General features: G+C 39.5%; 4 protein-coding genes and 1 pseudogene across 8 annotated transcripts; all 5 read left to right on the top strand.

Moving 5' to 3' along the window:
- LOC133729273 (potassium transporter 5-like) overlaps positions 1 to 8,484 on the top strand; it is a 22,340-nt pseudogene extending 13,856 nt beyond the window's left edge.
- Positions 8,485 to 9,187: 703 nt separating this feature from the next.
- On the top strand, positions 9,188 to 12,461 carry LOC133729264 (uncharacterized). The gene is made up of 2 exons (XM_062156764.1): positions 9,188 to 10,246; positions 11,889 to 12,461. The coding sequence occupies exons 1-2, from the start codon at positions 9,188 to 9,190 to the stop codon at positions 12,459 to 12,461; spliced, it is 1,632 nt and encodes a 543-aa protein (XP_062012748.1).
- Positions 12,462 to 32,790: 20,329 nt separating this feature from the next.
- On the top strand, positions 32,791 to 42,722 carry LOC133739261 (protein ANTI-SILENCING 1-like). 5 transcript variants are annotated; one of them, XM_062167028.1, is made up of 15 exons: positions 32,792 to 33,406; positions 34,289 to 34,535; positions 34,650 to 34,702; positions 35,598 to 35,766; positions 36,621 to 36,776; positions 36,862 to 37,002; positions 37,092 to 37,192; positions 37,729 to 37,755; positions 38,904 to 38,996; positions 39,159 to 39,237; positions 39,371 to 39,461; positions 39,895 to 40,009; positions 41,587 to 41,712; positions 42,115 to 42,260; positions 42,373 to 42,722. In XM_062167028.1, exons 2-14 carry the CDS (start codon positions 34,352 to 34,354, stop codon positions 42,226 to 42,228), a joined length of 1,449 nt encoding a protein of 482 aa, XP_062023012.1. In that variant the 5' UTR covers positions 32,792 to 33,406; positions 34,289 to 34,351; the 3' UTR covers positions 42,229 to 42,260; positions 42,373 to 42,722. The 5 variants fall into 5 exon arrangements, 4 of the variants coding, with proteins under 4 accessions (XP_062023000.1, XP_062023012.1, XP_062022992.1 ...); XM_062167016.1 differs by having other exon boundaries at positions 32,791 to 33,406; positions 34,289 to 34,702; positions 36,862 to 36,966; XM_062167008.1 differs by having other exon boundaries at positions 32,793 to 33,406; positions 34,289 to 34,702.
- A 3,680-nt stretch (positions 42,723 to 46,402) lies between these two features.
- Positions 46,403 to 50,937, top strand: LOC133725149 (boron transporter 4-like). Its single transcript, XM_062152281.1, has 13 exons — positions 46,403 to 47,085; positions 47,196 to 47,278; positions 47,438 to 47,630; positions 47,733 to 47,871; positions 47,965 to 48,130; positions 48,222 to 48,391; positions 48,540 to 48,713; positions 48,810 to 48,905; positions 48,999 to 49,115; positions 49,319 to 49,641; positions 50,034 to 50,313; positions 50,452 to 50,577; positions 50,703 to 50,937. Exons 1-13 carry the CDS (start codon positions 46,982 to 46,984, stop codon positions 50,733 to 50,735), a joined length of 2,004 nt encoding a protein of 667 aa, XP_062008265.1. The 5' UTR covers positions 46,403 to 46,981; the 3' UTR covers positions 50,736 to 50,937.
- A 10,723-nt stretch (positions 50,938 to 61,660) lies between these two features.
- Positions 61,661 to 65,816, top strand: LOC133725145 (boron transporter 4-like). Its single transcript, XM_062152278.1, has 13 exons — positions 61,661 to 61,967; positions 62,078 to 62,160; positions 62,320 to 62,512; positions 62,615 to 62,753; positions 62,847 to 63,012; positions 63,104 to 63,273; positions 63,422 to 63,595; positions 63,692 to 63,787; positions 63,881 to 63,997; positions 64,201 to 64,523; positions 64,913 to 65,192; positions 65,331 to 65,456; positions 65,582 to 65,816. The coding sequence occupies exons 1-13, from the start codon at positions 61,864 to 61,866 to the stop codon at positions 65,612 to 65,614; spliced, it is 2,004 nt and encodes a 667-aa protein (XP_062008262.1). The 5' UTR covers positions 61,661 to 61,863; the 3' UTR covers positions 65,615 to 65,816.
- Positions 65,817 to 66,642: the final 826 nt, after the last annotated feature.

The following is a 66,642-nucleotide window of genomic DNA, read 5'->3' as shown; positions in this document are numbered from 1 at the left end:
TATGTTTCCTGGAGAGCTAGAATGCCTCGTGGATAGTGCAACTACACATACTATCCTTCGAAATAGACAGCTATTTCTATGGATGACACCATCTCGATCTTCCGTGACTACGATGGCTGGATCATCTCGATTGATCCATGGTCGAGGACCAGCCCAATTTATGTTGCCAAATGGCACGAGTTTAAATGTCACCGAAGCTCTTTATGCTCCTAGGGCAGGAAGAACCCTATTAAGCTTCAAAGATATAAGAGCCAATGGTTTTCATGTGGAAACACATTGTGAGAATGGACAAGAGTTCCTTTGCATCACCTCTAATGACTACGGACATAAACGAGTCTTAGAGAAACTTATGTGTCGCTCTAGTGGGTTGTACGCAACCACTATTCGAGTCATTGAATCCAACCATGTCATGAGAGATGATTTATGGGATTCCGACACATATAGGCTTTGGCACGACCGTTTGGGACACCCAGGTCGTGACATGATGATCCGTATATTAAAGACTTCACACGGACATCCCTTTTTCAGAACGAAAGGAAGTAAAACTCAAAATTTGGATCAAGGAGGAGCACCTGCGCCTCACGGCGCCTTCCCCTTTCAAGTCCGGCCACCACTAGCCGGCGCCGCCATCCCCCTGCGGCTCAAGGGTGGCTTTGACGCCCCCTCTGCTCCTCTGACTCGAATTTCTACTTCTAAAGTCCATTGTGACTTCATGGCTCAACCAAACTCCTCATTGGTTGTTTCTAAAGCCCATCATTCGTTCTGCAAAGCCTGCTCTTTAGCAAAGTTAGGATCGAGACCATCCTATGCAAAGGACACCAAAGAAAATATACCATTCTTGCAAAGAATCCAAGGTGATATTTGTGGACCTATTCAACCATCATGCGGACCATTTCGATATTTTATGGTATTGGTTGATGCATCGACACGCTGGTCACATGTCATGCTATTGTCCACAAGGAACGCTGCATTTGCTAAACTCCTAGCACAAATAATTAAGTTAAGGGCTCACCACCCTGATCATCCTATTAGGTCTATAAGATTAGACAATGCTGGAGAGTTTACATCAAAGACTTTTGATGATTATTGCATGTCCATTGGGATTGATGTTGAACATCCTGTTCCTCATGTTCATACCCAAAATGGTCTCGCAGAAGCCACCATTAAACGACTACAAATGGTTGCTCGAGCATTGGTGATGCGCACCAATCTCCCTATTTCTGCTTGGGGCTATGCAATATTGCATGCAGCTGTGCTTATTCGTCTGAGGCCTACTGCCACTCAACCCTTTTCTGCGTCCCAGATGGTGACTGGGTATGAGCCCAATGTCTCACACTTACGCATATTTGGGTGCGCAGTTTATGTGCCAATTGCGCCTCCACAGCGCACCAAAATGGGTCCTCAACGACGATTAGGCGTTTACGTTGGTTATGATTCTCCAACGATTATCCGCTACATAGAACCCTTGACAGGCGATCTCTTTACCGCTAGATTTGCGGATTGTCACTTCGATGAGACAGTCTTCCCGTCGTTAGGGGGAGATAAGAACATCAATGTTCAACAGGAACGACAGGAATTGTCGTGGTCTGTCCCCACTCTGTCTCATCTTGATCCCCGAACCGCACAGTCCGAAATTGAAGTGCGGAGAATCCTCGATCTTCAGAACGTAGCAGAATCGATGCCTGATGCGTTTTCTGATATCGCTAAAGTGACGAGATCACACATACCTGCTGCAAACGTGCCTGCAAGGATTGATGTCCCTAAAAGTAGAGGACATGACGCCAACTCAAGAATGCATGAGCATGGCGCCAACGTCCCATCTCTAAATGATGGTGACGTTATGGCTAGGCCCACGGCTCCCGCCAGGAAGCGCGGGAGGCCCATAGGTTCGATGGATTCTCGATGGATTCTCGCCCAAGAAAGAAAGCGAGTTTGGCACAAAATAATCCATTAATCATCGATATAAATAATCCATCTCATGAGAATATTCCGGATTATGGTTATGTCCAAGAGACATCATTGGGGGACGCTCCAATGTCAGAACCAACTCCAGAGAATAGAGAGATCTCCATAAATTACACTAGTGTACATGAGATGATGGATAGAAATTCTATGGCGATTGATGATGCATTTGCATATCATATTGCGAAAGGGATTATAGAATATGATGATATCGAACCTCGCTCTGTTGAAGAATGTCAACGAAGAGCAGATTGGCCTAAATGGAAAGATGCGATCCAGGTTGAATTGGATTCACTAACAAAGAGACAGGTATTTGGGCCTGTAACGCAGACACCCCCAAGTGTAAAGCCTGTTGGCCATAAATGGGTTTTTGTTAGAAAGCGTAATGAGAAAAATGAGGTGGTAAGATATAAAGCCCGCCTTGTGGCGCAAGGTTTCTCACAACGCCCTGGAATCGACTACGAGGAGACATATTCTCCCGTAATGGACGTTATAACGTTCCGCTACCTTGTCAGTTTGGTAGTTTCCGAAAAACTTGACATGCAGCTTATGGATGTGGTTACAGCATATCTCTATGGGGATCTAGATTCAGAGATATATATGAAGGTTCCAGATGGACTTCAATTACCCAAATCAAGTGGCTCTAAACCACGGAGCGCGTTTTCAATAAGATTAAAACGCTCACTATATGGATTAAAACAATCTGGACGGATGTGGTATAACCGTCTAAGTGACTACTTGATTGGTAAGGGATATATTAACAATGAAATATGCCCATGCGTGTTCATTAAAAGAACAAGTTCCGGATTTGCAATCGTAGCAGTTTATGTCGATGACATGAACCTAATTGGAACTCTAGATGAGTTAAAGGAAACTGCTAATTACTTGAAATCCGAATTTGAGATGAAAGATCTTGGGAAAACACGGTTTTGTCTCGGTTTAGAACTCGAGCACCGTAGTGATGGGATTTTGATCCATCAGTCTGCATATACTCAGAAGGTCCTAAGGCGCTTTAATGAAGATAAAGCGAAGCCTGCGAGTACTCCCATGATCGGCCGTAGTCTTGAGCCCGGAAAAGATCCGTTTCGTCCAAGGGATGAGGACGAAGAACCCTTAGAGGCCGAAGTGCCCTATTTGAGTGCAATAGGCACATTATTGTACTTAGCTCAATGCACAAGACCGGATATCTCATTCGCAGTGAACTTGTTAGCTCGACACAGCTCTGCGCCAACACGCCGCCATTTGATTGGTGTAAAACCATCTTTCAATACCTAAGAGGTACGATTGATATGGGCCTATTCTATCCCTACAGAGAGAAAAGGAATGACGGAAAATTGGGATAGGACCCCAAAAGGCAAAACGCCCCCGTCCATGGAATGGCCGCCGGCCATGTTACCGCCGCCGGCGCCGCCGCCGCTCATGGTGGCCGGCGTCCTCCTATCTCCCTCCATCAAAACGACAATGATGTCTTGATGGGTTTTGCTGATGCAGGGTACCTCTCTGACCCTCACAAAGGTCGCTCCCAAACAGGTTATGTCTTTACCATGGGAAGCACTGCGATATCTTGGAGGTCTACGAAACAGACCCTTGTTGCTACTTCCTCAAATCATGCAGAGATTATTGCTCTACATGAAGCTGTACGTGAATGTGTATGGCTAAGGTCTGTAATTCGACACATTCAAGGAAGTTGTGGTTTGAAGTCTACCACAGATGAACCTACATGCATTTATGAGGATAATGCAGCTTGTATTGAACAAATGAAGTTAGGTTTCATCAAGGGCGACAACACCAAGCATATATCGCCTAAGTTCTTTTATAATCAGCAACAACAATCACTTCTAAAGATTGAAGTGAATCAAATCCGATCAGAGGATAATATAGCAGACTTATTCACTAAGTCGTTACCTAAATCCACCTTCGAGAAACATGTGAAGAGTATCGGATTAAGAAGGTTATCCGAACTCCCATGATTGTAGCAATCAGGGGGAGATTTCGACATCAGGGGGAGTTACTCAGTCTCGAAGGATCAAGGACGTGTTGCACTCTTTTCTCCTCCTCGAGTTCATTTTTATCCCACAGGGTTTTTCACTTGAGCAAGGTTTTTAACGAGGCAACGGATGAAGCGTCACCACCAAGTTTAATTGAGCGGCACAAGGGGGAGTGTTGAAGGATATTGACACTTAGTGTGCCTAGTCAAACTAGGATAAGTTCTATAGTTGTAATAGGAGAGGTTTCCTACTCCAAGTTAGATAAGGAATCCTTGTACTCTTAGATTATGCACTTGTAATCCCTATATATAGGGCTCCTATTCTCTATAATGAAATACACTTCTCTCATCAATCTCTCTCAATACCAATATACTTAAACAGTACTTCGTTTTTGAGGGAAAATAATTTAATTAAAAAAAAACATATATCGCAAATCATTTAGCTTAACAAATCAAGAATCCAATCCCAATTATCAATCCATTTTGTAGGAGGGACATTTGCACTGTACTCTCTCTTATGTCGACACGCGAAGATTAGTTTGATTCCGAGCCAGCAAGAAGAGGATTCCGATGTTTCAAATTTCAAACTTGAAGTTCCTAGAAGACGTCTAAAAATGGCATCAACGCTTAAATCTGCACTGGAGAACAGTCACTTTGCCAAAGTCTTCTTACTCTTTGCCACAATGCTTGGCACTTCCATGGTCATTGGCGATGGTGTCCTCACTCCTTGCATCTCAGGTTCATAAATTGTGACCTCCAATGTGCTTAATATTGATTATGAAATCCAGTACTTATTAAGTTGTTGGCATTTGAAATTGTACACATTGAGTAGACGCTAATAGTTTTACCTCTGGATGCTATGTACATCATGGTTTTGGTACGTAAGTTACCTGCAAGAACTTAATCTTTATATAGGTTTTATGTACCAGCATAAAAACTTGCAGAAGATAATATGTATTGATCAAGAACTAAAAAGAAAACATTGTTGAACTAATTAAGTATATATACCTGTGCTTACAATTTAGGTATAAGGATTGAATATATTTGGAACAATTGCCCGCAATATAATACGTGAGCACCTTTCTGTAACTAAAGAGGTGGATGTACTCTTCATATTAAACTTAGATCTATGTTTAAATATGAACTTAATTAAAGAATATTCAAGTTCCATCTCTTATTCTCAAAATGTTTCAATTGTCCTTGTTTTAACAACTTTTGTAATCAAATGATGAACAGTTCTATCAGCTGTGGTTGGCATCAAGGGAGCTACGTCTGCAATGACAGAAGGTACCATAAGTATTAATTTCTTGAAGGAATTATTCAACTAAAAAGTTACTGCGCTAAGAATTCAGCTACGCACACACAATGGAGGAATATAATTTCTTGAACTGAACAATTCTCAACTAGAAAGTTATTACTAAGAATTTAGCTTAATATATATAATGGAGGAATATAAGCTTCAAGTGGGAAAATGCATATATCTACGTATCTCTCGAGCGTTCAGATGCTTAACCTTTGTTTTTTTTGGCTTAGTTCAGAACTAAGGGATCCTTATAATTAATCATATATGCAGATTGAATGATTTTCACTTCTTTTTTTCTGTTGACAAAATTTTAATTGAATCTTTTTCAAAGTTGTTGATGCAAAATTTCGTTTGTATCAAGTCAACAGGGTTCCGTTGAAATCCGAGGTGGGGTAGAGGGGTAGGATCTTGGATGTGGGGTTTATCTTCTCTCCATAGGGTTGACTGATCGATTCAACATAGTGCTGGCCTATCAGGCTCTGATGATCCAATCAGAAAGTGAGAAGGAGGGGAAGTTTTTTTTGAGATTTCCTCAAGTGATCAAAAACCACCCCGAATAAAGGAAGAGTCCTTCTTTTTATAGGGCTTGGAGGTGGTTGAGGTACACTGTTGGAGTATGGGCTTGGCCCCGAAAATAAGGGTGTCAGCTCCTTTCTTTTGACATGCCAGCAGCATGGGTTTGGTCGAGTGGGTGGCAGAGTGGGTGACAGATGTCACCATTTTGTGGTCTCCTCTAATCGCATCATCTTCAACCCACGTTTATGGCCATGCTGGTCATGGGATTGTGACATTTGTCCAATTAGGTGAGATTTGCTCCTAGATTTGAGTAAATCAAGCCCTTGTGGTTGGTGAGCAATCTCATGTTGAGGGAGGCTCTGGCAGCCCAGCTGAGCAGCTAGCGCTGGTCGATCATGACATTGCAGGCTTGGGTGATGATCGAGCTATATGATTGACCTTCCAGTTCTAAGACCCATGGCATTCGAGTAACGAAGGTTAAGAGTTGAGGCTGAGATTTATTTAGTTGTAATGTATGATTGAATATTTTCGTTCGACATTTATTATTTTGTTGTCGTTGAAAAGTCAGAATCCCTCGTGGATACTTTGACTTTTCAACGCATCTTACGTGTACAAGGTTTGAAAAGTCATAGACATTACCCTGTCCAAATTCCGACACGAACAAAAGTATGCAGATATGATTGTGTGGATATCGGTACCCATCTTGATAGTCCTTTTCATGATCCAAAGATTTGGAACTGACAAAGTCGTCTACAGTTTTGCTCCAATACTTTGTATTTGGTTTCTATTCATGGGTGTCATCGATCGGCATGTACAATTTCATCAAATTTGATCCAATGGTTATCAAAGCCATAAATCCACGATACATAGTGGATTACTTCATACGGAACAAGAAAGAAGCTTGGATCTCCCTTGGTGGCGTTATTCTATGCATAACAGGTTCAAATTTTACTTTCCGTTCATATCACGGAATATTAAGTTAATACAATGTTGAAGATATTAGAAAATGAAAAATAAATAAAAATTTAACTGTTACTTTCACACAAAAAAAAAAAAAATATATATATATATATATATATATATATATATATATATGCAGGAGCTGAAGCTCTGTTTGCTGATGTTGGCCACTTTACTGTTCGATCCATATAAATTAGTACATGCGCGATTGTTTACCCATCTGTAGTGTTGGCTTACATTGGGCAAGCCTCTTTTCTTCGCAAGCATGCCGATCTTGTTGCTGATACCTTCTTCAAGTCTATACCAAGTAAACTACATATTTTTATACTTTAATTAATCTATGCACATATTGCCTTAATTTCATATTTTCTTTTTGTATGTCTAAACCATGAAATTGTTATGTATAATTGTGCTGCAGGACCTCTATATTGGCCTATGTTTGTTGTTGCTGTATTAGCATCAATAATAGCAAGTCAATCCCTGATTTCTGCGACCTTTTCCATAATTCAACAATCTCTGTCATTAGGGTGTTTCCCTCGTGTGAAAGTCGTGCACACATCATCAAAGTATGAAGGACAAGTTTATATTCCGGAGGTCAACTTCATTCTTATGTTGGCCTGTGTAGGGGTCACCTTGGCTTTTAGGACCACCACAAAGATTGGAAATGCACTAGGTAAGCCAGAATTTGTATCCTCGCCCATTGAGTTTTGGGATTTTATCCTTCTTCTCTAGTTTTGTAATTGATACGAAATTCAAAAGGTTGAAGTTAAAACTAATGATGGATTAATTTTCCACATACAGGTATAGCAGTGGTGTTTGTAATGACACTAACTTCATCATTCCTCGTGCTAATTATGATAAGGATATGGAAAACCCACATACTTCTCATTATCTCATATGTTCTAATATTATTGGAAGTATGGAGCTTCTGTATTTAAGTTCAGTCCTTTACAAGTTTGACCAAGGGGGATATCTTCCAGTCGCCTTTGCCACTCTAATGATGGCTATAATGTTTGTTTGGAATGATGTTTATCGAAGAAAGTACTACTATGAGGTTGAACATAAAATATCTCCTCAAAAGTTCAAGCAGATTGCTGATGATAGAAAATTTTGTCATATCCCTGGCCTCGCCATATTCTACTCGGAACTTGTTCATGGCATCCCACCCATTTTCAATCACTACTTAGCCAACGTGCCTGCATTGCACTCAGTCCTTGTTTTTGTCCCCATCAGACATTTACCCATAAGCAAGGTTCCGATGGAAGAGCGTCTCCTCTTCCGCCGAGTAGAGCCCAAGGAGCTTAATGTATTTCGATGTGTTGCGAGGTACGGGTATACAGATCTCTACAATGTGCAAGAACCCTTTGAAGAATTGTTGGTAAAAAAGTTGAAAGAGTTCTTGAAAGATGATTGTTTCATACCCCAACAAACAAGTACTAATGGAGAGGTGTTTGAAAAGCAAGAAGAATTAAATGATGGATTGGTTGACAACGAGAATGAATTTGTTGACATACAACAAGAAGAACTGATGGAGGCTGAGGTTGAACTTGAAGCAATAGATAAAGCATGGAGTTCAGGGGTTATTCACCTCATTGGTGAAAATGAAGTCATAGCTGCCAAAGGATCTGGTATAGCCAAAAGAATTTTGATTGATTATGCTTACAATTTTTTGAAGAGAAATTTGAGGCAGAGAGGCGAATTGTTTGAAATTCCTCGCAAGCGCTTGCTAAAAGTGGGTATGACCTATGAACTTTAGGATAGAAACTAGTTAGAAAGGCCCGCGCGATGCTGCGGGTCTTTTAGGTGTGATAATAATTGGTGTATTGTTGCAAAAATACTGAATGAGAAAACAAAGAAGAATAGCAAAAAAGCTTTTATGCACATTGATCAGTAGATGCAAAATGTCTTCTGGTTTGGTTGATTGTTTTTCAGGGACCATTAGCATTACAAAAAACATAGAGAATGGTCCTGACAACCGCTGCTTATATGTACACAGCATGACATTATTTTTCAAGGACCGTTAGCATTACAAAAAACATAGAGAAGGTACTTATCACAAAAAGTTACACTACATGACAAAAAGCATAAGAAAAAGGGTTGCAGAGCAGAAGTGGCTAGGTAAGGTCTTCTGTGTCAGATTGAACCAATGTATTTGTGTTGGTCTGATCTGATGGTGTTGCTTTATCTTCAAAGTTGTCAGTGAAATATACAGAGCACTGTGAAGGTTATATATAAAAGATTGGGTCATTAACTAAGGAATGGCTGGTCAGGGGTCTTGTATGGTTATTTTGGCACCCTCCTCTCTCTTTTGACAAGTACTAGAACATCGTGTTCAAATCAATCTTCCTTGCGTCTAAGCACCACAAGATGATCAAGATTCATTCTATTTGATCAATACCAAGAATTCTAGCATTAGTTTGAGATGGATCGGCCAAGTTTGGGTGACTTCAATAATTGAGATGGATCGGCCAAGTTTGGGTCTTGACTTTCTTGAGGGAAGGTCTGACCATGGCGCTTCTAACCCTCCACCTACTCAGCCTGCAACTTTGGTCAAAACTTTTGCTTCTGTCCTGTCGGCGTCGGTTGAGACGCAAGTTAACCTTTTTCAGCTCCCTCAACCTACCCGTCGAGGAGATGTTACCTTTGTGAAAATCAATGAAGCTTTGTACCAGGAGCAGGTAGGTCGTCTCCTCCTTCGCAAAGGCTCCAAGCCCATGACGACGGAAATTCTTAAAAAGTCCCTTCAATCTTTATGGAATCCATCCTCTCCCTGGCGTCTTGTACCTCTTGGAAAGGGATATTTTGACATTCACTTTAATTCTGAAATGGACATGAGAAGAATATGGGGTGGTGGTACTTGCACGTTGGAGTCTGGAATCCTTCGCCTTACTCAGTGGAAGCCGGACTTCAAACCTGGTCAGGAATTGCCTCAAACGCACGCTCAGGTGTGGATTCAAATCTCTGGACTCAGTCAAGAATATTGGCATCCCCAACTTATTATGGAGATTGCAATGGGTGTGGGAACGCCGTTGCAATTGGATCACCATATAAAGGAAAGGTCATTTGGTTATTATGCTCGGGTTTTGGTGGACATAGATCTACTGGGACATCTTCCTACTTCTATCATGGTGGAGCAGGAGAATCATTGCTTTTTAGTTGGGATTGTGTACGAGAGGCTTCCGCCAAAGTGTACTCACTGTGGGTTGGTTGGGCATTCCATTGATAAGTGCCGTCAAATTTCAGGGCCAAAAGTTCAGCAATCTAGACATCTCCAGATTAATATGCCTGTCAGACGGGAATATCGTGCCAAACTACCGAATCAAAGGTCAATGGAGAACTCGTTGGACTCCCCTGCCCAGCCTCAACCTTCAGAGGTGGTTTCTGATGCAACTATTAATGTTATTTCAGGGGTGGTCTCTCAAAACCTGGTTGCTCATAGCGGTACTAATGAATTTTTTGAGGATCCGGTTGGTATCACGGTCGCATCCGATGGTGTAGAAATTTTGGTGGCGAAGGAGGTTGGTGGTGATCATGATGTTGTTATCGCTGGTCCTTCTAAGATTGTGTAAACACGAAAAATCCTGCAACGAATGAAAGAAGGACACGTGTACAAAATAATATATTTTTATTAATGAATTTGCGGGTTACAATCTCTGTAGATGCTCTTTCACAAGATTCTCCTCTGATTCGATCTCTGACGTTGATTTAATCCAAGGGTGGCGAGCACTTGATCTTGAATCAAACGGTTGCAATGTGGACTTCCTGCTATGTTGACGATTTGAGGAAGATGATTGACCAAGGGCTGTAGAAGCTTGATCTTGATCGGATTTAGGCCACGAGTGGTGTCACGTGGTGAGTGTTCTTCGGCTTTGGTAGGGGATGAACCAGCACGTGTGTTTGGTGCTTTGTTGATTCTCCACGAGATTGATGAAGAACTTGGCAGAAGTTTTGCTTTGTTGACGACTTGAAGACGACGGATGATCAAGGGCTGTAGAGGCTTGAACTTGATCAGATTTGAACCACGAGCGGTGTCACGTGGCGAGTATGGCTTTTGATGGTGGATGAATCAGCACGTGTGTTTGGTGCTTGTTGATCCTCCACGTGTTTGACGACTTCTGAGCTTGTAGGTGATTTCCCCTGCTTGTCTGAAGTCAGCGAGGTGAAGAGACCGGCTATTTGGCAGCTTGATGGTTCTTCACGAACTTGGGAGACTTCTGAGCTTTGGAGAGGTTTCTTCCGTCTGCTTGCGTCCCTCTATCTGTCGTCGTCCTCGATGGTGTACTTGACTCAAGGGCGATTGACGCTTGATCTTGAGTCGTATGATGGCCACGAGGGTTGACACGTGACGAGTGCTTTGGCTTGAGGTTGGTGATGAACCGGCTATTTGGCAGCTTGAAGGCTCTTCACGTGCTTGAGGACTTATGAACTTTGGGAGTGATTTTTCTCTCCTTCCGCTGAAGTCCTTCTCTTGATTTGAGAGGGGCTATTTATAGTGTCAGCGCCTCTCTCAATTTGGAATGCCTTGATGACACGTAATTAATTGTATTTTCCTTAATTACGTAATCAAATCAATCAGCCCTAATTAATTGATTTAATCACGATTATTAAGGAATTATCCAATCAATTTGATGGCTGATTTTAATTGTATTTCATTAATAGCATAATCAAATCAATCAGCTTTAATTAACTGATTTAATCATGACTATTAAGGAATTAGCCAATTAATTTGATGGCTGATTTTAATTATATTTCATTAATAGCATAATCAAATCAATCAGCTTTAATTAACTGATTTAATCATGACTATTAAGGAATTAGCCAATTAGTTTGATGGCTGATTTTAATCTTGATTATCAATTTAAATAAATTGATATCTAATCAGCAGACGAGATTTAATGCTTGATTTTATTCGGAATCAATTAATTTGATTGATCCGCTTTAATATCAATTGATTTAGCCGGAGCAAATTCATTTATTGCCGTCGAGCCTTTCATGTATCGCCAACTGTCATTCTCTGAGTCTGCGTGATTTTGCTGACTCTCAAGCCATGTGGACAATTTGCGGGACCCACATGCTGACTAAATTTGTTCGGTCATAATTTCAAGTGGTGACCGAATTATTTAATGAATTTTATTTTCATTAAATTTTTGGTGTCTACAGATTGTTTATGATAGCTCTGGGATTGCTGATGCTTCTATCCCAGCAGTTCCTAGACATTCTGAGGGTTCTCCAATTGCTTTGGTTGGGAATGAGGTTGACCTTACTAGGTGCATTACTCCTTCTAATGATATTCAAGATGCTCCTAGTCCAGTGGTTCAGGTTGTTAATGAAATTTTTGAGGAGGCTGCTCTTCATCATATTCACCAAATTGCTGATATTGTAATGAATGAGACTGAGGTTCTATCTGTAGGTGCAGTTAATCATGAGGTTAACACAGTTCATGATGGTGTGGGGGGTTCTCCTTCAAAATCATGGTCCACAATTTTCTCGGAGGAGCGGGCTGCTTCAGCTATTGAGTCGTTCCCCCCTGGTTATGGACCACTGGATTCACGTTCGGCTGTTGAAATTGATGTTGTTGCAAGATTTGTTAATGGGGAGGATATTGCTGGTTTCCTTCCCGTTCTCACCATTTCTCAAAAGAAACAGTTGCGTAGGGAGCAAAAGCGGATTGCTAGCGCTCGTTCTGAGCCATACCCTTCTCGGGTTAGACAAAAGCCTAAGAAACTGCAATGAAGGTTCTCTACTGGAACTTACGGGGTATTGGAAACTTGGATACTCGCTCCGTATTGGCTAATATTTGTCATCAACATAAGCCTGACTTTGTTTATATTTCTGAACCCATGGTGGCTTTTGACTCTATTTCTGCAGCATACTGGGCCTCTCTCAATCTTCGTTTAGTTTCTCTAAATAATCGAGGTGATCTAATTCCTAATATATGGCTTTTCTCTTCAATGCACTGTAGTTTTCCGGTGACTGTCGTTTCTTCTACTTGGCAGCATATTACTGTGCAGGTTTCTTTTGAAGCCGCTACTAGCCAGTTTTCCTTTGTTTATGCTTCTACTTCTATTGTGAAACGAAGAGAGCTTTGGAGCGAGCTGTTGGATTTTCGTTCTCGAACACAAGTTCCTTGGATGTGTATTGGTGATTTCAATACTGTCCTTGGTGCTCATGAACAATCTGGGGGTAATCTACCAAATAGACTTTCTTGTCAAGAATTTCAAAATTCTACTGCTCTATGTGATTTCACCCATGTTGACTCTGCTGGAGCTTTTTTCACTTGGTCAAATGGAAGGGTTTTTGGTCATATTGAAAAGCGTCTTGACAGATCGATGTGTGATGATCGTTGGTTGGAAGCATGGCCTTTTACCAGTTGTCTTACTCTCCCACGGATGGTTTCTGATCACAATGGTCTTCTCTTCACGGCTAATAAGTCTATGCTAAACGGTCCAAAGCCATTCCGCTTTCAGACACTGTGGACTCTTCATTCTGGCTTTAAAGAGTTGGTTGCTCATTGCTGGCGTAACTCACAAGCTGTGGGCTGTCCTATGTTTGTTACTCTTCAAAAACTGAAGGATCTCAAGCATTGTCTTAAGAATTGGAACAATCCAGTGTTCGGCAATGTTCATGTAATGTTGGAGGATGCCCGCAGCCGTCTAACTTTGGTTCAACAAGAAATCTCTAGTAATGGGATTATTAATTTGCAGCGATTAGAGGAGGAGTCCATGGCCAAGAAAGCCGTTCTTGATGGGGTAAAAATGCAAGAGGCTTTTTGGCGGGATCGAGCTCGTGTCAAGTGGTTAACGGAGGGGGATCGTTGTACTGCTTTCTTTCACAATTTTGCATGGGTAAGGGCAGCTAATTCTCGAGTTAATAGTCTCAAGGTTGGGATGTGACCCTATTGGAGCCCACTGAGATTGCTAATCATGTGGCAAATTTTTACCAATCTCTCTACAATTATGATCATACTTCAGAGGGTTTGAATTCGGCCTGTTCTACTATTCCTAATTTAGTTTCTTCTGAGGAGAATGAGACACTTTTTTCTCTTCCTTCTGCAGACGAAATTAAGCGGGCAGTCTTCTCCATGAATCCTTCAAGTGCTCCAGGCCCGGATGGTTTTCCTGGGTTCTTTTTTCAATTTTGTTGGGACATTGTGGGAGATGATGTTGTTGCTTTTGTCAAGGATTTCTTCTCTAAAAATTGGCTTTATCCTAATGCTAACAGCAATTTCATTATTCTAATTCCCAAAGTAGATGGAGTTGACCGGATTACTCAATTTAGGCCTATTGCTTTGGCTAATTTTCTCTTTAAGATTATCCCAAAACTCCTGGCTTCTAGACTAGGCCCTATTGCCTCTAGAATTATTTCTCCTCAGCAAGCTGTCTTTCTTCCGGGTCGTCATATTTCAGATTGTATTGGCTTGGTTTCTGAGGGGTTTAATCTCTTGGACCGGAAGATCTTTGGTGGCAATGTTGGAATCAAAGTGGACATTGCAAAGGCTTTTGATACTTTAAACTGGGATTTTTTTATGTCAGTTCTTTTGAGGTTTGGCTTCTCTAGTGTCTTCGTCGACTGGGTCCGTACTATACTTCACTCTGCTCGGTTATCAGTTCTTGTTAATGGTTCTCCTCATGGTTTCTTCTCCTGTTCTCGAGGAGTGCGACAAGGTGATCCGCTTTCACCATTGCTTTTTTGCTTAGCTGAGGAAGCATTAAGTCGTGGTATCTATGATCTTTTTGCCACTGGCAAAATTAAATATATGTCTACTCCACGTGACTGTGAGCCTCTTACCCATGTGCTCTATGCAGATGATCTTTTCATTTTTTTGTCGTGGAGACTCTCGGTCCCTTCGTAACTTGCGAGCTTTTCTCACTCACTATGGGAATGCTTCAGGTCAGTTTGTCAATGAGGATAAAAGTACTTTCTATCTTGGTGCTCCTGCATTTCATCGCAGAGGTTCAGTGGAGCAGATTTTGAATTTCAAATATGCGGTTGCTCCTTTTATTTATCTGGGTGTGCCAATATTTAAAGGTAAACCTCGTCGGACCCACCTTCAAGCTATTGTTGATAGGGCCAAGTCTAAATTGGAAGGTTGGAAAGGGAAATTGCTTTCTATGGCTGGAAGAGTTCAATTAGTCCAATCTGTGTTCCAAAGCATGCTTCTTCACAGCTTTTTGTAAGCAAATTTGATGAACCCGACATTGTATAGAACCTAAGTATATATTCATATATGATTTATTTTTGAATTCAAATGTCAAGTATAAGTTAAGGACTTAAGAAAATCATTTTGGTCCAACTTATCACATCTGTTAGAATTTGAAGTTCATAAATACAGTTATGACTCATGAGAGTTTATCTGGTTTTTTGAAAAAGCAGTTAAGATGCATTGTCAGTTTCTTGATGGAAGAAACTGACAATACAATGCTTTATATATCAGATATTTTGGTCCCTTCTGATGCACGATTCATTCTCATCAATTAGTCCCATCACTAAGAGAATACTAAAGGTGAAATCAGGAGAAGACTAAGATGGAAAACTCAATTGTGTCAAGTAAGTTTGTTTTGTCTGTTTTCTGGAGTTCATGTATTCTGCAGATACAGAATTGATACAATGACTTCAATCCCAAGCCTAAATGCAGAATCTAATGATGCACGGTGATTTCATTTATATTGCTTTACATATTATACAGTTTATACAATATGCATACATAGGATATACATGATGTTTTCAATCCCTATTTCATACTTACATTCAGTGTTAGAGTTTGAATGGAAATCAGTTTCCATTGAAGAGGATTAGATATGTCTCAAAGGGATCCGTTAAGGATTTTCTTCCTCACTCGGATCCATCTCAAGGGGATATTACCTCTCCAAGATCTGTCTAGAGGAGATTTCACCTCACTTGAATCTTCCTCAAGGGTATTTCTTCTCACTTGGATTTAACTCAAGGAGATTTCCAAACACTGTTGGAACAGAATTCAGTTTTTGAATATACATGATTTGATCTAGTATAGGTTCTAATTAAATTATGTGTTTGTGATTGCTTAAGCATACTGTTTCTAACAATTGGTATCAGAGCAACCATACATAGATCAATTACATGTTGAAGAAACTAACTGCATTACAATTGTGAATTCTGGGAATTTTTTTGTTCATATAATCCGCATACAGTTATCTACATGTATATTGCATATCTGATGCATCTATCCACACATGCATGCTCTCACCTTTTGCAAATCCATTTTGCTCTGGATTGATGTAAATGAAATTGGGTTCTCCCAAATTTAGTATCCATTACCCTCATTTAGTGAGAGGAGGAGAAAACGACCAGAGAGCAATTAAGGCAATCACCAACCTCTATCAGTTCTGTTGATCAGCAAATAGTGCCTTCTACCAAGTTGGTGTCGATCCAAGTCTTGCTTTATGAACAGATGAGATATGTATCCAAAATATCAGTCTTCGATTTATGTGTGGCTAGATTAATTGGTATGTGTTTATGTATTACTTGGATTATAATTGATGAGTGGATATTGGAGAAGCATCAATGGATTCTAGAACTGCATCTTGTTAGTATCACATACTCTTCAGTTTTGATTTCTGGTTTTAATATTTAATTTGGTGCAGATTATATTTTGACTTTGATTCATATTGTTGTTGATTTACAATCTCATATTTAGCGTAGTCATCTTAATTATCTAGCATGTGTTGATCTGTATAATAGCATACTCAGGATTAACCAAAATTCATAGTCAGTTATACCTACATGATTTGCATGACAGATCTTGACAAAATGCTAGCTGTTGCTATTTTAATTGTCTCTCAATTGCTATATATGTCCAAGTGTTTACATAGTTAGAGATAACTGTTGACTTAATGGTCAGCAACAAGATCAAATTTGCTTTGCCATTCATACATTACATATTCAGCATTGTATCATGGGGACATAGGATGTTTACTTGTTTAATTGATGTGCTTTCAATCCGAGAAATAGCCTTAGAACATTGCTTAGAAATCACAATGCTTTTCTTGGTTGGGAAATTGGGTGATAAAAAGGTTTTTGGCCAAAGAAAGAGATTTTAACCACTTTCAGATTTTCTGGACTTTCGACTCAGTCACTTACTTTTTCAAAACTGTATGTACTGATCTACTAGGAATTTGAGGTCAGTCTATTCTAAAGCATTTTAGTAGACATCTTAAAAAGTCATTTGGAATTGGAATCACCCAAAAAGGAATTTTCTGGGAATAGTTATGAAGTTCCAAAGTCAGGAGTCAGTCACAGAAATTTTCTGATATCAGCTTATTAAGTTTAACCAAAGGTAGATTCTTATAGCACCTTTGATCCAATACAGGACTTCTATTTCATATGAAGATTACATCATATTCATCTCAGTGCATATTTATGTTTTCCATATTATTTCGAAATGCAAAATGATGGATATGCATGTTTAAAGTTTCTGATATTGATGTTGAAAACTTCATATATATGTGGTGTGCTGCCAAAGTGGTCTCATATATGAAGATTCTAAAGGATCAAATATGCTGGTGAAATATTTAGTATGAATTCAGTTATATGTTGCATAATAAAGTGCTGTCAAAGTGGCCAATATATAGCAATTACACTGTATTCAGTTTCATCAGAATGAGATTATGAGACTTAAAATTAAATTTGAGTATAATTTCCAAAGAAATTTACATCAAACATTTGGTTTCATAATCTTGTATATATTAGGTGAATGAACATTTAGAACTATTAGAGATTAGTACTCCACAAAGGACGTCAAAATCTCGAAAATAGAAGAGTTCATTTTCTGCATATATACATACATATTTCGGTAAATGGCTTTTAGATTGGCCATGATCACATTGTTGATATAAAGTCAATTTAATCTTCTTAAATGCTAAATGCTGTCAAAATGGCTTAGTGTAAAGAAGATTAATTGTCTTGTTTGGTTTTCAACAATAAAATCAAGCAACTTAAAATTTAATTTGATCCTTATTTCCAAAGAAGTCTGGTATCAAACATTTGGTTCTTGATTTTGTATATGATCAAAATTGAACATTCAGATATCATTAGAGATTAGTACACCCCAAAGGATGTCAAAATCTTGAAAATGGTTGAGTTCTATTTTCTGAACATATGCATTTGGTGTGAAATGAATGTTCAAATCATGAATTTTCATTTTTGGGACGTACAGACAATTCTAGTATTATGATAAACTAGAATGATTTTACTGATCAACTTCACATTCATCTAGGCATTTTCCTTTGAGCATCAATCAAGTTGAACTACAAGATGACTCAAATTTCGGAAAATGGTAAAGTGACATTGAGCTGAACTTGGGAGTACAAGATTATGATCATGCGTTGAAGGAAATCCATCTGAGAGCAGCAAATAACAGCAAGGAGATGCATTAAAAATGAACGAATCCAGTTCTTCAAGTAAGTTTGTTGTTCTTTAAGTTTTGTTTTATGGAATTATGGGATTGCAAGTGCAGTATCTATCCTAGTTATATTTGCATAGAAATATCAATGTTCATGTATAACTTCAACGGACAAAGCAATATTAAGGGAGTTCATCAAGAAAAGAAAAGGTACACTTTTGGAAGGGTCCAAAGTTTGAGTAAGAAAAGCACTAGAGGTCTAGAGTAACTGAAAAGGATGATGGAGGATTTATGGACCAGATTCTATAGGAAATTCATCAAAATGAGTTCATGTTCCAGCAAGTTAAGACTTTTCAAGTTAGCAAATAGTCTCGACAATTTTAATGGTGGTGTTGGTTTTCTGTACTTGTTCCGGGGAGCTTGGATTTTAGAATAGAAGCTGAGGAGTACACATATTACTTTGGCTTTGAATTGGTGGCTACTTGGTCTTTTCAAGGTTTCACATAGTTATTTTGAACTTAACTCTAAGCATCAGAATGAAGCAATTTTCAAGACAACCTTCAAAACTGTTGTGCATCCTTATTTTTGTTATCTGGTTTTGCCTTTACTCTATCACATATTGGTGTTATTTTCATAAATGAAATGTCAGTTTGGTGGAGGATATTATGGCTGCAATGGATAATGATTTATATAGACCAAAACCTTCTAATTGTGCTGGAGATGTGAAACTGACTATTAAAAGTTTGGAATCTGCACTTATCAAACATAAGTGGGAAGAGGGTGATGTTTATTTGAGGATACGAACAGATGCATTAAGGATGATGAGGTCAGTGTCTCAGTATTCGAAAGCTACCACTAATGCCTTTATAAGAGGTGACCATTATTCTGCTCAACAACACTCAATCAAGGCTAGGAAGGAATGGTTAGCTGCTGAAAGCCACAATAACAAGGCAGCTAAGGAAATTTTGAGTATCAGAAATTGCAAAAATGATGTTTGGATATTAGATTTACATGGTCTTCATGCATTAGAAGCAATTTGTGCGTTTCAAGAACACCTGGAGAAAAGTTGGATCAATTACGGACATCATCCAGAAAAGCACCAACATCCTTACAAGTCATAACAGAATCCAAAGTGGCTGGATAGATGATGAGCAGTGGCACAAAAGTAATCCAAGAGTGATATTTCCTGACTAGAACGACACCATCAAGTGACTATTGCAGCAATATTTCCAGTCCTAGTCAGAAGAACAATTTTGAGAAGAGATGATGGATAAGTTGAATATGAGAGAAGTTGAATGGATTCAGTCCTTATATGAAGATATTACTTGTTAGTACCAGAGTATATGGAATGGCTGATTTTAGCAAGATATATAGCAGCAAATGATCCAGAAATAGACGCAGAATCACAAGTAGCTAGTGAAATGGAGAAGTGGTTTATCTATCAAGACAACAACATATCAGTTCCAGATTGGGATTACAACAATATATCAATCCCAGCATAGGACTGCAATAATACATCAGTCCTAGACAATGGAGAAAAATCTAAGTATGCAATGCAGTCTATGAATAATGAAAATGCAGAAATTTAAATGCTGCAGCTTGAAGTTTTTGTGGAAGATCGATGATCACTAAGTTTGGTTCTCTGAAAACAATTTGGATGATTGTATATCTCTAAAGACCAGTGGGAGAAACTTCATTTTCTGATTATGAATGTTGATGATATGTTGTTTTCTAGCAGCAACATTTGGTTTTTGAAGGAAACAAAAGGAGAGTCAACAATGTCTAAAGTAAATGAGTTTCATAAAGATTAGTGCCCCAAGAATGCATTTTTGAAGAAAAGCATGGAAAATATAACTTATGCAAGGTCAGTTGGATGTTTATCATTCTTACTTATCATTAATTGTATAGGGTTGTTTTCATTATTGGTCAGTAAAGTTCACCTACATTTATGGAATTTCACTTTATTATCTTTCTGCATACTCAAGTTGTACAAATTCAGCAAGCTATCAATGAATAGCAAATCTTGCAGATTGACAATATTAAGTAGTGTGAAATATATGGTTGCCAATTCTATATTATTAGAAATTTTGGTAGGACAACGTATGCTTATATTATGAACGATCGATATGGATTATGGATTAGGCATATGTTATGTTACTGTATTTTGAGGTAATTCATGTAATTATGTATGCTGCATTGTGATCTTGGAATGCTGATGCTTTTCTAATTCATCATGAGATTCTTTGATTCCTTGTAGTTGACCATAATTGACTGAATTTTGAAACAGATTGTTTGATGTGAATTGAATTCAAAGTGCGCACACTTCAGTATCTAAATCATATATACTTTAGTTTCTAAACAATGTCAAGTTCAGTGGGAGATTGTAAGCAAATTTGATGAACCCGACATTGTATAGAACCTAAGTATATATTCATATATGATTTATTTTTGAATTCAAATGTCAAGTATAAGTTAAGGACTTAAGAAAATCATTTTGGTCCAACTTATCACATCTGTTAGAATTTGAAGTTCATAAATACAGTTATGACTCATGAGAGTTTATCTGGTTTTTTGAAAAAGCAGTTAAGATGCATTGTCAGTTTCTTGATGGAAGAAACTGACAATACAATGCTTTATATATCAGATATTTTGGTCCCTTCTGATGCACGATTCATTCTCATCAATTAGTCCCATCACTAAGAGAATACTAAAGGTGAAATCAGGAGAATACTAAGATGGAAAACTCAACTGTGTCAAGTAAGTTTGTTTTGTCTGTTTTCTGTAGTTCATGTATTCTGCAGATACAGAATTGATACATTGACTTCAATCCCAAGCCTAAATGCAGAATCTAATGATGCACGGTGATTTCATTTATATTGCTTTACATATTATACAGTTTATACAATATGCATACATAGGATATACATGATGTTTTCAATCCCTATTTCATACTTACATTCAGTGTTAGAGTTTGAATGGAAATCAGTTTCCATTGAAGAGGATTAGATATGTCTCAAAGGGATCCGTTAAGGATTTTCTTCCTCACTCGGATCCATCTCAAGGGGATATTACCTCTCCAAGATCTGTCTAGAGGAGATTTCACCTCACTTGAATCTTCCTCAAGGATATTTCTTCTCACTTGGATTTAACTCAAGGAGATTTCCAAACACTGTTAGAACAGAATTCAGTTTTTGAATATACATGATTTGATCTAGTATAGGTTCTAAATTATGTGTTTGTGATTGCTTAAGCATACTGTTTCTAACACTTTTCAATTTATCTATGGCCTGCTTCTCTTCTTAAGCATCTCACTGCTTGTGCGCGCAACTTTATATGGTCTGGTGATCTCTATTCAAGAAAGCTAGTAACTGTTCCATGGAGGCGTGTTTGTGCTCCGAAAAAAGAAGGTGGTCTTGGCTTACGCCACCTCTCTGCTCTGAACTCCGCAGCTTTGTTACGTTTCACATGGGAGGTCTTGATCTCTGATTCCTTTTGCGGGGTCTTTATGAAAAGTAGATTCAACCTGGCTACCTAGCGTCTTGGGTTTCCCTACTAGAAAAATACTTAGGTGGGGGCTTCCCCACCACGTGGCCTTACGGCCACCCAATCAGAGGAAAGAAATTTTTTTATCTTTTCCGAAAATGCCCCTGCTCCCTAATGTGCAATACCCAAAACACCCCCCTGCTGGGCGGTGATTGGCCCTCCCCACCACGTGTCCCGTGCGGGTGCCCTACGCAAGAATCTCTCTTCCCTACTATAGCTCCACTATATGGCATGGTTTTAAATCGGTTTTGCCTCTAATTCATTATAATAGTCGATGGATCATTGGTGATGGTGCTTCAGTTTCTTTTTGGGCAGATAAATGGTTAAATGTGCGCATTTTGGATGCTTTACAGGCCTCTGTCATGGATGGCAGCTTGTTTTCCACGGTAGCAGACTTTATTGTTAATCATGAGTGGTCACTTCCGCAAAATTTCACCATTTATTTTCCTAATATTGCTGCTGATATTTTAAACATACCCATCCCCATTGAAGCAGAAAGAGATACTTTAATCTGGGAGCCCTCTATCTCTGGTCGTCTTACCTTTTCAAATGGCCTCAACCACATTCGGGAAAAAATTCCCATCTGTGTTTGGGCGGGTATTTTTTGGAAAAAGTTCATTCCCCCACGATATTCTGTTCTGGCTTGGCGTCTTCTCTGTGATCGTCTTCCTACAGCAGTTCAATTGCAACACCGGGGTGTCCCAATGGTGCCTGTTTGCCATCTTTGTCTCTCCTCTTTTGAGTCTTCCGAGCATTTATTCTTTACTTGTTCTTTTGCTCAGAGTGTTTGGCAATGGCTTGCAAGTATTTTTGGTACTACTCTGCCAACCCAAGGACCAATCCACCTTTTCTGGGGTGTGCTAGTGGGTTAAGTCTTTTTCTTCCCAATTATATAATGTTTGGGTGGCTGCCATCCTTTTTACCTTGATGGCTATCTGGAAGGCTCGAAACAGACTCTTGTTTGATAATAGAGCTCCTTCTCTTCGACAAGTTTCTTGCTCTGTCAAAGCTTGGATTATGCATATAGGTCCTCATATTCCTGGTGATGCTATTGGTACAGTGGATAGACAGTTGCTTTCTACTTTAGGGCCTCGTTTGGTTCGCGGAAAGTAAGCATCAGGAAAGGAAAGTTGTTCATTTCCTGTGTTTGGGATGCAAAAGGAAAGGAAATACTTTCCTGAAGCAGAGGAAAATAGGGGGGGGAAATGGTTCCTTCCATACTCCAAAAGAATCACTTTCCCCCCTTCTTTCCTTGCATTTATTACTCACAACATATTATTTTATTCCATTAATTACATACTTTTTAACAACTTTCCGGATAACTTTCCTTACATTACCAAACATCGGAATGGAAAGTTATTCGGAAAGTTCATTTCCCTTCTCATGGGAAAGACAAATGAACTACTTTCCTTTCCGAACCAAACGAGGCCTAAGAGTTGCTCCTTTGCCTCGAAAATGTCAGGGGTCTTGTATGGTTATTTGGCACCCTCCTCTCTCTCTCCGTGGCTAAAATTAAACACAGATGGTTTGGCCAAGAGAAATCCGGGGCCTGCTGCTTGTGGTGGAGTCTATCGAAATGCTAAGGGTCTCTATCAGGGAGGTTTCTGCCAAGGAATTGGGGTCCAAACTTCTTTTCATGCAGAGCTTCTTGCGATAATCATTGGAATTGATCTTGCACTTAAAAAAGGATGGTATCACCTCTGGCTGGAGAGTGATTCAATGTATTTTTTCTCAGGTCTTTGAGCCTCCGTGGTCGTTGCGGACTCGTTGGCTTAATTGCTTGAGTCAAATCACTCAAATGCGTAGTATGGACATTAGATGCTCCCATATTTATCGGGAGGGGAACACGGTTGCAGACTCTATGGCAAATCTGGGTTTGAGCTCTTCCTCATTGAAGTGGTTTGCTTCCCCGCCTCCAGTGATCTGGTTACCTTTGCATTTTGACACCGTCGGTCTTCCTTACCAGCGTGGTTAAAATGAGGCTCTGTTTGCGAACTTCTACTGGTTGAACATGGACTTTATTATCACAAAGGCTGCTTACTAGGTGTTGCAAGACTCCCTTCATTGAACCTGGAAGGTGTTGCTCTGTTTTACGCAGTGGGTGGGGCTGCTTGCAAATCTCTCATTGATGGGTGCAATGATGATTTCCTCAGCAGCTTGATTAATAATTTCATCTGATCTTCCACTGTTCTCTTTTCCTTTTTCTTTTTGTTTGTTTAATCCTTAAATTGGGGGACTAGACAATAGTGGTGCTAGCTAGCTTGATCACGCGCGCAGAAGAACTTTTCCTTTGCCCGATGGAGGCAATGTGAAATTATGAAGCACAATAAAGCTAATGGTGACTTTGTCGGCTGCTGCTCTCGATGAGGAGCATTGCTTTCCAATTTTATGGTGGTGTTCTGCTTTCCACGTCCCCACAACATTGCTAGAAAACTCCTGCAGTTTTGTTTTTGTATGGCTTTCATTGCTGTACCTTTTCTCTTCTTTGTTTCATGGGCAGGAACCTACTAGATAGTTCTGCTTGCTTGTATCACTATGTATGGTTCCTTGTTTCCTTGCTGGCTTTTGGTCTAGCCCTCCAGCTGGTTTGTATTTTTTTTTTGTTCTTCTTCCAATTAAAAGTTCGTGGGGGACAAAGTTCGTCCCCTCTTTAAAAAAAAAAAAACTAAGGAATGGCTAAATTGAATGGATAGAGTAAATAAAACGCAAAAAGTCAGGCTCATTCTGGTGTAGTAGATATCAATTGATTGCATCCGTCATCGCTTTTGGTGGAGGAAGATTTTGTCGATTCCTTCTCGATATCACATGATGATAGCAGAAAGATTTCGACACTTAATGAAATTGTTAAACAATTGATAATTCATTTTCTTCACCTTCTAGATTCAAAGAATTGGTAATACTTTCGGAGATGGTTTGCGATTATAGATAGATAAATCATAAACAGACAAAGCAATATTGTAAAACACCATGGAGGAGGAGAAGGAAAGCCAGCATGGGGAAGTGTCAGATGACCTACAGCTCAAAGCGAAGAAACTTTCAGGCCAAGATTTGCAAAGATCCGACTCCTTTTACATCCAGGCTTGCAATATCACTGATGGCCATAACCGCTCTAATAAGGTCTCCTTAATTACATGCATTTCCTACGTACATCACCATTAATTTTACAGTCATCGTTAATACGTTATACGAATCTTCTGGATATTTAGTTCATTAGCTTTTAATCCTTTCGATTCTAATACGACTATGAATTACTGGGTGCTAACTGGTCTGTTTAAGCGTTTCATGTAAACTTATTGCATTTTACGTCACTGTAATTCAATGATCGGAGGCATGCATTCATTTATTCTTGAGAGTATAATGGTCTGAGAGATTCATTCTTGCTAAAGAATCAAATTAGCCAATTGAAAACGTTTTGTAACTTGGTTTCGTTTGCTCGACATTTCCAAATTCCAATAATCTTTCTTTACCATCATTGTCATTTCTCTCATATTTAACATATGATACTTATCAAAACCTGCGCTAGCAACCCGACTTCACCTCCGTCGTCCAGCCACGACGCGGCGGCCTACCGACCCCGTTCTGTTCTTCTCCTCATCGCCGACCTCCATATGACCTTGGATCATTCAATCACTGAGTGAGGAAGAAGAATCGAAGCCAAGAAGTTTTGGCAGCTCCGACGTATTTCCTACGTTTTCCGCTGGCTCCCGCGACGGTTTGACGTGCATGAGGTATGAAAATTTGTTACTCTTCGAGCTCTACACGTTGGTATACATGATTTTCTTATTTCGATTAAATTGGGAAGAGTTGCCATTTTAGGTGATTTCGGCCTCCGTCGAAATCCACCTGTGCAAAGTAGCAGTTTGACTGTTCTAGGTTGTTTCTGATCTTAATGCGTGTCTATGGACGACTGTTGATGCTTAGTTTTGATTAAAATGTAGACGGGGAGAAGTAGATGAGAACTATGGAGACCCGTCACCTCTCTTCAAATTTTACGGTGAAGGATTGATGAGTTCTAGTGGAAGAGGTTTAGAATTCTGGAAAATAACTCTTAACTCAGTGAACAATTGTTCCTGCAATTTGAATGTCAATGGAATTTGTATCGATCTGAGCATATATATATATATATATAATTGTTGAATTGACATATGGTATTGAATAAACATGGCATTGGCTGAGTTGATATTTGTGGCATGTTACAAATAGATAACGTGATGTGATCTGGGAAGAAAGCTAATGAGCATGATGAATTTGTTTGATATTAAGCCATGGTCATTTGCGTTTTGGTATATGGTTTTTGTCGAAACTAGTTAAGTTATTCTGGTTGGATTTTGGAATTGTTAAAGTGAACTGCACGAGTTGGATAATTGTTAAAATAATGTTCTATTTCAAAGACCCAACGGGTGAATTTGCTGTAGCGGTAAGTTCAACTAAAAACTTGTAGTGGAATAAATCGATTTTATATTGACCATGCTCAAATTTGTAACATGATTTTTTTTTCTTTCCAAATGATTGTTATTTTATTTCTCAAATTTAAAGAAAAAAAAAGCTACAATTAATTTAGTCATGGTCTCTGTTCTTCATTATTGACCATGGCATTTTAGGTCCTTCAGGTTGAGACAAATTCCAAAAAGTCTATATTTTCAAAGTCTTGTGGCTGTTTTGGAGCGTGTGAAGGTGTCCCAAGCTTTTACCTGGAATTGCTATATCCCAGACCTAATGCTTTGCCTTGCAGATGATAGAACAGAGATCAGAATAGTACTCTTCAATTTTCGAAGGGCTCACTTTAAGCCCATGCTCAGACCAAAAGAAAATAAAACTTTAAGCCCATACAGTAATGAATACATTCCCAACCATAATTTGAATATCATCATAACTATATTCCACAGGGAGACCAACAGTTAATTGCCTTGCTCATGATTTGCTAGCCAATAAATCTGGCAAGGAATAGTTACTTTATATGCCACATTATTAATTCTTGGAGCATCTCCGCTTGCCATATTGAAGCCAAGTTGAAATTTATACTATGGCAAATTGCTTAATCATTCTATGACATTTATGTCATTTCTATCTAGCTAATAGAAAAATAGATTGCAAAGAAATTAGTTAGTTTAAAAAGAAAAATTAATGTACCATAAATTAAGTATTTACCTAATACATAGAACAGGAAATTGTTTTAATTTTTTTCTTGAAAGAAGATGGATTTAATAAATCAATAATAATTATAATCGTTTATAATGACATATCTTACGATTTTAATAGCAACTACATATCAATGCATGTGATTTGAAATGAATATTAATCAAGCAAAACATTTTTAATGGAAAACGGAATATACCTAATTAAAATTTGAGTAAAAGCTAGAGGTAAAAACTCAGTACCTGTACCAAATATAATTACCAACAACACGACCTGTCATCATCTTGAGACTGACTAGCCTGATTAATCTTGTAGACTCGTCATGATCATGTACCACACCAACACAATAGCGCCCAGAATCAAAGGGGGAAATACCCTTGACTTGTAGCCCAAGTACAAAATCAATTTAATTCATTTTTCTCATTTTTTAATAAAACTTCAGAGAATGAGTACAGTTAGCCCATTGATTTTGCTAATTAATGTGGTCAAGTTGGTTGAGAAACCATTATTGATATCTAACATGATTCCAGCTAAACATCCAGATAAACAACTACCCACTTCTAGGTGGAGGGTTTAGTGTGAGAGAACGCGCCTCACGCGCGGCGAAAAAGAGAGAGAGAGTCTTCGAGTGTGCCCTCTCCCGGCCGAACGCCGCCGGCTCCCTGCCGCTGCGTTCCGGCCCGGGAGAGGAGGATGGCCCGGGCTTGCGGCTTGGTTCTCTGACGGAGGATTGGCGGTCGGTGATGGGGCGAATCGAGCTTGATTCCCTCCTCGCCGGTCATGGGGCGGAGGGTGCGTTTCTTCTTCTCTCCCTCGGTTCGGTGGTCCTGCTTCTGGATCTGTGGCGTGGCTGAAGGTGTGATTCCAGCGTTGGATCTGTGTCGGATGGGGAGGCGTTTTTGCGTAGGTCGGAGGTGGTTCGCCGACAGTCCTCCATTGTTTGTCTTCGTCTCCTGTTCGTGGATCCATGGGCTTTGGGTGCTTGGGTCGACTGTGGCGCTCGTGGACAGGCTGGTGGGGATGTGCTAGTGCTGGGGATCTAACGCTGGTGGTGTTGCGGCGGGATTGGTGGTTCACGGTGGGTGCAGTGGCTGATGCGGACCGGGAGGGAGGTAGGGCGAGGGCTGTTAAGGATCTTTGGCGTGGTGATTTGCCAGCGGGGCTCGATTTGCCGGCGGCTGCCTTGGTGGATCGCGGTGTTGCTTTGGTGGATCACGATGCTGGACCCTTGTGGGGAGTGGTGGTTGGGCCGGTTCTTTGTGTTGGGGCCTTGCTGTTTGCTTGGGCTTCTTGTTTAGTTTCTTTTGTGTTGGTGTGGTGGTAGCGAGAATCATCACTTTGGCCTTCCTCAGGGGTCGGTCCTCCCTAGTTTTGAGTCAGCATAAAGTCTGCCTATGGCATAGACGAGCATTAATGGCTTTCTAGGAGGTCTTTCCTGTCAGGAATTGGGCTGGAAGTGATGGCGTTTTGGAGTAGTGGTGGGAGTGTTTGCTCCAACATGTTTTGTTGTTTCTGCCACTTTGCCTGGTGCCAGCTTAGTTTTTTAGTTTGTTTGGAGTTGGGGCTTAGTTTGGCTTCAATAGTGCGTCAGTATTGATGTCCAGTTGGACGTCTAAAGTGGGAAAAGCTTCGGTTGAAGTTTTTATCTCCCATTCTCATTGTAATCTTCGTTTTTTAATGAAGTTCTTATTTGATAAAAAAAAAAAAACATCCAGATAAAGAAATAAATTGAGTGGTTCTATTCAAACCTCGACCTCAATCTCTATTTTTCTAGAATAATGTAAATTCATTTATTGATTAGCGAAATTACACGTAACGACCAACTTAGTGGAGTTGTCAAAAGAAAACTTAAGTAATAGTTATTTTAGCAACTCCACCAATCTCATAAGTGACTCTCCACTGTACCTTTTAGCTATACAATTTTAAAATATAGAGAGCGAGAAAATACTTACTATTAAAATGTTTCTTTTAGTTGTAATTTACAAATACATTTTAGCTAATTTTCTTGACTTTCCCTAGTGTTGGCTTCAGGGTTCGGGATCAGGGAGGATTTTGATTTGTTTCAACCCGATTTGAATAAAATGCTGATTTGCATTGGATTACCGCAATCATTACTTGATTTACTTCCTATGGATTGGTAACCACTAACTCTACTATACTCTTTAATGAGTCTTAGAGCAAGTGCAGTGTGCATACGGCATACTACAATTGCGGCAAACAATGTACACCGAGCTGGGTTAAGGATGGATTTGGCTTCTCTGCTATAACTATAATTTGCTAGAAAAAAAAGTGCATCATCTGGCCCTTAAAAACTTCTTGATGTTTCTTGATGTGGCATCAGCTGGCCCTTAAAACTATATCTGACGGCTATGATGAAATCCAAGCAAATTATAGCAAAGTAAATTATAGCAGAGAAGCCAAGTCCGTTAAGGATATTGCTAATCGATCAATTTATCGGACTTATGCTTTCCCTAAAGTAGTTCCAACCCAATTCAGGGTTCCTAATTTTCTTAGGGCACCCAACAACGCACTTTCTTTGATAGGTCTTTTATTAACTTATTTGGTTTTAGAGTGGGCAAATTCATCCCAGTTGTTGCGAGTGAAACTAGTCATATATATGTTCATTTTGGTCACCCATGTGAGGATTCTCTCTAGACATCCTGAAAACAAATTCAGGTTGAGAATTATAACCAATTGAACTTGTTGGCTATTTTGGCACTTCCTTCTCTAAGGATGATATAAAAAGTTCCACCCCTCCTCAGTGAAAGAAGACTCGTCATGGTCATTTTGCTGGTAGGAAAATAAACCTTTTAAAAAAATAAAAATCTTAGCTCACCTCACCCTTATATGTGTCAGTGAGAATCGAACTCATGACCTTTACAATGTTAGAATTATAACTCACCAACATGTTACAGCTCACCAATATAAACCTAAAATTAACGTGGTTGCAAGCAAAATCAAGCTCAAATTTGATAGGGATTATCTGATAGGAGCATTTTAAAGTGGTATTTTAATAGTTAATTCCTCACATTTTGCTTAGTTAATTCCTTAACGAATCGATTTTTAACTCAATTTCTATTTTCTTAGGTACATTGGAGTAAATGATGGTGAAATGAGCATTAGGTCCACACTTACCTATAAATGGTGGAGAAAAATGGAAATGTACTAAGATGTCAATTTTACACATTTTCCTACTCCGGCTAGGAAAAACCAAGCCAAGCAAGGAAGAAGGAGCGGCCGCCGGACCAAATGAACTTCAAATGAGCTGAAACTTTCCAGATCCATTCTAGACATCCTAAGGATCGTTTCTTATGAAGAGTGCCAGAGCTAGAATTGAGCGGAAGGCCTTCAAACAGTCAGCCCAATTTCCTGCAGAAGCAAAACTGGAAAACTGGACCTATAAGAGGTCCAGCAGCATTTTCGGCCCAACCACATGGAATAAAAATATGAAATTTTACCAGGGTGATCTACACTCATAATGGAACATTTTTTATGAAGAGGTCATAGTGAAATTGGGAATGCTTGTTGGAGAAATAATTGAAGGAATAAAGGGGCAGAAACTGATCTAAAAACAGCTCAACACCACATGTTCATGTTTCCTACCCACATGAAGAAAGCTAGATGCTTTTCTCTTTTTCCTTGGATATATTTTTCTGCTCCAATAGATCATCATCACTTCCATACTTCTACACCTTCATGCCTTGCTTTCATTTCATCATTACTCCATCTTTTCCATATTTTACAAACCACTTTCATTATTTTTCTTCCATTTATCATTTCACTCTTCTTTTTCTTCCCTATATAAACACCTTCTCCTCTCACTCTAAAAACATTCCTTCATCCATTTCATCTTCTTTGTCTCTCCATTTCCATTCCATTTTTCTCTCCATTCTCTAGTTGCAAAATTCTGCGTTTTCAAGTAAGAAGAAGAAGAAGAAGAAGGAGCCGGGAATATCATATCCTCCATCGTCCACCTTGAAGGCTTGCTTCCAAGATTCAAGATTTCAACGTTTCAAGCACTCCATCTCCATCTCCAACTCACGGTGTAATTCATTCTTTTTCCTTATTTAATTTCGTAGGAATTTGTTTCTAGTTAACAATAACATTAAGGGCAAAGTTTAAGCCCAATTTCTATGTTTGAATAAAAATTGTGATTTCTTTATGTTGATTTTTATGTTGCTTATGTGAGATTGCTTAATTGATTTTGGATTATGGAAAACTTTTATATGTATGTGTTCTTTGATGGCCAACTTAGGATATATGCATGTAATTGGTGCTAGATTTAAGTAGTAAAGGCTTTGGACAAAAGTCGAAATCAATTAAGGAGGATTGCAAATAGATGGACTTTTTCATACTAGGTTGTGCACTTTGGTTGACATCCTTTCTTTGTTCTTCATGCATTGAATGTGTTCTTGATTAGCTAGTTTTCTAGACTATGATTGCATGTTCAATAGGTTTAATTTAGGTGCTTTCACTTAGATTAAATATTCAAGGAAAGTAAAATATGGGAAATCATTTGCTTCGAATGTTTCACATGGTCAACTTATTTCTCATGACATAGATAATCAACTATAGGAATTGTAATTGGATTTCATTCATATGATTGTAGTTTTGATCTTTGTTTCTTGTGTTCCACCCTTGTATATGTGTTTTTACACTTTCTTTATTTCATTTAATTTTAATTCCAATTCTATAATCTCAAAACCCCCCTTTTTATATTAACTTGTATATATTTTTATTCTTTATTTTATTTTTGTACATAATACTTTTTACTTTATTATTTTAATTCTTTATTTATTTTTTGACAATGACAGGTGTACCCTCAATCCCCGGAATAGAACGATCCCTATTTGCTTATACTACTAACGATGTTTTCAGGGTTAAATTATGCGCTTGCTTTGAGCGTATCATTATCGAAAATATGTGTCTCAGGAAGAAGGGAACAAACAAAGAGATGAAGTCAGTCATGAACTCATGATGAATTTTTTTTTTTTGGGAGGGGGTGTTGGGGGTGGGGGTCATCTTCATTGACATACCAACAAAATAAAATTATTTAGGTAATAGTCTCTTTTGCGTGCTCCTTTAGATGTGTTATCTCTACTACTATAAATAGAGGCTCTTTTTAGTGTCAAACAGCTTTGTCAAATTTTGAAGTGTCCATATTACCCATACATATCATAATTATCAAATTAAGCGAATAAAACATAAATAGACTATCATTTGAAAAAGTAACCAGACCACCATTATTCTATGTCCAACAAAAAAAGCAACAACTAATCTTTTTAGTCGACTCATTTTTCATTAACCTCACAATAAATGCAAGCACGTTGCTAGTTATGTATAATGTTGCACATCTTAATGAATGAATGAAAAAACTTTTAGCAATTTATTCTCTCATAGAAATTCAATGATTAATAGAAATATTATTTAGGGTAAATTCCTTCTATAGTACCTAAGGTATGACCAATTAGACATTTTGATACCTAGTCTTTAAAAGATGACAATTTGATACCTGAACTTAGGCTCCGTTTGATACTTTGGTATTCCTGTTAATTTGATACCTCTATTATGTCATCTTTAACATAACCCAAAAGCATTAATTCATGTTTATTTTCTCCCAAATGACCTAAAAAATGATGAAGACCCAAGGTTGATCCACAAAACTCATGTTTTTTATTTTGTTTTTATACATATATTCTAAATGTCAATTTTATTCTTACATTTAACTAAAAAAATTAATAGAAGTACCACACTGTCAAACGGAGCCTAAGTTCATGTATCAAATTGTCATCTTTTAAAAATTAGGTACCAAAGTGTCTAATTTACCATACATTAAGTATCATAGAAGAAATTTACCCTATTATTTACTAAACATCATTCCCTTTGGCTGATATATACCAATTACCAACATTGTTCAATGAGCTCTGTTTTAAATTTGGTGCCCCCATAGCCATAGCTCATGAAAAGTTAACATTATTTTATTATGGTGTGATTAAGCCAGAAACTTTAGTGGGTACAGACAAATCAAACACATTTTCACGTAAGAGATACTGGGGCACTTCCCAACCGTCCGATTTCCAATCACTACTACTCGGCCCCACACCCCTAAAACCCTATTTTGCGATCCACCAATCCCTGCACCCGCACCCTAGGCGCGTGCAGAAATCCCTCTCTCCGACCTCCCAAACAGACGAGCGACTGAGCACCAGTGAATGGAAGTGGCGCGTGAGCTCTCCATGTTAAACCCTCCCCTCTCTGACGCACATCAGATGTCTCCATCACCACGTAACCGATTGTGGAGGCACAATGCGCACCCGGGCCTCATAAAATGCGCACCGCAGCGCATTATAGCTCTCTGAGAATAGCAAAAATTGCCGCTTTTGGTATTCTTCTCTGTATTAGTACTTAAACACAGTTCAAAGTTTCAAACCTCACCACCTTGACCACCAAACCCCCCCTCTCTCTCTCTCTCTCTCTCTCTCTCTCTCTTCACTCTCAGTCTCTCTTTCTCTCTCCTCTCCGTCGTCTCACCCTCGCACGGCCCATTTCGCCATTGAAGCACCTTGTCGACTCCGAAATCAAATTTTGGTTTTCTCTCATCATCATCATCATCAACCTTGAGGTACTCTCTCTCTCTCTCTCTCTCTCTCTGTTTCATAAACTCAACATTCGTTTCTAGGCTTCGAACGCTCAGTTTTCTCTGTTGAACGACCCGAATCGGTTTTCGCCTTGTTTCTCTTCTCTGCATTTCTCTATTTTGTTATTTTTTTTCTTCCAATTTTTGTTTATGGCGTCTCTGTGTTCATCACATTTTGGTTTGTTTGCACAGTGAGAGAAAATCATGTATCGATTTTTTTAAATTTAATTTTTTTTTTTTCGTCAAAATCACAAGAGTTTCCTGGAACTTGAGGATTCAGAGTGGAGTCTTTGTTCACATCAGACTTGTGTTGGTATGCGAAGGGGTTTCTGCTAAAAATGATCATAGCGTACTCTAGTGTCTTTTCTTTTTCTTTTTCCAATTTGGTATAGTCTGGTTAGTTTCAAGTTTCAACACCGTGGAAGAGTTGATCATAAAGTTAATACATGGTCCCCTTCCGTGTTGCTATTTTTTGGCGATGATTTATGACCCAATGACCTAATACATATATTTGGAAAATGGGTCATGGGGTATTTCTTTGTGACTTTTGGACCTGAGCCTGTTGTAGTTGTGTCGTTATGGTAGTACATCTCTTTGATTGCCCCTGTGTTGCTGCCCCGAATGGTCTAGTTGTAGATGAATTACACGAGGGCAAAAGTCACAGTTTGGTAACTGTTGTTTAGAATTCAGATATTTCTCTGCACAAATTTGGAAAAAGATATGTTCATCAGTTACTGTGCCAACGTTGAAATGCTTCATGTCATTTACATTCCTTTGAGGATTTGATCTTGTTTTTTTGAAAGGTCTGTTATGGCATCTTGGGTTGAACTGCTAAAGCTTAGTAATATGTTGTTTCTCTGGCTTCAGATTTTTACTTTTAGACTATTGGATGGAGTAAGAGATATTGGTTGGGTTTGAAGTTAGATAACCATGTTGCATCCTGAAAAGATGAATATGGAACAAGATTCTGAATTTAAGTGGGGTGAAAGACTTGGAGTTGGTAGGACAAACAAGGATGTCCAGTTCTACCAGTCTTTCACATTTCAGGGCGTGGAGTACTCCCTGTATGATTCTGTACACCTCTACAAGACTGGCGCTTTGGAAACAGATATTGGTAAGATTATCAAAATTTATTCCACAGCAACTGAAAAGAAGGTTAGGATTGTGTGGTTTTTTCGGCCAGCTGAAATATGCAACTTTTTGGGTGATTATGTACCACGCTGGAAAGAGATTTTTTTAGCTTCTGGTGAGGGTACAGGCCTCTCCAATCTGAATCCTCTGGTAAGTCAAATTTCAATAGAATAATTCCTATTATTCTTGATTTTGGGGGTTGGGGGTTGGGGGCTTTGGTTTTGAAATTTTGAATGTATACCCTTGTTTTTCTCGAGGATTGGTAATTTCTGGTGTATCATTTTCTTTATTAATAAGACTTGTTTTTTTTTTATGGAGAAATGGGCTAATCAATTCTCATGATAATCTTTTGGTGAGTGAACTTATAGGTGGAATGGATAAGGTCTTAGTGCATATTTGATGTGGAGTAGTTTAACTTATCTATTGCTAGCAATGGAAGTGATTAGATATGGTAATAGTGTAATATGTTAGAGTCATGCAAACTTAGATAATCCTTCCATGCAAACAGAAACAGAGGACTGTGGAAATGAGGTGATATGACAATTTGGTTTTTCATTTTTTCTTGGGAAGGCGGAGAAGGGAAGAATGGGTGTTGATATGCGGTTAGCTAGAGAGAAGTGATGCGCTCGCGCGCGTGCACACGCACACACATATTCACAGGCATATATCTCTGTAATCAGTACTCTATAATAAGGACTCATAAGGACTTTTATATTCAACTGTTAAATGAGTACTTGAAGTTGATATTTTACACAACTCAGACGGTTGACTTTAAAAGTCCTTATTATAAGGTCTGCGGGTGAAACCCTCCCTATATATATATGTGTGTGTGTGTGTGTGTGTGTGTATGTATTTTGTCTATATATATGTATGGAACGTGGTAATTCTATTACTGGATGACCTCTCAGCCGTTTTACCTTTTTGTTTCCTTGACAGTTATAATATTTCCTTTGTCTTTCTTCAATTAAATATGGAATGGTTTTTATGTACAGTTCTGCGAGTATACAGAAAATTAATACATTGATTTTTAAAATACTAATTTCAGGAAGCAATTGTTGGAAAGTGTAATGTTGTCTGCTTATCAAAGGATACAAGGAATCCTCGTCCCTCTAAAGAAGAGTTGAGAACGGCCAACTACATTTTCAATTGTACTTTTGACGTTGACAGGCGCAAAATATTGCAGAAGTTTCCGGATCAAATATATGGAACTAAAGGTTAGTCATCTATATCTGGAAATTATTTAATCGGACGATTGTGTTATCTAAGATGCGTATTTTCTATCAACTATTGGGCAGCAGTTTTCTCATATAGTTGTGGGTATTAAAGAAACAACTTTCTACAGTTCCATTCACTATAATTTTGATATAGTCACTTTCAAAGCCATGTTTTCAAAAGGCAACAAGCAGTAAAAGTCAGTAACTTGTTTACAAATCAGGTAGCAGTTAAAAGGGGTTGACTGACACTTCCTTTGAGTCTTGCTACAATGCATTTATCTTAATTGTAGATTTGTAGCTGAGAGCATTTAAGCGATAGCTTCAACTCTGAAGGACTGCTATCAACAATCAAATTCTCCTCTGTTACCAAAAAAAAAAAAACAATCAAATTCTCCTCATTTGGTCTTTAACTGGACAGAAAGTGTAAAGAAGCTGGGGAGAGAGTGAGAAAGTTGAAAGAAATAAAGAAAATATTTGTTGTTGCATGCTTGTGTGCTAACCTCCCTAAGTTAGAAAGATAAGTGCCTTAATAATTTCTGACCAAATAAGCATTATTACGTTTTGATATATGATCACTTAAAAGCAAACTGATGTGATAGATCTTGGTCAAAAGTGGGGTTACATGTACATATTGGGAAAACTGGAGCGATTTAATGACAACATGAAGTATATTTAGACAGCTGTCTGTAACAATAAATACAAACCATCAGGGATAATTCGTTCAACAGAAAATGAGGTTATTTTTCTTTAATTTTAAATACTGCACTATTATACCGATAACTTTGCTCAGATGCTTTTCCTTTGGTGGAAATTAATATCTATCTTGGTCTTCAAATATTTTGAATGCGATGCAGTGGAGAAATATTTTAACAGGCGAAAACAGCAAAGCCTCACCAGGATGGACCAAGCTGGACCATCAAATGTGCCTTCCAATTCACAATTGGACAAAGTGGTGGCATATCCAGTTAAAAATGGCAAGCCTAGTAGCAAATCAATCCCTATAGTCAAAGGTGATTTCTGAGGATGCCAACTATGCATGTTACATTTGAATTCAATTGATTAGATGAAAATCGTATTTGTTTCTCGCATATGTAGAATCGGAGAATCGGGCTCGTCCAGAATTGAGAGACCAAGCTAGACCATCATGTGTGCCTTCCAATTCACAATCAAGCAAAGTGGTGTCGTATCCAGTCCTGAATGGTAAGCCTAGCAGCAAAGCGGTCCCAATAGTGGAAGGTGATTTCTCCGAATGCCAACTGTGCCTGTTGGTTTTGAATTTGACTGATTACATGGAAATAATATTGTTGCTTTTTTTTTTTTTCCAGTTAAAAGAAATACAGTGGACCCTTTACTACCACCTGTGAGCACACCAGATACCCGTCCTTATAAGAAGATGAGAACTGCAGATGGTAGACCGCCAGATATTGTGAGTATATAGCATTTGGAGTTGTATTTTCCATTTCCTCCCTGTCATGCCTTTGATTCATTTTCATTGTACAGTTTGATCGCTGTTTTTACTTTTACAGATATTACTGTAAAAAAGAGTAATATTAAATGTATGCCTGTGATGTGAATGCCCTTTTTAAAGGAATTTTCTGGAAATATAATGGTTCTGTTGAGAAATATAAGCTTAGGATGTCAGTGTATAAAATAAAATCCAGGGCCTATTGTTATAGTGAATTGGTTTTAGGTCTATGTTCAAGTTTTAGCACGGAATCTGAGCTGAAGATCTAAATTCAGATCCATGGAATCACGACTTCCCAAAATACGTTGACTCCACATGCTTGGCTCTAGTGGTGGAAAGGCTCACAATTTTGGGGAGTGTTAGAAGATAATATAATTGTTGTACCACATCCTAGTAGCTTAAACTTCTCTGAAGACAGATGCACACACAAAGCTGATCACAGGTTTGTGATAGTGAATTGGGCTAGATGCTAATTTATATTATTTTGTTAAATGCAGGATAAGAGTGGTTGGTTCAAGCCAGGAGTGAGTTTCTTATCCTAATACTTTTTGTTGAGTTCCCATTTGCTGTTGAATCTTCATACTAATTTGTTGTTGGCTATATGTTTGTCTGGAAAAGCTTTTCACATTTATTGTGCAAAACTATTTCTTTTTATCCAGACAAAATATCAGTTTGAATTATTAGAATAAACAGAAACCTGTATTAAGAGTTAAGACCACATAGAAAAGTTTCTAGTGTGGTAAATATTAAAATTTCCCTTGATTTTAAATTGTTTATTCTTGTTAAAACAGAAATACTATTTTTAACATCGTCTAACCTGGTTTCGATGACAAAGACAAAGGCAAAGATTACTGCTTTTATTATTGTTATATTTCAATAAATTAGTACTGAAATATGGAAAAAAATTATTTCATCAATGTAAACTCTTAATAAGATGCTGTTAACATTAGTTATGAAATTATTAGGGTCATTTTTTTTTTTTTGGGTACATATTATTAGGGTCATTTAAGGGCTACTGTTTTATGGAAATTTTCAGTTTGTCCCATGTGATTCCATTGTTTACACCTCATGCTTAGGAACAGTGATATTTTTTTTAAAGGAGCAACAGTGATTAATGTTTTACTGTTAGGCACGTATTTAAATTAAGAGACGAGAGAGGGAGGACCTGGTGGGGCCACACGGTCCTTCACAGCAAACCTTTTTCTTTTCTGAAGCCCAAAAAATCCCTCAAAACCTGTTTTGTGGCCAGGCTTGAACCTTGGGTCCTCCAGCCGTACCATACAATCTCAAGGAGACAGAAAATTCTAGGAATTGGTAAGGACCGCGAGGCTGTTCAAACCCAGACAACATGGGAGCAAAGTAGCATACCATGGGACTGACTTTTTCTACTAATCCCTTGTTGCCGTCCTGATGTGCAAAATTGCCTATATATAATTATTACTTAAAATGAGTACAATTTAATAGAGTTATGTGATGGTGCCTATAGTAGAATGGCAGATTGGTAACTCTATGTAAGGAATTATAGATATTAGGTATCCGAAAATGAGAGAGTCAGGGACTTCGGATTTTCTTTAGACACTCAGTTTTAAGGTGTGAACCACCACTCTTTGCATTTGTTCAGTTATATATATCATGGAAGTCTTAACCAGGTTTTCCTTTTCAAATTTTGCAGTTTTGGGAGGAAAGACTGCGGACAGCTGAAGGTAATGGCACCTTGGTCCTGCTAGACAATCTAGATCCATCCTTTACATCCTCCGAAGTACAGGTACTTTTCCTTGATGCATATAAAATATCGGAAGTTTACAAGATAGTAAAAGAAATTCATTGGAACCAGATGTAGATGAAGAAAGTGTGAGATGCATTGTGTATCTTTTCCAGTTATCATATTGTAGGGGATATTCTGTATAAAAATCACTTTTTTCTTCAGGATCTAGTTTGGACTGCATTCAAGCAGATGGTTGAGGCAAAAATGATACCATGCACTCCTTTTTCTAATCCACGCTATGGTACAGCAGCTTCGTGTGGATATTTACATATTGAGTAAATGATTGCATGTGCTATATAGTTGCTGATCATTAAACCATTCAAGTTAAATTTTAATGTTGGACTAGTTACATTTATTCTTTCATGGCCTTGCAGGAAAGGCTTTTGTTATATTTAAGTCATCAGATGATGCTGAGTCTGCTATAGTTGAGTTAAATAGGAGATGCCTGACTCTGGCAGATGGGAGGTAGTTATACTTTCACTTCTTCGTTTACAATTATGGAGCACGATTATTTTAGTAAGCTACTATGTGAAAACGATCAGTCTTAAATGTCAATAGCTGATAGGAATGACTATCATTTTACTTTTGAATCATTTCCAATTTTTTTTTTTTTTTTTTGTTTCTTTTCTCATTTCTACATGGATGTTTGTCATGTTTTTTTATGGTATCAGATGTAAGTTAATTAGTCGCCAATACGATGGTATCAGATGTTTGTTTCTTTTCTCATTTTTAGTCATTTTATTCTGACTATTTAAGTTGGTGATAGTCGTTTTACTGTCTATTGACTCTGAGCTCTAGAGTCAAAAAGCTCACTACTAACTTGTTAAAATTTATGAATTACTTAACTCCACCCAAGATGATCTAAGATATGTATTATATTATGGCTTTGTATTTGCAGACCTGTCATCGGTACCATCTGCAGAGGGACTCTAAAAGTGCCTGACAAAACATCCAGATTTTTTGGACATCTGACGATTGACAAACATCGGCTTAAAACCCAACGTGAAGAGATGGTAACCCCCTTACGTAGTCATGATTTTTCTTTCATACAAACGCATATGGATAAATATAAATAGAGCATTGCTCACCTAAGGAACAGTTTTTGAGGGACTGTAAGGGATAAGTGCATCTGACGGCATCGAATTAGATTAAATCAATAGACGAGCCGAATTTGTCCAACTTAAACCGTTCGTGTTCATAATTGTAAATCGCAGTTATGAATGCCTTAATGATTATCAATTTGGTTGAAAATTTGCATAGATGATCTATATACCTAGAAACTGAAGGTTGAGATGTGAATATGTGATTGAAAAATGGGTCTAATTTGCACGCGCGCGCGCGCACACACACACACACACAGTGAGTGAATTTCTGTTTTGGCCATTTGAATGGATCGTTTATTAGATCAACTTTTTGATCACATATTGAGATCTCGACCGTTCAGTTCTTATGTCGATATGAGTGAAAAATGGGTCTAATAAGCGATCTCTTAAAATGACTAAAAAAAGGATCCCTCACTAGAAAGGTCCTAACACACACACACACACACACACAGTGAGTGAATTTCTGTTTTGGCCATTTGAATGGATCGTTTATTAGATCAACTTTTTGATCACATATTGAGATCTCGACCGTTCAGTTCTTATGTCGATATGAGTGAAAAATGGGTCTAATAAGCGATCTCTTAAAATGACTAAAAAAAGGATCCCTCACTAGAAAGGTCCTAACACACACACACACACACACACACACACACACACACACACACACACACACACACACACACACACACACACACACACACAGTGAGTGAATTTCTGTTTTGGCCATTTGAATGGATCGTTTATTAGATCAACTTTTTGATCACATATTGAGATCTCGACCGTTCAGTTCTTATGTCGATATGAGTACATCACTTATGCAAATTTTTAGCCAAATTGATGACAGTTAAGGTATCGAATTAGATTAAATTAATGGATGAATCAAATCTGTCCAACATGAACCGTTCAAACTTATAATTGTAAACAAACATTTATAAATGCCTCAACGATTATCCATTTGACTGAGGGATCAATTTTTTTTTATCATTTTAAGGGATCTCTTGTGGGAACTATTTTTCGATCATATATCGGTATCTTGACAGTTCAGTTTTTAGGTCTCAATGTGTAGACCACTTTTGCAAATTTTCAGCCAAATTGATGATCGTTTTAGATATGACCTCCTTATTTTAAGAATTTGAAGATTTTTACTATTTTACAATGAATCCTTTATATTCCTATGTAAGATTTGTATCTACAAAATCAACTAAATCCATAATCATTTGCTTATTCAAAATTGTGTAACTAAATGTAGTCTGTTAGATAAAATTAAAACGAACATTGTGCTAATCAAATAGTTAAAATTTTTCTATTTGGCTAATTTTTTGTAAGATTCATATATGTGTGCAACTACAGGATGAATGGTTTAGATTATTAAACTACATGCTAAAAATAAAAACATCCTCACATTTCAAGTTTAAGGAGGTGTTCTCTAGATCCTCCCTCTATATCCTCGTGTATATATATAGTTAACTATTTTATTCCTTTTGTAGAGAAAAGCAGTATCAACGTCGCACTTTGCTCAGCCCAATACAGTTGAGTATGATATGGCAATGGACTGGTGTTTACAGCAGGAAAGGTCAGATTTGTGGTGGAAGGCTTTATATCAGGACCATGAGGTGTTTTTTATTTACTCTATTTCAATTTCGTAGCATTGCAATGACAGTTTCAGGACACATGCACTGCACACCAACCTTTTGTCATGAGGTTTTGTCAACGTGTATGCCTCCAAAAAATGATGTTCTTTTAGCATTTCTTTTTTGGTCAGATGTTTTGTTGAAATTTTGCAATTGATCCAAGACGACATTAATTCCATTTTCAAGCAGCATATATAATCTAACACTTCTAAGATTTGCGCACTATTTCTATATGTAAAAAAGCACTTAAAACGTAGTTTGCAGTATATATAGAAAAGTTTTGACTCTTTAATTACAGCATGTGGTGGTTTTAAACAACCTAGTCCATACTTCGTTCACTGCTTGAGGAGTTCCCACTCAAATTTGTGCATTTGACATTTATAGGGAAGAAATCCATTTCTTTTGTCAAATGTAGTTGACATTCTCCCCCGTGGAGCCCCCTCTGCAGGAAGAAGAGAAGGAGATAAAGAAGTTGGGAGAGCAAAAGGTCAAGTTTAATTAACTAACATTGCAGTTCATAGATAAATTTGGTAAGGTTACATGCTTGGCCAAAATTGTTATTGTGATTGCTGTTTATCATTGACTATCATACCTTTCACGTTTAAGTTTTACACTAGTACTAAATTTACTAATATTTTGCAGGAGAAATTTTTTGTTCCCTGTGGATACAAAATTACAGTAGTCAGATAGGGGTATCCCCAAAATTAGACAGCATACAGGGTTCTACCCACCTAGAGCTAGAGCTGTGTTTTGTAAATTCCTAAGAATGGAAACCTCACTTTGGTGTAATCTGTCATTTGCTCATCTCAAGTTTTGTTACCCTGGATGGAAATATCAGGATCAAGTTCAGTAGATATCATTTCTTTTTATGAGGAATTGGCAAGCCCAGAATTGATCGATTCCTATTATGTGCCAGTTGCGGAAGAAATGCAAGTTAAGAATATGATCCCAACTATAAATACCATTTTGCCATTCATGGCTTATTTGTTAAATTTGCATATGGTGTTAACAGGATTTTTAGATTTTCACTCGAGTTTCTTCTTATTAAAGTAGAAGTTGTATATGTGTGACTTGTTGGTAAGTTATAATTCTAACATTATAAAGGTCATAGGTTCGATTTTCACTTACATATGTAAGGGTGGGGTGGGATAAGGGAAAAAAAGTATAGGTGGCAAAAATACCTTAATACTGTATTGAACTTCATCGATGGCTGCCTCCAATTTATTAAAAAGAACTATTTTGGCGTCCATGATCCAAATACCAACCCAAAAGTTTCAGTTCCTAACTTCCTACAGAATCATTACCTACTGAAGCTGACATGCTTCATTTGGCCGTGTCGAGGGTTTGATTATGCATCACTGTAATGTCCCCAAACAAAGTAGCTATCTGTTTGCATTTTTATGTGGTGGTGGTGGAAGCACTAGAGTGATTTGTCTCGTCGTTTGCTCATGGTTTGGGAGCTCATGCACTATTTTGATGGCCTCAGTTGCACCACCCCCATTTTTCTCTGAGGTTCAGAAGCAAAGTCTGAAATTTCTATCCCAATTTTTCCCTGTGGTTCGGAAGCAAAGTCAAAAAAAAAGAACGAAATTTCTGAGTTGCCAACTTGCAAGTAGCGTACGCTATAACCACTAACATCTCTGTTTTGTTGGTTATTTAGGAATTGACATGCCTGTTTAACTCTTTCACTGCTAGTCTAGCTCGGTTGTCTTTTACTCGAGGAGAACAAACATTTTCTCGTTGAGCTGTGCAAAAACCAGTTTTATCTCTTATTCTGTATATACACACACCTGTTTTTCTTTGAATTGGCTACAATTTTCCATGGACAAGGATGCTACATGCGCCTCAAGGGTCAATTTAATTTTCGGAAACTTTTGCTGGTGCACCTCAGCACATCATAGTTGACCACAACCTTCTCTTTTCATGAAAATGTACTATAATATATAAAAGAGAAGTTCTACAATTTCCCTAATGGGTAACTTGGAATCCAAACAACCTCCACTATGTGGTCATAAAGGAGGATCGACTTGAAAGGTTAAAAGTTAGAATCATTTTCACTTTATTATTACTTGGATGTTACATACAGAAAAGGGCAACGCAGGCTTCATTGTTCGTCGTCGGCCATTTGGTAAGCAAATTGATGTTTATCCCAAGGGTGGGGTTACTACAACCCACCAAAGTATCAATCCGGCACAACCCTTCCTTGAAACTTAATTGGCTATTTAAGGTTTATTGAACAATTGAAGGTATGTGGTAGCAGCCCAGGCAACTCTCCACTCTAGAAATGACGATGCAGGGATCCCAAACTCGAGACGAGCAAGGTTTATGCCTAGGAAAGAAAGTGAGAGAAGCCCTTCTAGAGCAAAAGTCTTTCATACCGGATTACTTGTATAAAAAGAAAGCTTATTATGATAGTATTAAAGACCTAGAAACAGTTCTGTAAATATTTTGTTAAGAGTCGGCTTCAGAGCCAAAGCCTAGAAAATTTTCACTCTAACTGAGATGATTTTTATCTTGAAGTGAGGCGCGCGTGTGTGTACAGCCGTCCATACATGGGATGATGAGAATTATCGACTCAGGACAAAGGAATTCCATAAGATATGATGGAGAGAGTCCATGCAATCATGTCCCAGTCAGCTACACTTATTTTTACCTTTCATCCCCTATAGCCCGCCCTAGGGCGACCCTAGCTAGGCCTCTCAAAGTAAAGGAAGTTTAACCTTAATTCACCGTGAACTATCGAATTTTATAAGAGCCATGTGTAAAAGTTTAAGTAAATTAGGTAAAAGGATCCATATTCATTAATTGAAGAAATTTGTGGATACATTTGACAATCGTATCATTGTAGTGTTCATCTTCCTTCTAGGAATGCTAGCAATCTTCCTCTCCAATCTTTTCCTTTCTACCTTCTCCATTCATTGCATGCCATGTGTATTCCACTATCTAAAAAATTTAAATAATTAAAATACAAGTTTTCACTTCCCTTCTTTACTCTTATTTAATTTCACATGCATTTAATTAAGTAATTAATTTCAGCTTCTCAACTTTTTTTTTCCTTTTGTGAATCCTTTTTATTTACAAGTTATATTACTCTTGTGGGCTTACGTACGTATTTACATTAGAAATATGTACATATATATTTAAGAACATATTTCAAATTTTTGCCAATAAAAAAAAACATAATTGAAACTAAAAAAATAGCCGAACGTTTGCTTTTGTTATATACATATATCAAAGAGAATATATATATAAGAAAAAAAAAAGAGAAAATTTATATAATCATCTAATCTAACATGTATTCTAACAAATGGTGAAGCCATTCGAATCCATTCGAATCCGACATATTTACCGTGAAGCAAATGGTGTTGCAAATAGGCTTGCACATCTTGCTAGTAGTTGTTCAGTTGATGATGTTTGGTTAGGGGAGACACCTGCTATTATACAGGATGTTCTCTACGAGGATTATTGTCATTGTTTATCTGTAGCTCGGGGTATAGGTGTTATGTCCCCCCCCCCCTCCCCTGATGCAAAATTTTACTATTAATATAATAAATGAGACCGGGCGTGGGGCTGAGCCTCCCAGTTAGGCTGGGTTCCAAACTCCTTTAAAAAAAAAACATGTATTCTAACGAAAAAGAAAAAAAAACGTTTGTAGCTGCCATGTCAGTGAGCTTTACCATTTTGTTTTTTTTATATTTTTTTCTTTTTGTTTTTTGTGGGTTTTATATAAAAAAAGATGTCAAAAAAAAAAAAACTCAATATTATGGAACATGACCAAATAAATGAAAGAAAAATTTTGGTTGAAAAACTTAGGAAATATAAGAATTGAAAAAAACGTTAGAAAAAAAATTAGAAAAACAAAAGAGTCAAGAACTTTTTTTTCATATTAATAGAGAACATTTAATAAGGTCAAACATAAATAAAGGATAAAACATGGAATGAAATTAGTTGGTTTTTCAAGATAGTAAATATACATATTGTAATCATAAATGAATCCACATGACACAAGATAAGTGGAGGTAGAAAGGGAAAGGTTGGAGAGGAAGGTTGCTAGCATTCCTCTCTTCCTAGATGTCACACTCCACACTCTAATCGGTAATCCCTATAGACTATTCAACCAAAAATATACACATTCCAAATGGCTCACGGGATTATGTAAACCACAGTTGTAAAATCAATGGCTCACGGGAATTAGAGGATCTTTGTTTCCTTTTACTTTTCCAGCTAACACCATGAAAGCTGATTTGATATCTCCCACAAGGAACATATTAATTGAGTAGAAACAAAACCAAAATCCAAATGTGATCCGTTCATAAATACGCATAGTAATCTCTGGCGGGTGTTTTGAAGAAGACGTGGGTCTATAAAAGCGCCTTGATTATACATTTATTATTATTATTACGAGTGAAGAAGCAAAACGCTAAAACGACGCTGAGTGAAAGAAGCACATACACCACACGGACGTTCAGACACTCCTCCTCAATTTTCTGATTGACATTCCGCACCATTTTCCTGCCAAAACTCCGGCCGGTCACTTCTTCGGCCTACCATTTCTTCCGGTGTGTCATCTTTGTTTCTTGTTTAAGATTCCAATGCAAACTAATTCTTGTAGGTAAACCCTTATTAGTGTATGCATGTATTTTCTGTGTGTTCTTGTTTAGTTTCTTGAATGCATGGTTGTAATATAGGACGCTTTTTCTGATTCTGGTGGAGTTTTTGACTGTTCAAGGCTTATGCAATCTTGGGTTTTGACGCATTCTTGTGTTGGATTCATGAATGTGAGAATAGGGAGAGATTTGTGTTGTTCATGTTCTCTCTTTGTTTGGTCTTTGCGGGAGAACTTTGTGACTTTGTCAATGCAGAGAAAAGTCTATTCCACTGATTGCGTTGTAGCTGCAGGCCAAAGAAAACTTTGTTTGAATTCTTAAAAGGCACTGCCAATGAAAACAAGAGAAAAATGAGACTTTTCTTTCATGGCGGCCTTCTTTTATATATGTTACTACTTACTTGACCAAGATTTTGGGTTTTGCCGACTGAGTTGTTGACATTCTTGTAGGCACTACCACTGAAATCAAGAGAAAAATGGTCCTTTGATTTCATGCCGGCCTTCTTTTATATATCTTCTTACTAGACCCACATTTTGGGTTTTGCCAGCTGGGTTTGTGATTTTCATGACAAAAGCTTAGTATACTAAGCAAATGGTCTCTGTCTCTCACTTAAATTTTTCTGAAAGTGGGATTTTTTATCAGAAATGGAGAGCTTCAAAGCCCCATTCAGGGGTATCGCAAACGATATTCGAGGAAGAGCAGCATGCTACAAGAAAGATTGGATTGGAGGCATTCGTTCAGGAATCGGGTAATTTTCTTCGTCTTTTACTGTGTTCAGTTGGAATGGAGGCCTTGGAATTACTTTACCCTCTTTTTTGTTTTTGGAATTTAAAGTTATCTACCTGTTCATTCTGCTAGGATATTGGCCCCAACTACCTACATCTTCTTTGCTTCAGCTCTTCCTGTTATAGCATTTGGGGAGCAACTGAGTAGAGATACAGGTTTGTCAATTTTACATCACATCCTGAGCATATAGCTGCATATTGTAAGTTATAAGGCGTAGAAATCACTAAAATTGGGGAATAATGCTTCGGTTGCTCTCGTCATCCATTGACCAACAGACATTAATTGTGCTTGAACTCATTGGACTTCTTGTGTAGATGGAAGCTTGAGCACGGTTGAAACATTGGCTTCTACAGCTATCTGTGGCATAATACACTCCATTCTGGGTGGGCAACCTCTATTGATTTTGGGAGTTGCAGAACCGACTATTATAATGTACACGTACTTGTATGACTTTGCAAAAGGAAAGGAAGGTCTGGGACGCGAACTATTTCTAGCTTGGGTTGGATGGTAATGGTAGTAAACCTTTGTAGTTTGAGAACATTACGAATTCAGGTTCTCAGAGGCAAATGCAAGGCATGAATTTTCACTCTATTGACTTCAACCGTACAGGGTTTGCGTCTGGACATCCCTTTTGCTCATTCTTCTGGCAATATTCAATGTTTGTGACATCATCAATAAGTTTACGAGGATTGCAGGGGAACTTTTTGGCATGTTGATAAATGTTCTGTTCATTCAGGAGGCTATCAAGGTCAGTCTCACATAGAAAGTAAGATCATTAATATTTTTACCTGATATATGTGATGGAAAGTAAAGTAACACAAGGTTGACGTTTCAATGGAAGGGAATAGTCAGTGAGTTCAAACTACAGAAAGGTGAAGATCCAAATGGGGGGACTTATCAACGTGAGTCAATGTACACAAATGGACTGCTGGGGGTCATATTTACTGTTGGTGTCCTCTATACTTCATTGAAGACCAGAAAAGCAAGATCATGGTGGTATGCAACAGGTTTGTCACGAACATTTGAGAAACTTGGTTCTTATTATTAGGATAGCTTCTAATCTGGAATATGAAACTATTTGTTATATTTGTTGTCCAGGGTGGTTCAGAAGTTTCATTGCAGATTACGGGGTTCCTCTAATGGTAGTGTTGTGGACTGTTATATCATTCAGTGTACCACACAATATTGTTCCCTCACAAGTTCCTAGAAGGCTATATAGCCCTCTAGCATGGGATTCTGAATCTTTACACCATTGGTCTGTAATCAAGGTAACCTTATATTTTGTCATTGGTTGTTTGAGCTTTCAAAATGAGACTTCACACAGTACTTCAAAATAATGTTCTATGAAAGAAGGCTTATGCATGTGTTTTGGGAAATGGCTGCAATTTGAAGTAAAAATTTTCATTTTTGTTGTAGGATATGGGGAAGGTTTCTCCTGGATACATCTTTGCCGCTTTCATTCCTGCTCTGATGGTAGCGGGTCTCTACTTTTTTGACCATAGTGTTGCTGCACAAATGGCACAACAAAAGGAGTTCAATCTAAAGAAACCTTCTGCATACCATTATGATATTTTGCTGCTGGGATTTTTGGTATGTACCACAACAACATTTAAGATGAAGGTTCAGTTATGTCAGATTTGAGCAACGATAATTAAAACTTATGCTCTCTCGTGAAAATTGTCCCAGACACTGCTTTGTGGATTGATTGGGCTTCCTCCTTGCAATGGTGTCCTGCCACAGGCACCCATGCACACTAAGAGCCTTGCAGTTCTTAAGAGGCAGGTCAGTGTAGGATATTTAAATGAAAATGATCAATTTCTTGATATTCAATCAGCTAAATGAGATCCTTAATTAATCTAATTTATATACATGCAGTTGATTCGAAAGAAAATGGTAAAGAGTGCTAAAGAAAGCATAAAACAGAAAGCTAGCAATTCTGAAATCTATGGAAATATGCAAGCTGTGTTCATAGAGATGGACAACTCGACTGCAGTAAATCTCTCGATCATAACATCTTTTGCTTGAAATTTTATTAGCATCACCTTACCCCAAATGACATCTATCTATAATATGCATGAATATACAATATTTCATGCCTCTAGTTCTCCGAAAACTTGAGAAAACGTACCTTTAGTATAACAAAATAAAATCTCCATGAAAGTAGGTCACTAAGTCCTTAATGGTTTTGATTGCAGGATACTTCAGTAGTTACAGAGCTTGAAGACTTGAAGGAAGCAGTTATGAAAAGTGAACATGAAGGGGAGAATGCAAAAGATGCATTTGATCCTGAGAGGCACATTGATGCTTTCCTGCCTGTCCGGGTTAACGAGCAAAGAGTAAGCAATCTGTTGCAGTCACTTCTTGTAGCAGCATCAGTTTTTGCTATGCCAGCCATCAAGAAGATACCAACATCAGTTTTGTGGGGATACTTTGCTTACATGGCCATTGACAGTCTCCCGGGGAATCAATTCTGGGAAAGGTTGCTATTTCTCTTCATTGCGCCTAGCCGACGTTACAAGTAAGTAAATATTCTTCCAATAAGCAGCATGATGCGTTAGCATTTTTGTTTCAGAATTTAGTCTCAATCTTGTCGATATGCATCCTGCAACCATGAAAAGTTTAAAGAAGCGAGTTCATTTTCTTTTTCCAGAGAGTGTAGTTTCCAAAATGAGAATCGAGTCACTGAATTCAATGAAATATAAGAAGAAAAAAAAAAGTCAGCTGATTGAATACACTCATGAGTTCCACACTAGGCCCAGGTTTTAAGAATTTTAGCACACTGAGTGTTTCAGGATTTCAAAAAGTCCCTTTATAAGAGCTACTATTATATCCGCCGTGTCAGTTAAACACTTTTGAATTTTAGTTACTAAACGTACATATTACTAATTCATATGTGAACCATGTTGGCAGGGTCTTGGAAGGGGTTCATGCTTCCTTTATGGAGTCAGTGCCATTCAAATACATTGCCATATTTACACTCTTTCAGCTTGTATACTTCCTGTTCTGCTTTGGTGTGACATGGATCCCCATAGCCGGCATTTTATTCCCCTTGCCGTTCTTCCTTCTCGTAATGATAAGACAGCACTTCCTCCCCAAATTCTTTCAACCATATCACTTGCAGGAGCTGGATTCAGCTGAATGGGAGGAAGTCACTGGCCCCCCGAGACGGTCTCTCAGCGTCTCTACAAGGGTATGCAATATCATTTGTCTCCATTTTAGCCTTTGAGTACTTTCTTATGGACACAAGTCTCATCATCACCATGATCTTCCTTTCCTCAACTTTGTCCTATTAATTCAATCCTAACAAATGTATTGTGCTCTTTATTAGGAATTGGAAACTGCAATCGAAGAAGGTGAAGTGGAGATGTGTGATGCTGAGATATTAGATGAGTTAACAACCAGCAGAGGGGAGCTGAAAATCAGAGCTAGCTTCAGTGAAGACAAACGTGGTCAGGTAAAATATCAGAAGATACTTGAGGAGTACCTAAGCCTAATGGATTAAAGCAATTTTAGTTTATGGTTATTGTTTTAGACAAGGTAGTATGGTTGACAGATATTGCCTTATGTGTGTTTTTGCAGATTCACCCTCAAAATTTTGGCCAAACAGAGTGAAAGAAGAGCTGAATTCAACAATATAGGTGACAGAAATATAGATGGGGTATAGACATGAAATTTTTAGTTTAGTAGTGCGAATCTATACAAGAGTAGGCAGAGATAATACTGCAAGTTAGAATTGGTAGTAAATCACTAAATCTTGAGATTTTGGATGTCATTATCTCAACAAATTCAATACATGCTTGGAGATTGATAGTAAGTTTTTCACATATATGTAGAATTAGTTAGTTCAAACACCTTACCAGCTAGCACTTGTAATTAATAAAGTTCAATTTTGAAATACAATATTTTGTTTACCAGTATTAAAAAAATTTAGGCAAAAAAATAGGGTGCAAACACAAACACACGATCGATTAACAAAAGCTAGAAACTTGGAAATGACATGTTTACTGACATGAAAAGGGCATGAGAATTAGGGAAGTGATTCCAAGTTTCCAACGATCCAGATGGATGGGGTTTGCAATACCCGAATTCTCTGAATACATGTACAAGGGTATTAGGTAATTTTATCGTAATGCATTTTATCTACCAAAATTATACTTACTATTATTTTTTAGAAAATCTTTTATTTTGTTGTAGTTTATTTTATTTTTCATTTTTTATTTACTACAAAAAAAATCAAATGGCACGCACATAATATCAAGAGTAAATACCAAATTAGCCATAACCTTAGCAAAACAAAATCAATTCTCTTGCTCCAAGTTTTTTTTTTTTTTTTTAGAAAAAAAAAAGCGTAGTTAATGCAAATTGGGATGTTTACATCAGCTATAAATACATCGGATAGCCATTGTGGCCCATCCTCAATCAAACTTGAAATGCAGGATACATAATTAAGTGCATTCTTAGCTAAACAATGCGCTGCCCTATTACATTTCCTAGAAATATAAATACAAATAACTGATTGGAAGAAGTGGAAAAGTGTCCTCACTTCTTCTACTAAAAGGCCTTCAATTGACCAATCTAGGATGTCACCATTTAGTTCATTGATCACTACGTGTGCATCCATTTCTAGAATGATATGCTCCAAGTTAGTATGCCCTTTTTATGCACTGCTAGACTCAAAAAAAAAAAAAAAAAACGACTCAATTGGGTTTTTTTTGTTTTTAAGTCGATGCTTATGCACTTGTGCAGTTGTGCGCAAAGTACCATGCTTTAAAGTTTTATTCTTTCTTTAATGACAGTTAGTCGAGGTCGACTGATGAATTTGATTTAACTCTTATGTCTCGATTCCGAATGAATTTCTAATACAAATAGCATATGTTTGCAAGAAAATTTGTGATATTATTCCCATCAATATGGTGACTTGGTGAGTATACATGTTAAAGAGAATCGTTTATTCTTGTATCAATTTCTTCTCTCCCTTATTGGTTTAAACATTGATTTACGAGTTTTTTCATTCTAAGTTAAGTACGTGCCATAAGTTATAGCAGCTAGAAAAGAAAAGAATACCGACTAACAATAGACAATTCACTACTTTGTGACCTTTGCTACATTAGAAGACTACAAGGGTAGCAATTTAAGTTGCTTAGTTGGCAATGTTTGGCGCAAAAACCAGTTGGCTCGCAAACTGTCTCTTTTGAGCGTGTGTGCAGGCGTGCCAGCACCGTGGGGTGCAGTCGTCGGGGTAGTCCCTTGACCTGACTTCTTCTTCAAGCGTTTGTGGACGAGGAGAGCACCAACCTCGCCACAAGGTTCTTCTCTAGCCTTACGGATAAGGACTTTCTGCCTTACGGATAAGGACTTTGGATGTGATCTCTTCGCGTCACCGAATCGATACTTAGTATTGCAGACTAAGCAGAGCAATCACTGGGAAGTTTGGAGAAAGCACGGGTTGCGCTAAAGCGTGACTTTAGCTTCGCTGGGTTGCAAGGGCGTTACCCTTGCTTCGCTGGTAGTAACAGTGGCGGTTGCGCTCGCAGTCGGCTCCTGGGGAGACTGGGACTGGAAGTACGGTCGCCGGGTTGGTCTGGTGATGCTGACAGTCGGCTCTTGGAGAGACTGGGACTGGCGCACGGTCACCGGGTTTCAACGAGGTTGAAGGTTTGCTCCGGGGAGGCTTTGTAATCGCTAGGATTGATTGATTTGAGAGAGGTCTTCGTTTGTCCTTGAAACCTGGTATATATACCTAGGGTTTCGACTGTTCCTTGTTATAGAAGGGATATTGATTGAAGTTTCCTATTCAGTCCTCGCTACCCGACTCCAATAAGGTTTCGTTTTCCTCATGGATCACGGAATGGGTGAAGCTGTAACCCAAACCCGAGTAGGCTTTTTTTTGGACCGCAGGTATCGGCCCGCTATGCTAAATCCACTAAAGGATCTTACCAAAATTACTTTTGGGCTCAAACATTGCCCCCAGGCCCCGATATCAGGCCCATATGTGTAATTGATTGAAGGGGACTAAAACGACACGTCTGATGATCGAAACGATGCAATTAATGAAGGTTGCGTCTATTCGCTTGGCAAAACATCTTTTCGTCGCATCGTTTCCCTCACAAAATCTTTTATTTAAATACCGCAGCCACTCTAGGCCTGTCACATCAGAAACCCTTCCAGTCTCTTAAACCCAGAAAAACTCTCGCTCCATACCCACTTTGCAGAAACCCAGAAATGGCCCCGCCAAAGAAAGTAATCATCGATCAGGAAGAAGAACTCACTGATGGCATTGCTCGCACCTGGGGAGTCAAAATTGGTGCCCGCTGTCGCGCTCATACCTCCGTCCAGAGACCTTTGCTTCTTAGGCTTTCAAATCATAACGCCGGACTGGGTCCGACACCGCGAGACTCCATTCCCGACGATGCCATCGTCCTCTACAGCCTGCCCATTCGTCGACCTACTCAAATCCTCCGGAGGACCACTGCAAATTTCAGGAGTTGGGGTGCGCATAATCATCGAGCAAAAATAGGGCATTGGCCATCCAAAATCAGCCCATAGGAGCTCTCCTGGTATCGTGAAGTAAGAGCACGAGATTTGGCTCGCTGGGACAGGGCAGGTATTACCCACACCATCGATTTATGCTTTCGCCTTCTTCGCGGTGGAAATCGCTCACCACTCGCTGCCTTTCTTTGCTTTTGGCATACTGCCACCAACACCTTTGATTTTCGATTTGGCCAAATGAGTATAACATTGTTGGATATCCTCACCATTACTGGATTGCTCATCGATGGCGAGCCCTACCTGCATGGCCAATTCGATTCTGATACCTTTGCATCAACCATGGCCCAAACTGGCCGGAGCGCTCATAGCAGCTCCTATCCGTGGTGGGTGACCCACTATCGCAAGGAGCGCAATGCGACTGGTGGTATTGCTTTCCTGGAGTACTGGCTCTACAAGTTCATTTTTTGTACCTCTGCTTGCAAGCCCACTGGCGCTTGGACTCTTCTAGCAACGACCCTCTACAACGGCCGCCGCGTGGGGTTAGGACAACCAGTGCTGGGTGCCCTCTACCGCACTTTATACCAAGCCACAATGCATCCTTTTGAGACTAGCATTTCTGGCCCTTTTTGGATTCTTGATTTCTGGATTCAAACCTACTTCTCATTCTTCCGCCGCGACGACATTTCTCTGCTACCACCAACTAATGCCCTTCTTGGTCAATGGTTTTGTCGCGAGGCGAGGTACATATCTCCACCATATTCTGAGTGCTTCTCATACTTGTACCTCCTGCATGAAATGCCCTATTGCGATTTAATACTTAATAGGAGATTCCCCGCTCCTCTTGAAAATGGGTTCCTTCCTGGGGCACCTGGTTATAGCGATCGCGCGCGCTTGGCTTTTCGCCGCGCGATCTCTTGTTCAGATATCAGGCTCGCTGTTGACGAACTCACCTATGAGCTTTATGCTCCCAATCACTTTGCTCGCCAGTTTGGTCTCGTCCAATTGGTGCCATTTCCCCTCTATGATGCCTGGAACTACAACACTTCTTGGCGCCGTATTGGCCCCTTAACTGGACCTCCGCCCGAACAAAGCATGCTTGCACTGGTCGATCTCCCTGACTGGGCGGCTAATATCGTTCCCATAGATGGGACCGCTGAAGAATATGATCAATGGTGGAAGGAAGTCTCTGTTAACAGCTGGAGGCAAAGAGATGACGAACTCTTCGCGGCCATCTTCGAAGAACTGAGATATCCTTACGATGCTGATACTGAAGAACTTGCTCGCTTCCATGAAAATGAGGAAAGACCTCCATCGGCTGAACCGGCTCCGCGACCCGCGCGAGCCCCACGCTTGGTTCAGTCTGGAATTGTAATTCGCGAGCATCCTCCAGAGGTAAATTTTTAGCATATTCGTTGTTTCCTTGATCATCTTCACCTTCAAACTCTTAACCCAAAGTTCATAGCAGGGGCGCACACCGCCTTCCAGCAATCGCGCCGCAGGTGTTCCTTTGGTCACTGGCCCAGCCGCTAAGCAGAAAGCAAAGCTGAACAAGCCTGAGATAGAGGACTGTTCCTCTGATGATGATGATCCCCAAACTGTAAGGATTCTTTTCTTAGCACGTATCATTTGATAGCCCTCTCGAATTCTAATTTGACTTTGTTTGATAGATTGCCGCTGCTTTAGCACGCAAACGTAGTCGCGCCGAATTCCGGACCGATCCTTGGGCAACAGATGAACCAATCGCTGATCGAATGGTAATATCCCTGTTTAAAGTGATCGCCAATTTGTTTTGCCATGTATGATAACATTTCTCTGCATCAGGTTCGTCGTAAGTTTTCGAGGCAAGTTGGGGAAGGCTCCTCTGCTGCCGGCGAGGATGAATCTGGCACGCCAGCCCGAGAAAACAATGGTGACTCTCCCTCTGCCATCAATGCTGCAAGCAACATGCAGTTGGTGATAGTTCCGGCGCAAGTTATAGATGACAGCTCGCCTGAGCTTGAGGAAAGGCTGCCGCTTCTCCGCATTCCCCGCGAGCAACCAATTCTCTTTCTAGAGTCAGGAGTACCTGCCTCGGGTCCAACTTCCGGTGAGATTGTCCCAATACCAACAGCAGATTCCCGCGAGCTACCGGCTGAAGAGGTACTTCTTTTTAACCAGAAACTTTATCTTTACCTTTAACTTGGTTATTCTGAAGACATTTCTTTCCAGAGTCCAAATGCAGAAGCGGTAGTCAGAGAAAAAACGGATGAAGCTCCTCCTGAACCTGCTCCCAATGTGGTTGGTGAAGAACCTGCTCCCAATGCCTCCCAAGTTATTGAAGTCGAAAAGATAGGAGTACTGCCTGAGCCGGCGACGGAAGCAGTACCTGTTGCGGAGCCCCTTGAAGCCCCTGTCGCTGAGCAACCTACTCCGTCTACTTTAGAACGGCTAGCTCGCGTGCTTGAAGTGACCCCACATGAGGTCGTAGACGACGCCAGAGAAGGTCTTCGTCGCCTTTTGGGCCCTGATATTTTAATCCCTGGTGCGCCCGCTAAAGTTTTGAAATATCTGAGAGCACTTCTCCGCGAGGGCGCTGTCTCTGAAGATCAATTTCGCAAGGTTGACCAGCTGTTGCAGCAACTCCCGCAAGGGCTCAATGAGAGGGCGGTCGCGAGCGCTCAAGCCAGGCAGACCGAAGCACACTACCAAACCCTTATTCATCAAACAGACAATGCGCGCGATTTCTTGGGTGACCAGGCTGACCTCATCAGGGATCTGACGATCGAGAGGAACCATTTAAGGTCCCAAATTCAGGCCCTCCAGGCCCGGTTGACTGATGTCACTGTTAGGCTCGCCCATGCAGAGCCCCAATTAGAACAACCCCTTGCTGCCTTCGAGGTGCTGTCTCAAGAACTGACTCAAGCTCGAGTAGCTGCCCAACAAGCCGCACAAGCCGCCGCGGATGCTAGTTTTCGCCTGGACGAGCTCTTTCTTCGCTTGACCCATGCAGGCCGAAGACTTTTGGGCCTCTGATATTTTAATATCAGGCCCGTATTTGTACGAACAATATAAATTATTAATAATCTAAATATTTAGCCCACATTGCTTGGCCCAAATATATGCTCAATTTACTTCTCAAACAATTTAGCAATTAACTTGCTTTTATTGCTTTTGAAACTGTTTTGAAAAGATAATCTCGAAACAAAGCGGTTACCTTCTTGGAAACTGTCCCGCTTCCCACGCGCTTTCAATTATCTTCATTTCCGAGATCTTTGCATTCAATTCCAACGATACTCTTATTGATGGCGTTGAACATATTCCAACTGCCCATCGTGCAGTTAAGACCACTGAGACTGGCCCTATAAATACCTGTGCTCCGAGAAGAGAAACTCGATCAAATATGGCTTCGCCAGTAATCGTTTCACAAATCCTACTTCTCTTCCTTTTGTTTCTGAAATCTTCTCCTCACGATCTCAGCCTCAACCTCAAATCCTTAGGTTTTATGGCTTAATCTCAATGCCTGGGTAGGTCTTATGGCCTAATCTCAGGTCCATCCGCATGTCTTCGGTCTCTGGAAATCCGGATGGGATTCCCCGGTTTCCATAAGGCTGAAGAACACGCGGCGCTCCTAACGCGGCAGAACCAGATTCTGAGGGATCCCTCTCCCCAGATTTTCTCGCGTGGAGCAGGCGGAAGAAGGGAGGAAGGCCACTCGAGGCCGGCGGTTCTTCTTTCGCAGCCTACCTCCGGGAACAAACTGTCAGACTTCTGTCATTCCCCTGGAGGTAGATGTGGTTGTGAATCGCACTCTCCTGCAGACCATCTCCATCCCGGAGGATAATCCGCTAGACGGGTTGGGATGGATTATTTCCTTCCCTCTATCTCCGGTACAAATGAGAGCAGCTGCGACTCAGACCAGATAAGGCATGTGGGTGAAGAGAGGAAGAGTGTTCATGATCACACCTCAGCCGCCCCCTTTGTCACCATAAGATCACAAGATCCAAGATCCAAAAATTTTCAGCAGACCTGCAACTCTTATGATTATTAAGCCACTTTTGGCCTTGTAAACCGTAAATGTAATTATCTCGATTTGTAATGCTTCTGGCCGCAAAGCCACTTTATGAATGAAAGTTTCTGAGTATTCTGGTAAAAACTGTTATAAAATAAGGCCTCATGTATAGGCAATATATATATATAAACTGTTAAACGAGGCCTCATGCTTAGGCCATTACATGTAATTCTTAACACATGTTGTCAAGGAACTTGAAACAACTTGAAATAAATGTATAGAGTGTTGCCCCCCTAGTATTCGTAGGCGAAGCAAATCCATAAAACAAAGGCCACAGGAAAGGCCTGAATATGCATGAAGGGATGATGGGAGCCGAGGAAGACTATGGTTGCCCCCCAGTCTGGGAAGAAGGAGGATCTGGAGGATCCTCATATTCCCAAACACTAGGGTAATATTTCTTCAGGAAGCGCCCGTTGATGGGATTGCGATGGATGTCGCCGTCCAAATCTTTGAGGTGAAAAGCCCCGCGCTCCAGAATGCGGTGAACAACAAAGGGTCCTTCCCATCGTGGAGTCCATTTACCGCGACCAGTCAATTTCTCGCCAAAGGGCAGGACTGCTTTCCAAACAAGGTCCCCTTCCTTGTAACTGCGGCCACACGTCCTCTTATCATAGGCGCGGGCGATACGCTGTTTTTCCATTACTAAAGTGTCCAAAGCCGCTAAGCGCTGCCCGCTCAAGTCCTCATGCTCCTGCCACATTGCTTTTCGCTAGGCTCCAAGTAACTCAATAAGCCTCTGCTTTTCGCTAGGCTCCAAGTAAGCGCTGATAGCCACTTCCATAGGCTCATCTGCTGTTCCAAGATTAACCTTCTCGGTAGGGTCTCTGACCTTAGGAGGTGTATCATCCAGCGCTGCCGGAGCTAGTTGAATTTCGACCTCGTCGTCGTGTTCCTGATCAGAGAGTTCTTCATTGACGGTTTCTAAGGTCGCGATTCGATCGTAGGCCTCTCTTTCCACTAAGTATGATGATAGTCGTTCATACAACGAGTGGAGGGCCTCTATCCCTTCTTCTGGAAGGTCGTAATCCATTAATCGTTCAAGGGTTTGGGTACAGCGTGGCCGGGCCTTTCCAGGCCTTCTTTTGCGAGCGTGAGCCCCCACTGTGCCAAATCAGAGGCCGTCACTCCTGTGGGACGGCCCTTGTTATCGATGCCACTCACCTGTAATGGAGTGATAGGCTCCAAGTAATACCTGGCATCTACATAATTCGCGGACACTGGGAATGGACGAGGGTCCGCCTTGATCACCTCAGCCTTATCTGTTTCCCTGTTCCACATAACGAGTTCCTGATGGAGGGTGGATGGAACACAATAGCTCCGGTGGATCCAATCCCTGCCCAGAATAGCGCTATAGGCTGCATAACAATCTGTCACAAAGAAAGCATAAACTCCCTCTGCAGGGCCAACCTTGATGCGCAAGAAAAGTAACCCTAAAGTCTTTGTGACAGTCCCCGCGAAGTTCTTGAGTGTAAGGGAAGTGGACTGGATCTTCTCTTTCTTGATCCCGAGCAAGTGCATGGTCTTGGTAGTGATGACGTTCACCGCGGCTCCGATGTCAACCATGATCTGGCTAACTTTGGTACCGCCAACTTCTGCTATGATGTACAAAGGTCGCATGTGTTGGACCATAGCAGGTGTTGGCCTGGTAAAGCTCATGAAGAATTCGCTGCTGTTAGCATCTTCTGTTTCAAGAAAGACAGCCTCTTCTACAGGTGCCGTGACCGCTGACGTAATCTGCAGGGGCTGTCCACTACTTTCCTCAGCTTCCACACAATCCTGCGCGGCGACGGGCAGTGCATACCTCGCGGGCAGGACGTAAACCATGTTGCAGGACGTATCAGTCATAACTGTTTCAGCCATACCCTCTTCTAGGTCCAACTTGGGTTCGCTGACAAGGGTGTCAGTGTTGAACTGCTTAGCCAGCCGGTCCACCAACGATTCTTCAGTGAGACCTTTTACCTCACATTGCTCATGTTCCTGCATTCCGGTAACCTGCTTAGGAGAATTTGACTTTGGCTCCCTAGCTACATGCACCTCAGAAGGGATGATTAATACACTCTGGACCTGTTTAGGTTTCCACTGTAAAGTATCGGTAATCCTGTCCTTGCCCCCCAATCTCTCAAAAACTGAGGATTTGGCTTCTGGGTCTTCACGAAACAGTTTGCGTCTGACAGGTGGCCGTCTAGTTGGCGAGCTCACCTTTCGAGCTGGCGGAGGTCTCCTTTCGTCGGTGATCCTGCAAAAAACACTAGGCTTTGATGCCCCTGTTACTGAGCTCGCTTGCTTCTGGAAGCTGCGGGGAGTTATTAATGGTTTAGCAGCTAGCGCCTCCATCTCTTTCTGATATTGTTCAGGTGATTTGACCAACTGCGAAGGTTTGATCAGGCCCTGGTCCAGGGCCTCTAGTGCGCGCTTGGCTTCTCCAAACCTGCGCTGCAGTTTCCTCTTTCTGGAAGGACTTATCTCCACTGCCTTCCCCTTCTCCCTTGTGTACCACTTGCCTTCCTTGATGGTAGCGGTTGAAGCAGGTGGAATATAAGGCTTAGTCAGAATGTCTTTATGCTTGATCGTAGCCTGCTCCTCGTGTTCTCTATCCCCCGCGGCCGCTCTCAGCTTCTTAAAAAGATTGGAATCCTTTGGAGATGGCAGTGGTTCCACTTTCTCCTTTTCTCTTGGGCTAGCAGGTTAATAGTTTCGCGACGGCGAAGCCCACTTGATGGGTGGGAGCGAACCAAAACGAAATGTCTGCTCCACTTCCTCATGTGACACTTGGATACCACATTCTTCCTTGCACCGCGAGCATAGGACCACGGATGAAGCTCGGCCTGCTGGTTCAGCCTTTCTCTTTGTAGGGATCTTATCATCATCAGCTTGGACTCCTTTCCCCTTTGCACTCAAATCCAAGGTTGGTTTCCTGTGGTGATGCTTGGCCCAGTTCACATCGACCATGTTGATCCCAGTGTCAGGAAAAGGGTTCAGGTCAACGAGCGTTGCCGCTGTTACTGGAGCTTCCACCTGCAAACTGCCATTATTAAGCCATACCTGAATCTGGTCTTTGAGCTTCACACAGTCAGCTGTATTATGATTCCACAGGTTGTGAAATTTGCAGTATTTCTTCCCTTTCAGCTGATCTGGTCGCGGAAAAGGTCCGAAGTCGGTCTTCACCATCTTCGCAGCGATCATTTCATCTAGAATCTCATGCGCTTTATTGGCATCATATGTATATGTCGCGAATTCAGGTTTAGTGAAGGCCATCGATTTGAGCTTGACAGGTTCCTTGGAGATTTTCAATTGTTTCAAGGCTGGATTCTTCCTCCCAGTCAGCTCATAAGCAGCAATGTCATTATCCTCTTCTTCATCTTCTTCCGGCAACAGCTCTTCTTCATGATGATGGTAATAAGGGCCATAGGTAGCTGGCTGGTAATGCATGGCTGCAACTGTGCGATGCTTTCCTGGCACGTATGTCCCTTTGGACGCATTCTTTCTCGCATCAGTTTCTCTAAGAAGATGTTCAAAGCTGCCTACTTCTGTGATAAGCTCTCCCATTGACTGGATCATGCTGCCATGTTGCTTCTTTCGCTGGCGAGGTTCCAATCCCTTGATCGCCAACTTGATCAATTCTTTCTCAGGCAGGACCACGTTTAGTTTGGCCTTCTGAATCTGGAAGCGTTGAAGGTATGCGACGGCGGACTCAGTAGGTTGCTGGGCCATCTGAGTGAGAGAAGCCAAATCCAATTTGGCCTTCTGAATCTGTTGTTCATGTTCTCTCTTTGTTTGGTCTTTGCGGGAGAACTTTGTGACTTTGTCAATGCAGAGAAAAGTCTATTCCACTGATTGCGTTGTAGCTGCAGGCCAAAGAAAACTTTGTTTGAATTCTTAAAAGGCACTGCCAATGAAAACAAGAGAAAAATGAGACTTTTCTTTCATGGCGGCCTTCTTTTATATATGTTACTACTTACTTGACCAAGATTTTGGGTTTTGCCGACTGAGTTGTTGACATTCTTGTAGGCACTACCACTGAAATCAAGAGAAAAATGGTCCTTTGATTTCATGCCGGCCTTCTTTTATATATCTTCTTACTAGACCCACATTTTGGGTTTTGCCAGCTGGGTTTGTGATTTTCATGACAAAAGCTTAGTATACTAAGCAAATGGTCTCTGTCTCTCACTTAAATTTTTCTGAAAGTGGGATTTTTTATCAGAAATGGAGAGCTTCAAAGCCCCATTCAGGGGTATCGCAAACGATATTCGAGGAAGAGCAGCATGCTACAAGAAAGATTGGATTGGAGGCATTCGTTCAGGAATCGGGTAATTTTCTTCGTCTTTTACTGTGTTCAGTTGGAATGGAGGCCTTGGAATTACTTTACCCTCTTTTTTGTTTTTGGAATTTAAAGTTATCTACCTGTTCATTCTGCTAGGATATTGGCCCCAACTACCTACATCTTCTTTGCTTCAGCTCTTCCTGTTATAGCATTTGGGGAGCAACTGAGTAGAGATACAGGTTTGTCAATTTTACATCACATCCTGAGCATATAGCTGCATATTGTAAGTTATAAGGCGTAGAAATCACTAAAATTGGGGAATAATGCTTCGGTTGCTCTCGTCATCCATTGACCAACAGACATTAATTGTGCTTGAACTCATTGGACTTCTTGTGTAGATGGAAGCTTGAGCACGGTTGAAACATTGGCTTCTACAGCTATCTGTGGCATAATACACTCCATTCTGGGTGGGCAACCTCTATTGATTTTGGGAGTTGCAGAACCGACTATTATAATGTACACGTACTTGTATGACTTTGCAAAAGGAAAGGAAGGTCTGGGACGCGAACTATTTCTAGCTTGGGTTGGATGGTAATGGTAGTAAACCTTTGTAGTTTGAGAACATTACGAATTCAGGTTCTCAGAGGCAAATGCAAGGCATGAATTTTCACTCTATTGACTTCAACCGTACAGGGTTTGCGTCTGGACATCCCTTTTGCTCATTCTTCTGGCAATATTCAATGTTTGTGACATCATCAATAAGTTTACGAGGATTGCAGGGGAACTTTTTGGCATGTTGATAAATGTTCTGTTCATTCAGGAGGCTATCAAGGTCAGTCTCACATAGAAAGTAAGATCATTAATATTTTTACCTGATATATGTGATGGAAAGTAAAGTAACACAAGGTTGACGTTTCAATGGAAGGGAATAGTCAGTGAGTTCAAACTACAGAAAGGTGAAGATCCAAATGGGGGGACTTATCAACGTGAGTCAATGTACACAAATGGACTGCTGGGGGTCATATTTACTGTTGGTGTCCTCTATACTTCATTGAAGACCAGAAAAGCAAGATCATGGTGGTATGCAACAGGTTTGTCACGAACATTTGAGAAACTTGGTTCTTATTATTAGGATAGCTTCTAATCTGGAATATGAAACTATTTGTTATATTTGTTGTCCAGGGTGGTTCAGAAGTTTCATTGCAGATTACGGGGTTCCTCTAATGGTAGTGTTGTGGACTGTTATATCATTCAGTGTACCACACAATATTGTTCCCTCACAAGTTCCTAGAAGGCTATATAGCCCTCTAGCATGGGATTCTGAATCTTTACACCATTGGTCTGTAATCAAGGTAACCTTATATTTTGTCATTGGTTGTTTGAGCTTTCAAAATGAGACTTCACACAGTACTTCAAAATAATGTTCTATGAAAGAAGGCTTATGCATGTGTTTTGGGAAATGGCTGCAATTTGAAGTAAAAATTTTCATTTTTGTTGTAGGATATGGGGAAGGTTTCTCCTGGATACATCTTTGCCGCTTTCATTCCTGCTCTGATGGTAGCGGGTCTCTACTTTTTTGACCATAGTGTTGCTGCACAAATGGCACAACAAAAGGAGTTCAATCTAAAGAAACCTTCTGCATACCATTATGATATTTTGCTGCTGGGATTTTTGGTATGTACCACAACAACATTTAAGATGAAGGTTCAGTTATGTCAGATTTGAGCAACGATAATTAAAACTTATGCTCTCTCGTGAAAATTGTCCCAGACACTGCTTTGTGGATTGATTGGGCTTCCTCCTTGCAATGGTGTCCTGCCACAGGCACCCATGCACACTAAGAGCCTTGCAGTTCTTAAGAGGCAGGTCAGTGTAGGATATTTAAATGAAAATGATCAATTTCTTGATATTCAATCAGCTAAATGAGATCCTTAATTAATCTAATTTATATACATGCAGTTGATTCGAAAGAAAATGGTAAAGAGTGCTAAAGAAAGCATAAAACAGAAAGCTAGCAATTCTGAAATCTATGGAAATATGCAAGCTGTGTTCATAGAGATGGACAACTCGACTGCAGTAAATCTCTCGATCATAACATCTTTTGCTTGAAATTTTATTAGCATCACCTTACCCCAAATGACATCTATCTATAATATGCATGAATATACAATATTTCATGCCTCTAGTTCTCCGAAAACTTGAGAAAACGTACCTTTAGTATAACAAAATAAAATCTCCATGAAAGTAGGTCACTAAGTCCTTAATGGTTTTGATTGCAGGATACTTCAGTAGTTACAGAGCTTGAAGACTTGAAGGAAGCAGTTATGAAAAGTGAACATGAAGGGGAGAATGCAAAAGATGCATTTGATCCTGAGAGGCACATTGATGCTTTCCTGCCTGTCCGGGTTAACGAGCAAAGAGTAAGCAATCTGTTGCAGTCACTTCTTGTAGCAGCATCAGTTTTTGCTATGCCAGCCATCAAGAAGATACCAACATCAGTTTTGTGGGGATACTTTGCTTACATGGCCATTGACAGTCTCCCGGGGAATCAATTCTGGGAAAGGTTGCTATTTCTCTTCATTGCGCCTAGCCGACGTTACAAGTAAGTAAATATTCTTCCAATAAGCAGCATGATGCGTTAGCATTTTTGTTTCAGAATTTAGTCTCAATCTTGTCGATATGCATCCTGCAACCATGAAAAGTTTAAAGAAGCGAGTTCATTTTCTTTTTCCAGAGTGTAGTTTCCAAAATGAGAATCGAGTCACTGAATTCAATGAAATATAAGAAGAAGAAAAAAGTCAGCTGATTGAATACACTCATGAGTTCCACACTAGGCCCAGGTTTTAAGAATTTTAGCACACTGAGTGTTTCAGGATTTCAAAAAGTCCCTTTATAAGAGCTACTATTATATCCGCCGTGTCAGTTAAACACTTTTGAATTTTAGTTACTAAACGTACATATTACTAATTCATATGTGAACCATGTTGGCAGGGTCTTGGAAGGGGTTCATGCTTCCTTTATGGAGTCAGTGCCATTCAAATACATTGCCATATTTACACTCTTTCAGCTTGTATACTTCCTGTTCTGCTTTGGTGTGACATGGATCCCCATAGCCGGCATTTTATTCCCCTTGCCGTTCTTCCTTCTCGTAATGATAAGACAGCACTTCCTCCCCAAATTCTTTCAACCATATCACTTGCAGGAGCTGGATTCAGCTGAATGGGAGGAAGTCACTGGCCCCCCGAGACGGTCTCTCAGCGTCTCTACAAGGGTATGCAATATCATTTGTCTCCATTTTAGCCTTTGAGTACTTTCTTATGGACACAAGTCTCATCATCACCATGATCTTCCTTTCCTCAACTTTGTCCTATTAATTCAATCCTAACAAATGTATTGTGCTCTTTATTAGGAATTGGAAACTGCAATCGAAGAAGGTGAAGTGGAGATGTGTGATGCTGAGATATTAGATGAGTTAACAACCAGCAGAGGGGAGCTGAAAATCAGAGCTAGCTTCAGTGAAGACAAACGTGGTCAGGTAAAATATCAGAAGATACTTGAGGAGTACCTAAGCCTAATGGATTAAAGCAATTTTAGTTTATGGTTATTGTTTTAGACAAGGTAGTATGGTTGACAGATATTGCCTTATGTGTGTTTTTGCAGATTCACCCTCAAAATTTTGGCCAAACAGAGTGAAAGAAGAGCTGAATTCAACAATATAGGTGACAGAAATATAGATGGGGTATAGACATGAAATTTTTAGTTTAGTAGTGCGAATCTATACAAGAGTAGGCAGAGATAATACTGCAAGTTAGAATTGGTAGTAAATCACTAAATCTTGAGATTTTGGATGTCATTATCTCAACAAATTCAATACATGCTTGGAGATTGATAGTAAGTTTTTCACATATATGTAGAATTAGTTAGTTCAAACACCTTACCAGCTAGCACTTGTAATTAATAAAGTTCAATTTTGAAATACAATATTTTGTTTACCAGTATTAAAAAAATTTAGGCAAAAAAATAGGGTGCAAACACAAACACACGATCGATTAACAAAAGCTAGAAACTTGGAAATGACATGTTTACTGACATGAAAAGGGCATGAGAATTAGGGAAGTGATTCCAAGTTTCCAACGATCCAGATGGATGGGGTTTGCAATACCCGAATTCTCTGAATACATGTACAAGGGTATTAGGTAATTTTATCGTAATGCATTTTATCTACCAAAATTATACTTACTATTATTTTTTAGAAAATCTTTTATTTTGTTGTAGTTTATTTTATTTTTCATTTTTTATTTACTACAAAAAAAATCAAATGGCACGCACATAATATCAAGAGTAAATACCAAATTAGCCATAACCTTAGCAAAACAAAATCAATTCTCTTGCTCCAAGTTTTTTTTTTTTTTTTTAGAAAAAAAAAAGCGTAGTTAATGCAAATTGGGATGTTTACATCAGCTATAAATACATCGGATAGTCATTGTGGCCCATCCTCAATCCAAACTTGAAATGCAGGATATATAATTAAGCACATTCTTAGCTAAACAATGCGCTGCCTGATTACATTTCTTAGAAATATAAATACAAATAACTGATTGGAAGAAGTGGAAAAGTGTCGTCACTTCTTCTACTAAAAGGCCTTCAATTGACCAATCTAGGATGTCACCATTTAGTTCATTGATCACTACGTGTGCATCCATTTCTAGAATGATATGCTC

The sequence above is a fragment of the Rosa rugosa genome, chromosome 1 (assembly GCF_958449725.1).
Source record: "Rosa rugosa chromosome 1, drRosRugo1.1, whole genome shotgun sequence".
NCBI lineage: Eukaryota > Viridiplantae > Streptophyta > Magnoliopsida > Rosales > Rosaceae > Rosa > Rosa rugosa.
This window is presented reverse-complemented; position numbering and strand designations above follow the sequence as displayed.

Coding starts and splice junctions, on each gene's coding strand:
- LOC133729264 (XM_062156764.1), top strand. CDS start 9,188: ATGGATCGGCCAAGTTTGGGTCTTGACTTTCTTGAGGGAAGGTCTGAC. Junction 10,247..11,888: donor AAATTTTGGTGGCGAAGGAG/GTTGGTGGTGAT, acceptor TGGTGTCTACAG/ATTGTTTATGATAGCTCTGG.
- LOC133739261 (XM_062167008.1), top strand. CDS start 34,352: ATGTTGCATCCTGAAAAGATGAATATGGAACAAGATTCTGAATTTAAG. Junction 39,238..39,370: donor TTTTTCTAATCCACGCTATG/GTACAGCAGCTT, acceptor ATGGCCTTGCAG/GAAAGGCTTTTGTTATATTT. Junction 40,010..41,586: donor AAACCCAACGTGAAGAGATG/GTAACCCCCTTA, acceptor TTCCTTTTGTAG/AGAAAAGCAGTATCAACGTC.
- LOC133725149 (XM_062152281.1), top strand. CDS start 46,982: ATGGAGAGCTTCAAAGCCCCATTCAGGGGTATCGCAAACGATATTCGA. Junction 47,631..47,732: donor TTTCTAGCTTGGGTTGGATG/GTAATGGTAGTA, acceptor TCAACCGTACAG/GGTTTGCGTCTGGACATCCC. Junction 48,714..48,809: donor TTTTGCTGCTGGGATTTTTG/GTATGTACCACA, acceptor AAATTGTCCCAG/ACACTGCTTTGTGGATTGAT.
- LOC133725145 (XM_062152278.1), top strand. CDS start 61,864: ATGGAGAGCTTCAAAGCCCCATTCAGGGGTATCGCAAACGATATTCGA. Junction 63,013..63,103: donor ATCATGGTGGTATGCAACAG/GTTTGTCACGAA, acceptor TTTGTTGTCCAG/GGTGGTTCAGAAGTTTCATT. Junction 64,524..64,912: donor GCGCCTAGCCGACGTTACAA/GTAAGTAAATAT, acceptor CCATGTTGGCAG/GGTCTTGGAAGGGGTTCATG.